Source organism: Podarcis gaigeae (assembly GCF_964106915.1).
Source record: "Podarcis gaigeae genome assembly, chromosome: 18".
Classification (NCBI taxonomy): Eukaryota; Metazoa; Chordata; class Lepidosauria; order Squamata; family Lacertidae; genus Podarcis; species Podarcis gaigeae.
This window is the reverse complement of record NC_139696.1, coordinates 11,525,739-11,595,229: the sequence shown is the minus strand read 5'-3', so window position 1 is coordinate 11,595,229 and position 69,491 is coordinate 11,525,739. Positions and strand designations below refer to the sequence as shown.

Below are 69,491 nucleotides of genomic sequence, written 5' to 3'. Positions count from 1 at the left end.
AAATCAGAAAACGGGACGGCTTCTGTAAATCCAGGACAGTCCCTGGAAAAGAGGAGTCCTCTCAGAGTCTGAATTCTCTGTGCTGCCTAAAGCAGTCCTCACTGCAAGAAGTGAGATTAGAGGGAGTCAAGCAGAGGGCCTTCTCAGTGGTGGCACCCGCCCTGTAGAACGCCCTCCCGTCAGATATCAAGGCGATAAAGAACTATGCAACTTTTAAGACATCTGAAGGCAGCCCTGAATCGGGAAGTTTTTAATGTTTGATGTTGGAAGCTGCCCACTGTGGCTGGGGCAATCCAGCCAGATGGGTGGAATAATAATAATAATAATAATAATAATAATAATAATAATAATATCCTGCTTCCAGCATAAAATAATAGAATCATTAGTAGCACCCGCTCCCATCAGATGTCAAGGAGATGAAGAACTATCTGACTTTTAGAAAACATCTGAAGGCAGCCCTGTATAGGGAAGCTTTCTAATCTTTAATGTTTTATTATGTTTTTATATAAGTTGAAAGCCACCCAGAGTGGCTGGGGCAACCCAGTCAGCTGGACGGGGTATGAAAAATAAACACACACCTTTCTTGCGGAAATCGCACTCGCTGCCCATCTGCTACCATGGGCATAGCTGAGGGGGGCAGCTGCCCCCCATTAAATAATAATAATAATAATAATAATAATAATAATAATAATAATAATAATTTATTATTTATACCCCGCCCTCCCCAGCCAAGGCCGGGCTCAGAGCGGCTTACAAGCAATAATAAAAACAAGATGAATGATTACAAACTTAAAAACAAAAATAAAATACAACATTAAAATAATGGAACTTTAAAATATTAAAATGTAGCCTCATCACAGGAGGAGAAGAAAAAGGGGGGAAAGGAAAGAAAAAGAAAAAAGAGAGAGAGAGGGGAAAAAAAGAGAGAGGGAGGGAGGGAATCAAATTGGCTCCAAGCCAAAGGCCAGGCGGAACAACTCTGTCTTACAGGCCCTGCGGAAAGAAATCAGATCCTGCAGGGCCCTGGTCTCATGAGGCAGAGCGTTCCACCAGACCAGAGCCAGAGTTGAAAAGGCCCTGGCTCTGGCTGAGGCTAATCTGACTTCCTTAGGGCCCGGGACCACTAGGGTGTTGCTATTTATGGACCTTGAGGCTCTCCGTGGGGCATACCAGGAGAGGCGGTCCTGTAGGTACGAGGGTCCTAGGCCGTAAAGGGCTTTAAAGGTCAAAAGCAGCACCTTAAAATCAAATCAATACAAATCTGAGGTTCTGCCCCCCCCCCACAAAAGCTCCCCCCCCCCCAATATATTGGTTACGCCCATGCCCACTACAAAGTTCAAGGCTTGGGCACAACTATATCAAGCTCTAGAGAGCTCAGGAAACAGGATTCTCAAGAGCATGGGTAGGCAAACTAAGGCCCGGGGGCCGGATCCAGCCCAATCGCTTTCTCAATCCAGCCCACAGATGGTCTGGGAATCAGCATGTTTTTACATGAGTAGAATGTGTCCTTTTCTTTAAAATGCATCTCTGGGTTATTTGTGGGGCATAGGAATTCGTTCTTTTCTTTTCCTTTCCAAAATATAGTCCGGCCCCTGACAAGGTCTGAGGGACAGTGGACCAGCCCCCTGCTGAAAAAAATTGCTGACCCCTGCTCAAGAGTTTCTCCAGCAGGTGCCTAAAATATCAGATGCTCTCTCCACAGTAACTCAAAGCAGGGCTTTTGATGTGACCTTGTCAGCAAATATAAGCCTCTGCTCAGAGACCTGCAATGGTTACCAGTTTGCTGCTGAGATGAGTTCAAGAAAGGCCTTAAAAACTTGGGACCAGTTTACCTGTGTGATCGTCTGACCCCTTACATGCCCTCTCCATAGTTTGGAACCGTGGCATTGGGACGGCTTACAGATGCCCACATAATACCCGTTCCCCTTTTGCAAGAAATCAATCTTTTATCGGGGCAGCATCCGGAATTCCCTGCCCGTTGACACCAGCGCAGAACATATCTTTTTTTCCAGCACCTGCTAAAACATGTTTGTTAGGCAAAGCCGAACCAGACACATCAAATGTTGCTGTATCTTTTAATACATTTTTAGTTTCTTGTTGATTATATCATTTGAAAGTTTTAAAGAGTAGTTTTTACCTTATTGTTCTCATTCTCTTTGTAAAGCACTTTGAGGTTTGTTTGTTTGTTTGTTTGTTCCCAATCAAGCGGTATATAAATTTTATGAAATAAATATGTGCTGAGATTTATCAAGGGCCCGCTCTCTGTACTTTCTCTTTCCGGAAAGCCATTTTTGATGAACTTTTCCACCTTACGAAAATGTGCACCTGCCGTTTATTTTAAAACAATCTTTGTTTGTACTTTGTGACATTTCTTTAAAAGACCCTATTCTTAGCCGGTTTTAGGGAAAGTCTGCAATTCGCCATGAGACATCCCGAACCCGTGCAGTTCCAGACGCATTACTGATGCGACAGAATATTGTAGATGTGGGGGTGAAAGTACGGTTCACAGTGGTCGTGGAATCGCTTTAAATTTTTCAAAAATATCACTCTTCTCATTGCAAGGTCAAGAGAATGGAGGCATCGCAAAAACTTTGCAGACCATGACTTTACGAACAGCAGAAGCAGTTGGGAAGAGAAGAGTTCAGGGATATTTTAAAAAACAACTTTGTAAATTGTGTGTCCTTGTTTCTCAATCTGATCCTTTCCCATGGTTTTGTATGTTTTGTGGTATTTTATGCATTGTGACTTGCTATTATTTTTATTGATTAAAGTTTGGTAAATTCTTTATTGTAATTGTTACGTGTAAACTGTTTAATGATTATTTGCTGATGTTTACTTTTACCGTTTACTATATTACAATGGATTATTGAATATTGCTTTATTTGATATGTTGTTTATTTTAAAGTTATGTTTTCATTGTGACTTTTTTGTATTGGATCAGATTGTTATTAGGTGTGTGATCTTTGCTGTCTATTTTGTTGTTTCTTCAGCTTGCAGATTTTATTTTTATTATTAAATTGGTATACCAACATTTATCTGCAGATCTTATGGCAGTTCACAAAAAAAAGACGATGTAAAAACCACGGTGTGAGTCGAAAACTCAGTTTCTATACTGTATTTTAGAAAAAGATGACACCTTTTTAAAGATAGAAATAAATAATGTGTGTGTACTCAGATGCCCGACTTGTGTATATACAGGAGTACACAAATTAAAAGTGAAATGAAATAGTAATTGCAATTCAGCGAAAAACAGCCCATAATCTGACACTGGATGCTTGGTGCCACTCACCTTGGAAGAATGGAGAAAATTACATGAAAATTTGAGATATTGGCAAGGACTAGAACCTCTTTTTTATTATTTTTATTTTTTTTATTATTGAAAATTTGAGATATTGGCAAGGACTAGAACCTCTTTTTTATTATTTCTCCGTGACATATATAGCAGAAGCATCATTTGGAAGACAAACCACATCTAAAGCCTGGCAAGTCTGGATCTATACTTGATCATCAGATAACGCCAATATTATATACTTGGACTTGCTATTTTAGCTCACGTGCAACTGTGCTCGTTCAACACACCTGTTTTAAAGTTTTGCTCCTCATCTTTCAGTTTGCATCTGTGGTTATAACTGCTCTCTCTGTTTTATATACGTTATAAAATGATATAAAAAATCCTTATGAAGGAAAAGCGACAACTCTCCGCAGATTGTAACGCTGAGTTGCTATTTAAAACTTCCCCCAAATCCCCCAAAATCCTCCCCTTTTTTGTTAAAGAAATTGGGATTAGATTTTAGAAAGGAGACCCAAGCTTAACAACTGAGTCTACCTCCTCTAGGGAAAGATGGAGGAGATTGGGAGATTGGAGGAGAGGGGAGAATTAATATGTTTAATCTTCCCTCACCCCCATTAAGCAGAAGGCTGGATCACTTATCTAACATCCTTTAATTTCCCCGTTTTGTCCTTGCAAGAAGAATTTGGAGAGATGGCTTTGTGGTGGGACCAGACTAGATAACGGTCTCTTGCCTCCCATGCCGGACACCATAAATAAGAATAGCACAACACCTCCATTTCAGAAGGGAATTCAGAGCCCGTCTGCAAATTGGGGTTACCACACCAGGTGCGAGGAACATGTAACTCTGAAAGGTGATTTTGCTTTTCGTCTTTTTATTTGCACCTTCTCTCACTTGCTTTCCTTTCCCCTCCCCATTCCGTTTTCCTTTAGTGCCACAACTATCAAGAGGACAAGGCTTCCCGCAGAAACGGTGCAAAGATTTGAATCTCTCTACAGCACCCAGCAAATATTCAGCACTTTATAAATAATGATGATGATCATAATCATAGAATTACAGAGTTGGAAGGGACTCCAAGGGTCATCTAGTCCAAACCCCTGCAAAGCAGGAATCCCAGGTTCGACCCCAAGTTGAACTCCCATTCTGAAACTCCCGAGAGCCACTTCCAGCGAGTGTAGACAATACCGAGATGCAAGGGCAGAACATCAGGAGGACCCGTTTCCCGCAAGGATGGCAGGCGTGGAGACCTCTGAGCATGTACAGAGCGCCTTCCCAGCCTTCCAGGTGTCCCCCACCCCAACCAACACACCTCTCTCTCTAAGCTTCGCCAGCCCATTCATTCTTTGGAGTCCTCGCCTCCCCTGGGGCTTACCTGACGCACCTGTGCTCAGGTGTGCGGTCCTGCTATCCCTCTGCCGGGGGAAAAGCCAAGCTCTCCGCCTCAGTAGCAGATCCTCTGCCCCGTCGCCGCTGCCCGGTGGGGTCCTCTCCTTGCAAACAGCATTGCATGAATTGCAAAAACTGAAATATGATGATTGCTGTTGCAAAGCGCCCTTGCCCGAAGCTCGCCCGCCTCCCGCAGCAATGCGCGCCCCACTCGCCTCCAGCCTCTGGGCTCGGAATGGGAAGGCTCCTCTTTTGCATAGCCGCGCCCCTCGCTTTCTGATTGGGCCGGATTCGGCCGGGTCGTTTGCATATGCAGGCTCGATTGGCTGACAGAGAGAGAGGGGTGGGGCGGGCAGAAAGGTACACAGTCACCTCCGCGCACGCCCCGCCCTCAGAACGCCTGCTGGCCCCGCCCACCACGTGGTTTCAGACACGCTTCTGAAAGGCCGCTTTCACACGTGAGTCGGACACGCGATGCGCTTAAAGATGTTCCCTTTGTAAAGCAAAGAGAGAGGGAATCAATCACTGCGTTTAAAGATTTGTATTCTGTGTTTTCTCATTTAGCTCGTTTGTTGTATTTGGCTTTTTGTTTTTTAAATATGGATTGTATTTTATTCTTTGCGTCCACCACGCAGAAATCTTGGTTGGATGGGCTGGGTATGCGAATTTAATAAATGTAATAAACAGGTAAATGGAACACTGGGATAGTCAGTCAGTAGAGCATGAGACTCTTAATCTCAGGGTTGTGGGTTGGGCAAAAGATTCCTGCATTTCAGGGGGCTGGACTAGATGGCCCCTGTGGTCCCTTCCAACTCAGCTCCACTCAGAAGGGACCCACTGGAATTAAGGTAGCTGTGCCATTGATTTCAGAGTGTGGTGGGTGCAGTTTACAGAGTTACACTGATAACACACAGCTAAGAACTTGCTTCTGAACTTGCTTATTTCTTTCTTTCTCCCTCTCAATCCGTTTTCCTTTTGTGCTGTTATCTTTTCAGCTTGTCATTTGCAAGCCTGAGGGGAGGGTGCTTTGTTGTGGTTTTTAGCCAAAGTGGCATTAAAAATCATTACACCAACAAATTTCTCTGCACTTGGAGGAGCTTACAAAGAAAAGCCAATAGGAGAAAAACCAGGCAAACGTAGACAAACTGCCTCCCTTTAAAAGTCTGGGTACAGTTGGCAAGGAGGACAATGAGGGAATGTCACACAGAGACATGTGTGGCTGTCTTCCTCAAACAGTCAAGCACTCTTTACGTTCTCAGAGACACACACCTCAAGGCACAAGAAATGCGGAAAATGAAAATCTGAGGCCCTGCAGGAGATTCTGCCCCAGAGTAAGAAAATAGCAGGAATGTGCCGGATCAGGCCAAAGAGATGCCTAGGCATCGTGGCTGAAAGCTATTGGCAACCTCTTCTTCCTCCATGAATTTCTCTAATCCTCGTTCATGCCATCTGTAGGTTGGCTGCCATCACTGCTTCCAGTGGCAGAGAGTTCCATAGTTTAACTATGCAGTGTGTGAAGGGTATTTCTTGGACCCTTGGTGTTACCCCCCCCCAAGCTGCTGATTTAGTACAAGTGACAGGATCCCCCACTTCTCATTTTGTAGAGATACACCAGTTCAAGTTTGCAGCCCCATTTTAGCCCTTTAAAATCTGGTTCACATTTACTGAGCTCACACTTGAAAGGCCTGCAATCTTATCAAACGGGGACAACTGTGTCCCAGGCGGATTAATCCAGAATAAAGATTTCCCCATTTCCCCCAGGCTTCACTTCTAGAAACCTCATACTGGAACTCCAAATCGACACACATGGATAGCTCAACTGGTAGAGCACAAGACTCTTAATCTTGTGGGTTCAAGCCTCACATTGGCCAAAAGGTTGCTGCATTGCAGGGGGCTGGACTAGAAGGCCCTTGGGGGTCCCAACTCCGCAATTCTATAATTCTCTGATTGTAACAGTGTGCAAGACTAGAGAGCTTGCTCCTCTTTCCATCGTGCATGGCAAACCTCTCTCTCTCTCTCTCTCTCTCTCTCTCTGATAAGAGAGGTCTCTCTGGTTGCTGAATCCCCCATCCTTGGAGAACTAGAGACAGCCAGAGAGTCCCCAGAGAAAGTTTTCTGTTTACAAGCGCTGGAGGGGAAACTGATGCAACCCAGAGCCTCCGGTTACATGCGCCCGGTTGGCAGGAGGCCAGGAGAGTAGGAGGGAGCGTAGCGGAGATGTAACAGCCCAGGAAAGGGCTGATCTGGTACCCTGCATCCTTCGAAAGAGAGATGATCATCTTGTTCCTTTCTCTCCTTTTTCAGTACTCCCTTTCCTCTTAAAGCAGTGGTTTTTTTCTGGGGGGGGGGGGGAAGGTGGGAGAACTCACCACGAAGTTTCTTTCTCTGTTCACTGTGGGCCCGGTCGCAGTGTCACACACACATGCACCGGCAGCGGCTAAATGTAAGATGTGATCAATAAACTTAAGCCAACAAAGATCTGGATTAGAAACGGCCGCAACTTTATTGATCACAGATATAGGTGGGTTTTGCACTCAGGCATTGGGTGTATATCCATCCTAACCCCCCAGACTATCACAGGGGTAGGCAGCCTAAGGCCTGGGGGCTGGATGCAGCCCAATCGTCTTCTAAATCCGGCCTGCGGACGGTCTGGGAATCAGCATGTTTTTACATGAGTAGAATGTGTGCTTTTATTTAAAACGCATCTCTGGGTTATTTGTGGGGCATAGGAATTTGTTCATTTCCCCCCCAAAATATAGTCTGGCTCGCCACATGTTCTGAAGGACGGTGGACCGGCCCACAGCTGAAAAAGGTTGCTGACCCCTGATCTATCACCTACCTACCTACCTACCTATCATCTATCTCTATCATCTATCTCTATCTATCTATCTATCTATCTATCTATCATCTATATCTATCATCTATCTATCCATCTATCCATCTATATCTATCTCTATAATTTTTTAAAAGAACTCAGTCCCGCTTTTAAGTATTTTATGACGGACACTGGAAGGTATGAAACCAATCAAACATTATGACAGAAAGGGGGGGGGGGTTAATGCAAAACAAAACAAAATAAAAACTTAAGAAGAGCCCGCTGGATCAGGCCAAAAGGTGCCATCTCGTCCAGCATCCTCTTCAACGGGAAACCCACAAGCAGGATCAGTGCGCAAGAGCCCTCCTTCCAGCAACGGAGATTCAGAAGCCTTTATACTGCCTCTGATCATAAAGGCAGAGCAGAGCCAGCAAGGCCAGCAGCCACCAATAGGTCTGGATAGCTCAGTTGGTTAGAGTGTGGTGCTGATAATGCCAAGGTAGCAGGTTCGATCCCCATATGGGGTGATAGTTGCATATTCCTGCATGGCATGGGGTTGGGCTGGATGACCCTCAGGGTCCCTTGCAACTTGACATTTCTCTGACTCCTCCGCTAACTTGCTCAGTCCTCTTTTAAAGCCATTTAAGCTGGTTTGCCATTTTTGTCTCCTGTGGGAGGGAGTTCTGTAGTTTTAACTCTGCACTTCATGAATCTGTCCCGAATCATCAGACATTGAGCTTAATGGGACATCTACAAGTTCTAATGTTATGAGAGAGGGAGAAAAACTTGCAGAACTTCTATAAACAGTAATTTTTTTAAAAAAAATTGGTGCGTTGCAGAGAAAGTGAACAGTGAAGAGTTCTCCACCCCTTACCCACTTTCTCCATTCCATGCATATTTTTGAAATTTTCTATCCTGTCCTCTCTTCCTCACCTTTTCTCTAAAGTAAAAAGCCCCACAGCAGGAGTCAATTTGGGTTTTTTTTCTGAACCTTTTCCAACCCTACAACAGCGTTTTTTGAGATGTGGCCAGAGCAGATCCCTCTATGGGCTTCAACTGTGCAAACCTAGTAAAGGTAAAGGGACCCCTGACCGTTAGGTCCTGTCATGGCCGACTCTAGGATTGTGGTGCTCATCTCGCTTTACTGGCCAAGGGAGCCAGCGTACAGCTTCCGGGTCATGTGGCCAGCAGGACTAAGCCGCTTCTGGCGAACCAGAGCAGCACACGGAAATGCCGTTTACCTTCCCGCAGGAGCGGTACCTATTTATCTACTTGCACTTTGATGTGCTTTCGAACTGCTAGGTTGGCAGGAGCAGGGACAGAGCAACGGGAGCTCACCCTGTCGCAGGGATTCAAACCGCCTACCTTCTGATTGGCAAGTCCTAGGCTCTGTGGTTTAACCCACAGCGCCACCCGCGTCCCTGCAAACCTAGGCCCCCCCCTAATTCTGTCTTGGGATTAGGCAGCTGTCAAGATTCAATTGCATTAGCCCTTTCTTCACCTGCATGAGGAGTGGACTCGTGGGCTATGTACACACTCCCATTGACTGATGGTTTGGGAAGCAGTGCACACGTGACGTTGGCCACAGTCGTTCTCTATCCTCAGGACCAGTTTACTTGCACAGTAAACTGGTTTAGGGGGGAGGTCCATAATAATAATAATAATAATAATAATAAATTTATACATACATACATACCCCACCCCTCTGGCAGGGTTTCCCCAGCCACTCTGGGCGGCTTCCAACAGAATATTAAAATACAATAGTCTATTAAACATTAAAAACTTCCCTAAACAGGGCTGCACACTGCTTTTGGGGAGCAGGGTCTGCAGAGGACAAATGCATCAAAAGTGATTCTCCCCCCACCATCTCTGGGAGCAATTAAGATTAGCAATTAAACCATTAGGATTAGTTCATTAACACCCCGGTTAATTGCCTGCCCCTCTCTGCAGAATTGGAAGATTTAACCACAGTCCCTAGAAAGATGCATGTTTACTGCCTCGGAGGGCACCCCATGTTGAAGCATCCTCAGTCTAGGCTTCAAGGCAGAACATGGTTGGCATCTGTTTGTGTCCCCGGGGTGCAAGCCTGGGCTGTGGGTCTGGGGGTCCTGGGCTGCCCAGATGACAGGACCCCCCTCTCAACCTCACTGAGGGGTCCAAAGGAAAGCAGAGCAAGATGTTTGGCACCAGCTTGGCTGCAGGAGTTGCCAGAAGGAGGCATGCAAGGCGCCATCCAACCGCCTTAGGGACTTGTGAACTTGTGAATTGAGCCTTTATCTTCTCCCAAAGATATTCTGCAAGGCAGTGGAGATTTAGGATCAGAGTTTCCTTCTTGTAGATGGACCCCTTCCCAGGTGGACGAGCCCCATCTGCCCCTCACTTCCCTCTGCAGCCTTCTTGACCATTGGACCCCCTCTTGACCTCATCCACTCTGTCCACCAGAACCTGTCTTTGCAGGCAGGGATGTCCCTAAGTCACCAAGGATTGGAGCTGCCCTCACCTGGTTTAGCCGGCCAGTCAAAGCCATTCTGCACGCTGACATACCCTCCAACATTTCTCCAGTGAAAAGAGGGGTGTCCTGAATAATAATAATAATAATAATAATAATAATAATAATAATATTGATAATAATATTTTTATCAAAATATCTGATCGCCGAAGAATTGATGCTTTTGAATTCTGGTGCTGGAGGAGACTCTTGAGAGTCCCATGGACTGCAAGAAGATCAAACCTCTCCATTCTGAAGGAAATCAGCCCTGAGTGCTCACTGGAAGGACAGATCCTGAAGCTGAGGCTCCAATACTTTGGCCACCTCATGAGAAGAGAAGACTCCCTGGAGAAGACCCTGATGTTGGGAAAGATGGAGGGCACAAGGAGAAGGGGGCGACAGAGGACGAGATGGTTGGATAGTGTTTTCGAGGTTACCAGCATGAGTTTGAACAAACTGCGGGAGGCAGTGGAGGACAGAGGTGCCTGGCGTTCTCTGGTCCATGGGGTCACGAAGAGTCGGACACGACTAAACGACTAAACAAAAAACAATAATAATAATAGAAATTATATTATTTATACCCCACCCATCTGACTGGGCTGCCCCAGCCACTCTGGGCAGCTTCCAGTAGACACTGTATATAAAACATAGCAGAACATTAAACCTTAAAAGCTGCCTTCAAGTGTCTTCTAAACGTTGTAGCTTATCTCCTTGGCTCAGGAGTCACAAAACTCCCCACCCTCCCACATTTGTCTGATGATAATACAGGGGTACCTTGGGTTACATATGCTTCAGGTTACATACGCTTCAGGTTACAGACTCCGCTAACCCAGAAATAGTATCTCGGGTTAAGAACTTTGCTTCAGGATGAGAATAGAAATCATGCTCCGGCGGCACAGCAGCAGCAGGAGGCCCCTTTAGCTAAAGCCGTGCTTCAGATTAAGAACAGTTTCAGGTTAAGAATGGACCTCTGGAGCGAATTAAGTACTTAATCCGAGGTACCAGTGTAGGGACGTCCTAAGGAAAAGCGGGACATTCTGGGATCAAATCAGAAGCCAGGACGGCTTCTGTCAACCTAGGAAAATAGTGTCACTTGGAGGGTCTGCAGTTCCATAGACAAAATGCAGGCATTGATTCCTGGCACTGCCAAATAGAGACTGGGTATGCCCCCCCCACTGGAAACCTTTGAGAGCTGCTGCCAGTCTGTGTGGACAGTACTGAGTTCCATGGACCAACTGTATTTGACTATGTAGAAGGCAATTTCCTGTTTAAAATAACCACTTAAAATCATGAGGACTAGAACGGTTCGGAAACTTCATCTGGTGCAGAATTCAGCGGCCAGGTTGCTCACCGGAGCAAGACTGTTTGCACCAATCCTGGTCCAACTGCACTGGCTGCCAATTAGTTTCTGGGCCCAATTCAAAGTGCTGGTTTTGACCTATAAAGCCTTAAATGGCTCAGGACCACAATACCTCAAGAACCTCCTCTTTCCACATGAACACACCTGGACCCTGAGATCATCTTCTGAGACCCTCCTTCATGTGCCATCTCCTCAAGAGGTCCAGAGGGTGGCAACATGAGAACAGGGCCCTCTCTGCAGTGGCTCCCCATTCATGGAATGCTCTCAGGGAGGTTCGCCTCATGCCTTCATTATACACCTTTAGGCGCCAGGCAAAAACATTCCTTTTTAACCAGGCCTTTGGTTGATCTGTTTGACATCCTATAATAATAAATAAATGGGGGGGTTATTGGGTTGTTAGGGATGCGGGTGGTGCTGTGGGTTAAACCACAGAGCCTAGGGCTTGCCGATCAGAAGTTCAAATCCCTGCTCCTGCCGAAAGCACATCAAAGTGCAAGTAGATAAATAGGTACTGCTCTGGCGGGAAAGCAAACAGCGTTTCCGTGAGTTGCTCTGGTTCGTCCTGCTGGCCACATGACCCGGAAGTTGTACACTGGCTCCCTCGGCCAATAAAGCGAGATGAGTGCCACAACCCCAGAGTCTGTCACGACTGGACCTAATGGTCAGGGGTCCCTTTACCTTTACCTATTGGGTTGTTGTTTTTATTTTGATTATGTATTTTGTGGTTTTACATTTTGATTTTATTCTGTGAACCGCCCTGAGACCTCCAGGTATAGGATGGTATATAAATTCAATAAATAATAATAATAACCACCTCACTTTGTTTGGGGAAAGGCTGTAGCTCTGTAACACATTTCTGCTATCAGAAATTCCCGAGTTCAGTTCCCGGCATCTCCAGGTACGACTGGCCATGTCCTGAGTCTGAAATCCTGGGGAGCTGCTGCCAGTCAGTGTAGGCAATATTGAGGTGGATGGTCTCCAGGCTCTTGGCCAATTCTTGCATTACAGGTGGTTGGGGGAAATGATCCTTCCAACTCTACAATTCTATGATTCTTTAATATGCCAGTATTGTGAATGATCTACTATAGATTATCTTAAAAACCAACCGTAGGGATTCTCATCTGGAATATTTCTGATCTTAAAAGTTCTGACTGTTTTTTCCTGCTGAGTTTGCTGGGTCTTTCCTGCCGTTGACTCTAGAGAAGGCCTGGCGCCCTCTTCAGGCGCTATAATTCACTCATCGTAACCTCACGTCATACATGTAAAGCACAAAGATTCCTGGCGATCATAGTTTGTGAAGGGTGCTGGGAGTTGTAGCTCTGTGAGGGGGTAAACTACAGTTCCCAGGATTCCTTGGGGGGGGGCAGAGATGTACTTTAAATGTGTTTTTAAGAGCCTCTAATGCTTTTCAGAGTGAAGGACAGCTCACTTGGTAGAGCATGAGGCTCTTGTTCTCACGGCCACGGGTTCGAGCCCCATGTTGGGCAAGATTCCTGCACTGGAGGGGGTTGGTCTGGATGACCCTCAGGGTCCCTTCCAGCTCTATGGTTCTGTGATTCCACATCTTGAGGCATAAAATTCATAGGCTATGTGCTCTGCAAAGAAAGGCATCATCTTTGTTTGGGTCTGAGTCTTCTGTCAACCCATTTCACTGGGGGGGGGGGGTGGACTGAGTTCAGGCTACATGTCATAAAACATGTTCTCAATCTGATCCTTTTCCATGGTTTTGTATGTATTGTGGTATTTTATGCATTGTGACTTGCCATTATTTTTACTGATCATAGTTCAGTAATTATTTATTGTAATGCTAAGAGTGAATTTCTGTTTAATTGTTATTTTCTGTTGTTTTGAGAGTCCAGTTCATTGTGTGCTATTATATTCTAATAGATCACTGAATATTACTTTATTTGATATAAGTTGTTCCAATTTCAAGTTATGTTTTATCGTAACATTTTGTATTGGATCAGGTTATAAGGTGTTATTTGTTGTCTGTTTTGTTGCTGCAAAGTGAAATGAAATGTCAAAAAGCGATAAAAAGTACTACGTGTACACTGAAAGGGGAAACGGCCCCCTGCCATCGCCCTGCCAAACAGGTGGCGCAGGTTTCTGTGGCGCTCTTTGCAAGCCTACCGGACCTGTTGAAATGGGCAGAGAAATGGTCACAAATCCTCTTTTCCGAGCCCGATTCAGGCCTCTTCAGAGCATCATCTCTGATCCTGGCGACGTGGGACCTGGAAAATCCCAGGGGCTGCATGGCATCAGGAGCCCAGACGGCCTGTCCTGCCAAAGTCAACAATCCCTTCCCCGCAAAATTAGAGGCTGGCTCCCATTTCCCCCCAACAGAGCTCTGTGGCGGAAGAAGCCACCCACGGAAAGCAGGCCTGGCCGCTGACCCTTCCGTCTGGGTCGGACGCTCACGGACGTCTCTCCCACGCTGGGGAGAAAGGCTCTTTTGGGCACTCCCTTCAGATGGCAGCACACAAAAGCTTATACCAAGAACAAACGTAGTTGGTCTCTCTCTCTTTTTTTCTCTTTATTAAAGATTTTCTTGATTTACAAAAGTGTGTGCAATGTCTCTCTCTCTCATATTTTTTCTTTTCCATGTAACATTTTTACAAATCAGTTTCATTTGTTTAGACATTAGGAAGAAAAGTGGGGGGAGATGGGGGGGTCACGTGGCAATGTTTCTATTTTACTTAATGTATGTAGGGTTTGATGTCAGCGTTGCTTGTGCAGATTCTTTGCTGTTCACTTGTGTTCCTTTGGTGGTGAGAGAGGTTGGGGTTGGCCCAGGGTGTGGTTGTTCATTTGTGGTTGGCTGTGGTTGTCTTTTTTTTCGTGTGTGAGTGGGGTGGGCGGGTGTTTCGGATCAGGTTTTTTTTTTTAAAAAATATCTATTACTTTTAAAACTTACAAGGAAAAAAAGAGAAGAAAAAAGGCGAAAAGAAAAAACAAAAGAGAGAAAAAACAGACAGGACAATACAATATATAATCAATACAAAACACAACCTTAACACATTAAACTAAACAAAACAAAACAACAACAATTTAAAAACATACATCATACCATTTCATTACTCTATCTTTCATTCCCTTGTTTCATCGACCTCCTCTCACCTCCCTTTTTGTATTCCACTTCTGTTAATTGTTTCAGCAAATCCTTCCCATCTTTCTCTATTTTTTTTGTCATATAAATATCTTAACATATTTTTAACCTTATTTTCCATTAATGCTAAAGTATTTGTTTATGCTTAACTCCTTTATAACATTTCTACTAAAGCCATAAAATTTCATTCCAACATTTTTCTAGCACTCATTAATTTTACAGTATTTCTATATATAAACTTTAAACTTTTTCAATCTTCTTCCACCATCTCTTCTTCCTGGTCTCGGATTCTGCCAGTCATTTCGGTCAATTCCATATAGTTCATCAACCTGGAGATCTTCTGTCTGAGGCTCTTAACTCTTTTCCAAGTCCCTTCTGCAGGTCTTCTTCATATTCCTTGATACTGAAGAGCAGATCTCGGGGAGACTCCGGCCCAACAATGCTTCCATTCCTTCTCAACAGGTCAGCCAACTCTCCATAGTCAAAACCAAGGTCCACATAACATTCCAGGACATGTTTCAAAGTTCCTCCAAATCCAAAGGCCCCCACAACTCCAATCACCTTCTGACCCAAATCCAGGACCCAAAGGTCAGTAAATCCCTGCATGAAACCCGGATCAGGTTAGCCATATTGATTTCTATGCTGTTGGTGGATTATTGTCATTGTCTTGTGGGGCTGTGTATGTGATGAAGGGGAGCCATACCGGGGTGAAGGTGTCTTCTTCTGTTTGTCCCCGTGTCAGTTTCAGTTTATTGGTTAGTTTTTCTAGTAGGGCTGTTTCCCATACTGTTTGGTACCATTGGTCCATGCTTACTCCTGACAGGTCTCTCCAGTGTCTGGTTATGGTGTTTCTGGCTGCTGAGAGCAGGTGGGTTATGAGTTCTTTGTGGTGTAAGTGGGCATTGTTGTCTTGGAAGATGTTTAGTAGGGCCAGTTCTGGGGTGATCTCTAGTACTTGCTTAGTTATTTTACATATTTCTCGTATGGCTGTTGTCTAGAATAGTTGGGTTTGGGGGCACTCCCACCACATGTGGAGGTATGTGCCTGTGGAGGTGCACCCTCTCCAGCATTTTGGTGAGGTTCCTGGGTGTATTAGCACTAGTTTTCCCATAGGTGGTCTCTAAGGTGCTACTGGACAGGTTTTTTTATTTTTATATATATTTAGACTGTGCCAGACCAACACGGCTGCTATCACCTGAATCTATGCATCTGGCTGGCAGGCTCTTGCCCTGTTTCAAGGAGAGGAAAAGGCAGAACCATAGAATTGTGGAGTTGGAAGGGACCCTGGGGGTCATCTAGTCCAACCCCTGCAAGGCAGGAATCTTTTGCTCAACGTGGTTTGCCGTCCGGTTAAGAGGTCTGCAGCTGCTTGGGACCGCCAAGTCGCTGATTCTCAGCCTAACTTTCTTCACAGGGTTGCTGTTTCTTTAGGCATTTTTTAATTTCCACCCCCCCACCCCAGAAGGAACAAGGATAACAGCTGGAGGAAATTAAAACAAAACTGTAAGAGGCAGGCAGAATGAGTGGTTGCACAGGTGTTAAAATGACGAAGTCCATAATATCAGCGTTGTTTTGGTTACCAAGTCTAGTTCCAGGTTTGCCAGAAAATCATGGTGTACAGTATGTCAATTTCAAGGCGCTAGTCCCTAAGCCGGCGCTGCGACGGGCGATGGCGGGCGGCGGAGATGGTTCCAGCGCCTCCATCCTCCGCAGCAGGAGCCCCCCCCCCCCCCGTCTCCCGATCTCTGCGCTCCCTCCCAGCTGCAGTTGGCAAATTTCAAGGCGGAATCAGAGCCGCGATGGGAAACTGGGTGAGGGTCAGGCAGCCCCCCTTCAAGCGCCCCCTGTCCTGGCTTCTGTCTCCGCTGCAGTTGAGCGATTTCAAGGCGCTAGTCCCTTAGGCGGGCAAGTGCGCGGGCGGCGCCGCGACGGGGGACCGGGGGGCGGCATGACCGGCCCACCCCTTCGAGGCGCCTCCCCGCTCGCTCGCTCGCTTGCTCGCTCGCTCTCGCCTCCGCCTCCCGAGCGCTGCCTCGACGGCGCCCAGGGACCTTCTTCTCCCGTCTCTCGCTCTCGGCCCGGCCCCGATCCGGCCCCATGCCGGCGCCCCCTCCCTCCCCCTACGGGCCGCGCGCCCTGGGCGCCCTGCTGCTCTTCGGCACCGTCTCCGGCCTGACGGCCGTCCTGGCGTCCATGCTCATCTTCCAGATCCAGGCGGGCAGCCGGGCCGGGGCGGCGGGCGCGGCGGGTCTCCCCGAGGGGGCGCGCCGGGTGCTGCTGCCGCTGTCGGCGGTGCTGGCCTCGCTCTGCCTGGTGCTGAGCCTCAGCTGTCTCCTGCTCAGCCTCCTGCACGGCTACTGCGGCGCCGAGCGGTGCGCGCCCACGGGGGGCGCTCTGGGGCCCGACAGGTGCGTACTGGCCGGGCCAAGGGGGGCGGGGGGGGGGACGGGACATCGACCTGAAGTTTGCTACTTTGGGCGGGAGGGAGCTCTTAAGCCATCTCGAATAATAATAATAATTTATTATTTATACCCCACCCATCTGGCTGGACTTCCCCAGCCACTCTGGGCAGCTTCCAAAAAAATTAAAATACCATAATACATCAAACATTAAAAGCTTCCCAGAACAGGGCTGACATCAGATGTCTTCTAAAAGTCTAGTAGTTGTTCTCTTTGACATCTGGTGGGAGGGCGTTCCACAGGGCGGGCGCCACCACCGAGAAGACCCTCTGCCTGGTTCCCTGTAGCTTTGCTTCTCGCAATGAGGGAACCACCAGAAGGCCCTTGGAGATGGACCCAGGTGTCCGGGCAGAATGATGGGGATGGAGACACTCCTTCAGGTATACTGGGCCGAGGCCGTTTAGGGCTTTAAAGGTCAGCACCAACACTTGGAATTGTGCTCGGAAACGGACTGGGAGCCAATGTAGGACTTTCAAGACCGGTGTAATGTGGTCTTGGCGGCCGCCCCCAGTCACCAGTCTACCTGCCGCATTCTGGATTAGTTGTAGTTTCCGAGTCACCTTCAAAGGTAGCCCCACATAGAGCACATTGCAGTAGTCCAAGCGGGAGATAACCAGAGCATGCACCACTCTGGCGAGACAGTCCGCGGGCAGGTAGGGTCTCAGCCTGCGTACCAGGTAGAGTTGGTAGACAGCTGCCCTGGACACAGAGTTAACCTGCGCCTCCATGGACAGCTGTGAGTCCAAAATGACTCCCAGGCTGCGCACCAGGTCCTTCAGGGGCACAGTTACCCCATTCAGGACCAGGGAGTCCCCCACACCTGCCCGCCCCCTGTCCCCCCAAAACAGTACTTCTGTTTTGTCAGGATTCAACCTCAATCTGTTGCTGTCCTATCCTGAGCTGGTTTGGAAGAAAAGCGAGATACAATCATAGAATGGCAGAGTTGGAAGGGACCATGAGGGTCATCTAGTCCAACCCGCTGCGAGGCAGAAATCTTTCGCTCAGCATGGCACTTGAACCCACAACCCTGAGATTAAGGGGTTTCGGGCTCTATCAGTATGTATGAGATATCAATGAAATCTAACCCACTCATCCAAAGAACTCTCCATAATTAACTCGCCATGGGCTTCCGGGGTCTTGTAGCCCCTGAGTTTATTACAGGTCTCCCAGAAGAAAGGCCTTCTTCTGAGCACGCGACTCAGAGGCCGGGTCTGGCTCACCTTCGTCAAAGGTGGCTGTTCACGCTCCCGCCTCTCCTTGCCCCTTGCAGCCCTCCGCCAAATCATTAACCAAAGGCATGTCCAAATTGTCTCCAAACACGAAAGAAACGACGGCATCCGCCATGCATTACATGCGTTAGCACGGCTCAGAAACGACACGCTGATATGTCAGAAGGTCAGGGTTAAATTGCTGGAAGCAGAAGGCAGAGAGCAAGTTGGCTGAACTGGTACCACAACTGCAGGAGTTTAAGATTCAAGCGGGCATTGCCTTGGCACTTCCCTGAAGGTCATCATAAGGTCTAGAAACTTGGATTTCTAAACACGCACACATCCAGTCATAATGCCTAGACCCAGAAACATAGAATCATAGAATTGCAGAGTTGAAAGGGACCCTGAGGGCCATCCAGTCCAACCCCCTGCAAGACAGGAATATTTTGCCCAACCTGGGGCTCAAACCCATGACCCAGAGATTAAGAGTCTCATGCCAGATTAATTGTTATTTTTAAATTTACAAAATGTACGTACTTCTTGATTGTAAGCTAACCTCTGGTTCACAGGGATGTACAGCAATTCGTTGAAATTAACAGGTATTTTTATATATTCAAAGGATAAAAATCAATATAGATTCATAGCACTGTAGAGTTGGAACGGATCTCGAGGGTTATCTAGTCCAACCCCTGCAATGCAGGGATCTTTTTGCCCAACACGGGGCCCAAACTCACAGCCCTGGGATTAAGAGTCTCATGCACTACCGACTGAGCTGTCCTAGAAGCATGAGACACATCAGTGCATGTCCAACATCATGAGATCTAGATACTTGGTTTTTTAAACACACAGACACACACAGTCATAGGGACTAGAAACTTTTCATGCATGTCAAGTGTCATGAAATCTAGAAACATGTTTTAAACATATATACACACACACACCTAAGTTCTACAAACTTTCATAGACCTAAGTGCTCCTATTTTCCAGGGACAGTCCAGGACTTACAGAAGCCATTCCAGTTTCTGATTTGATCCCGGAATGTCCCGCTTCACCTTAGGACATCCTATTTTCATCGGAGAAATGTTGGAGGGCTGGAGTTATATGACCTCCCAAAGCCAAGGAGATAAGTAACTAGACAACCTTTGGAAGACATCTGAAGACAGTCCTGTAGAGGGAAGTTGTTTAATGTTTGATGTTTTATTATGTTTTTATATATGCTGGAACCCACACAGAGTGGTGGCAGCAACCCAGTTAGATGGGCAGGGTATAAATAATTAAATTATTATTATTATTATTATTATTATTATTATTATTATGCAATAGGATGTCCCTATTTCATTGGAGAAATATTGGAGGGTATGCTTTCATGAATGTGGTGCAGTGTTATGAGGCCAGAAACATGGGTTTTTAAACACACATACACACACAGGTCTAGAAACTTGCATGCACATCTCGTGTCACAACAAGGTCTAGAAACAAGGTTCAAACACTCTCATCTCCATAGTGATAAATACTTGATTTAAAAGCCACACAAACCCTAGATTCAAGCAGGCATTGCCCACATATTCAGGCATGTCTATGATCAAAAGATCCAGAAACATATTTTTTTTAAAAAAAGCATTCGCTCACGCAGCCAGATTCAAGCAGGCGTTGCCCACACATTTTCAAGCACACTGTAAGGTCCAGAAGTTGAACCCATTGAAGTGGGCCCTGCAATGTCGAGTACAGTCAGTAAGACCTAGAAACGTAGGGATTTTTTGCCTTTTTTATTTTTTAAAGAGCTATAGCTGGTGAACCATCCATAATCGAAAAATACTGGAGCACTTTCAGGCACACCTTCTGTCATGTGGTCTAGAAACTTGGTTTTTTAAAAACAGCAACAACACATTTGCAGGAAGGACAGATTTGGCAGCCGCTGCAGCAATTTCTGTACTTAATCAGCCATTGCATGATACTGGCTTTTACGTTACTCTGCAAAGTGCTGGGGCCCCATCCGCACCCGCCCAGAAATTCCTGCCATATGAGAAACTGTGCTCATTATCCCTCCAGCTCACGTCCGCCAACTTTTCCCACATTGCCGCTGTCATTCTGAATTACCACTTTGAGGTTTTCTTTTCTGAGAGCCCCCCTCCCCTCCATGCTTTCTCTCCCTGTTTCATTTTCCTTTTTTTCTCAGAGTTTTGCAAACAAAGTTCCATCCAGGCCTGCAGCGAACCCCCCTCCTTTTTTTTGGAAAGTAGGGGACGGTCAAAACAAAGCTCTCTCTATTCTTGGGGACAAAGGCAGGCGAGGAAGGAGCAGGCAGGGCGTCCAATATTTTCTCTCTGTTCCCAAGACACCGTCCCTTTGCAACGTTGCATTTTTAAAAAACACCATCCATTCACGTGGGGGCGTCTGTCGTCCCCCCTCCATCCTCATCTCCACAGTTACCAATTGAGGTGCAAATATTTGATTTATTATTGGGGGGCACTGGGGGTTAACACCACCCTCCTTCCAGAAAAAAACACCCCATGTCCTGCAGAAACACTTTTAGGACAAATATTTCTCGAAGCTTTAGCATGAACCGGAGGGGAGTGAGGGGTCTTACTCAAAGGAGACGTGTTGAAGTCCAACGTTCGCCAGGCCTGTTGAGTTTGGCAGGTCTGCTTGGTGGTCTAAGAAGAGCACTGCCGGGTCAGAGGGAGGGAGAAGGAACGAGAGGCTACAAAGGATTTGGGAAGGGGCAACACACAGAGCACACCATGCATTAGAATCATAGGGAAGGGACCCCCAAGAGTCATCTAGTCTGACCCACTGCAGTGCAGGAATCCCAGCTAAGGAACCCACTGCTTAGCTTGGTGCAGAGTGTAATGTCTTTGGGGCAGAGACCCCCAGCACCTGCTTTGCTGATGTAACTCCCTAAAGCTCAAGGCGATACCACGGAGGCGTTGCATATAAATACGTGAAAATGAATTTCTGATCCTTCCTCCTGCCGCAGGGGCGACTGGTTCCTCGTGGACAGCCGGAAGGTGCGTCACGTGGCCGTGGGACTGTTTTGCTGTGGGGTCTCGGCTTACCTGGCAGGTGAGTTTGGCTCCTCCCCCTGCCCACTCCTTAGACTAGCTCTTGCCCACCCTCTGCTGGTGGGACCAGTGCAAAAGCGCTTTCAAAGAAAGCTGGCTCTAATTCAGGAACCCTAGAATTGAAAGGGACCCCTAGAGTCATCTAGTCCAACCTCCTGCAATGCAATAATAATAATAATAATAATAATAATAATAATAATAATATATTATTTGTACCCTGCCCATCTGGCTGGGTCTCCCCAGCCACTCTGGGCGGCTTCCAACATAGATTAAAAATACATTAAAATGTCACACATTAAAAACTTCCCTGCCTTCAGATGTCTTCTAAATGTCAGGTAGTTGTTTATGTCCTTGACATCTGGTGGGAGGGTGTTCCACAGGGTGGGTGCCACCACCGAGAAGGCCCTCTGCCTGGTTCCCTGTAGCTTTGCTTCTCGCAATGAGGGAACCGCCGGAAGGCCCTCGGTGCTGGACCTCAGTGTCTGGGCAGAACGATGGGGGTGGAGAATATGCAGTTGTCCCATACGGGGATCAAACCTGCAACCTTGGTGCTATCAGCACTCTAACCAACTAAGCTAAAGCTTCTCTCTTCACGGGCCCTCAAGGTGAGCAATGCTTAAAACGTACATTTGTTATTATTATTGTTTTAGAAAATAATACAGAAAGCAGGAAAGCTGCTTATAGTTCTGTTTGCCTCACGTCCAAAAGAATATTGGGGAGTGGGAAAAGGTTCAGAGAAAGTGGGCAGACTGACTCCCCTATGAGGAAAGTTTGCAGTGCTGGGGGCTTTTTAGTTTGGGGAAACGGCAAGTAAAAGTCGACAGGATAGAAGTTTATAAAATGATGGAGAAAGTGGATAGGCAGAATTTTTCCTTCCTCTCCAGCAACAAACATGGACATCCTAGGAAGGTGAATGTTGAAAGATTCGGGACAGATAAAAGGAAGGACCTCTATATGTAGCACAGAGTTAAACTACGTGACTCACTGCCACAGGACGGAGTGATGGCTGCCAGCTTGGATGGTTTTAAAAGATTAGGTAGATTTATGGAGGAGGCAACTCTCAGTGGCTGTGACCCATGATGGCTGTTCTCGGTCTCCATGGTCTGAGGCAGCAATGCTTCTGACTCCCAGTTGCAGGAAACCTCAGGAGGGGAGAGGGCTCTCATTTTGGGGACCTGCTTGCAGGTTTAACCCAGGCCGCTGTGAGGACAGGATGCTGGACTAGATGGGCCACTGGCCTGATCCACCAGGCTCTTATGTTCTTATGCGTGTGTGTAAATCTAGAAATACTTCCATTTAAAAAAAATAATGCAGGCATTTAAAACCAACAGAAACATTTTTAAAGCAAACTGCGGTTTACTCTGCAGACTTCTTTTTTATCACTGATGTATACTAAATTGTGCCCCCTCTCTAATTCTAGTGCTTACCTGCCAGAAAACTTCCAGTCTGTTGAACAAACCACAGTTAAAAGCACTCCGTGGCATCCTGTTCTGTCCGAACAGTCAAATGTTGTTAAAGCAAACCATGGTTTACTGTGCAAGCATTCTCTTTTTTATATATATAAAAAAATCACTGCCGCAGATTTGTTGAAATGGGTTGCTATATTTTGAAGAGCAAAAAGAGGACACATTTGTCGACTTTAACTTTGGATCGCTATGACAGCTCTCATTTTACATACCCATGAAAAAGAGGGGGGGAAAGGATATATAGCAACCCTAGTTAAACAAACCGCAGTGGCCTCCTGTGCTGTCCAAAAAGAGTCAAACCTGGTTAAAGCAAACCGTGGTTTACTGTGTAGGCATTCTCTTTTTTATCTGTATGAAAAACCACTGCTGTGGATTAAATTGCATCCTCTCACCCTCGATTCCAGCTCTTTCCATGTACATGCTGGTGCAGTTTGAGACTGAAACCGGGATCACCAGCGCCTGCGTCCTTTCGTCGGGCATCTTGGTCCTCTTCATCACTGTGACGCACGCCCTGATCCGCGCTGCCAAAGCCACGGGGCTCAGCCAGGGCGAGCTCTCACACACCCTCTACGAGAACGACTCGGCCCGTAGCGGGGAGCTGCCCGCTGCCCCCCTCAACAACACCAAGGGCATGCCTGCTCCCCGGCCGCGCCCAGAGATTCACCGGGAGTTTTCCTACCCGCCGTTCCTTGAACAGAAGTCCCACCTCACCACGCCGGCCAGCAGCAACATCACCTCCTCGGGGAGCGCCGAGCTAACCCTGGAAAAGGATTGCTACAGCGCTCCCCGGATGCACCGGACCCTCTCGGTGGAGTCCGGCCTCCTGCAAACCCACGGGAAGCCATGGAACGGCGTCACACAGGAAATGAGGAATGTGCTCTCCCGCAAAACGGCGGGCACAGGGAAAGATTCAACCTTGGTGTAGAAAATGTGGGTAACCCGTCTCTGCAGAGGTGTGTGGGGAGCCAGCTGGTTCTCTGGAGGCCTCTCAGCTATTAAAGACGTTTACTCTTCCTTATTCCCACAGCCTGGTTAATTGGCGGAACTCCCTGCCACAAGGTGGTGGCCGCTCACATAGGAGGTTTTGAAATAATAATAATAATAATAATGATATTTGTACCCCACCCATCTGACCAGGTTGCCCCAGCAACTCTGGGCAGCTTCCAGCATATACAGAAACACAGTAAAACATCAACCACTTACTAACTTCCCTGTACAGGGCTGCCTTCAGATGTCCCCTAAAAGTTGCATAGTTACTTATCTCCTTGACATATGATGGGAGGGCGTTCCACAGGGTGGGTGCCACCACCAAGAAGGCCCTCTTCCTGGTTCCTTGTAGCTTCCTATCTCGCAGTGAGGGAACCACCAGAAGGCCCTCAGAGCTGGACCTCAGTGTCCGGGCTGAACGAAGGGGGTGGAGATACTCCTTCAGGTATACAGTGGTACCTCGGGTTACATACGCTTCAGGTTACATACGCTTCAGGTTACAGACTCCGCTAACCCAGAAATAGTACCTCAGGTTAAGAACTTTGCTTCAGGATGAGAACAGAAATTGTGCTCCGGTGGCGCGGCAGCAGCAGGAGGCTCCATTAGCTAAAGTGGTGCTTTAGGTTAAGAACAGTTTCAGGTTAAGAACGGACCTCTGGAACGAATTAGGTTCTTAACCTGAGGTACCACTGTACAGGGAGGAGGCTGTTCAAGGCTTTAAAGTTCAGCACCAACACTTTGAATTGTGCTTGGAAATGTACTGGGAGCCAATGTTGATCCTTTAGGACCGGGGTTATTTGGTCCTGGTAGGTGCTCCCAGTCACCAGTCTAGCTGCCACATTCTGGATTAGTTGTCATTTCTGAGTCACCTTCCAAGGTGGCCCCACGTGGAGTGCATGGCAGTAGTCCAAGCAGGAGAAAACCAGGGCATACACCACTCTGGCCAGACAGGGAGCAGGCAGGTAGAGTCTCACATGGAGCTGGTACACAGCTGCCCTGGACACAGAATTGACCTGCGCCTCCATGGACAGTGGTGAGTCCAAAATGACTCCCAGGCTGTGCACCTGGTCCTTCGGGGGCACAGTTGCCCCATTCAGGACCAGGGAGTCCCCCACACCTGCCCACACCCAGAAACAGAACTTCTGCCTTGTTAGGATTCAACCTCAAGCCGTTAACCACCATCCATGCTCCAACCGCCTCCAGGCATGTGAAAGGGGATTAGGGGAGTCTGGTGAGGGCAGACGCATTGCATCTTACACATAATTACACTTGTGCAATTCCTACCATCCGTGGTTGAGGGCAGGCTGGTGAAATTGTGCGGGTTAAATCCAAACCAGGTGGACAGTTTAAAATCTTTTTGCACTTGGACTGCATGGGCTCTGGGAGTATGGCATATTCTCTCCCCCCCCCCCATTGCGATATACGCAATTTCCCTTGCACCCAAACCCCCACATAAGATGCGATCTTACTGTATCACCAAGCGACTAGTAATAGAACCTCCAGTTACAGAGGCTGGAAAGCAGCGTCCAAATTAGCTGTGATTCCCGCATTGTAAGGGTTGGACTAGATGACCCATGGGCCCCCCTTCCAAAGGAACAATTCTATTATTCTACAGATTTGCTCCCAGGTAATCCCAGGCATCGCCGGCACCTGCTCAGAAAGACTCCCTGCCTGAAACTCTGGGGATCTGCTGCCAATCAGTGTAGACCGAGCTGAGTTACATGGACCAACGGTTCCACCTGGTTTAAGGCACCTTCCTAGGCTCTGACTTTAAGTCAGATTCATGACTTTCTTTCAGGGGGTCCTCAAAAGTAGGTAGTTCCTGGCTCCTCCTTTGTTGTTGCTAAGAAATGTGGCACTTCCTGTAACAACTTCATGGTGGGTATATAGAAAAAAGCACTGATCATGAGGACTAGGATCTTAACTTGTTGTTTAAAAAAATAAAATAGAAGAGCTGCAACTCAGCTGTAATAATACAAATAATAATACTACAAATAATAATAATAATAATATTTTTATTTTTAATAATAATATTTTTATTATTTGTACCCTGCCCATCTGACTGGGTTGCCCATCATCTGCTTTGTGAACAGAAGGTCCCAGGTTCCCTGGCTGGGAAAAAGACCCCTGCCCACTACGCGAGTCTCAAATCCTGGAGACGAGTAGGAAATACTGGCCAAAAGTCCTGACTTGGGATAAGGTCAGTTCACATATTCCTGCCACACCTTTCCCAAGCACAAGGAATGTAGGAAAAACCCTCACTCTCAGCACACAGGAAGAGTCTCCCCCCCCTCTCTCACACACACAGACACACACACTGCAATAAACATCATTCTGTTATCGGCTTGCTGCTTGCTGAGCTTTAATATTAACAAGATTTAATTTAAAAAGTCAGCCACAATCAACACAGTGCACACTGCTGCTGTCTTGGCCTCTTGCGCCGACCAGACCCTGGGGCTCCTCTGGGGTGGGAGGGGGGCTTCTTGGGGTTCCTGGAGCTACCTGCGGGCAGCATTCAGGCGGTCTTTCACCGCAATGGTGTGCCGGAGCAGACCCTCAATGCTCTTGAAATAAACGCTGCTGTCTTTCATGTTTTTGATGGCACTGGAAAAGAGAGAGAGAGCACTTGAGACGGCATTATTACTATTTATTTTTATTTTGCTGTCAGAAAGTTCTTCCTGATGTTTAGTTGGAATCTCCTTTCTTGTAACCTGAAGCCGTTGATTTGGATCCTCCCCTCTGGGGCAGCAGAAAGCAAGCTTGCTCCCTCCTCCATGTGACAGCCCTTGAGATATTTATTTGTGGTTGGCTCTCCTATCTCCTCTCAGTCTCCTTTTTTCCAGGCTAAACATACCCAGCTCCCTCAACCGTTCCTCATAAGGCATGGTTACCAGATCTTGGTTGCCCTCCTCTCTACACTTCCAGCTTCTCAATATCCTTCTCAAATTGTGGAGCCCAGAACAGGACACAGGACTCCAGGTGGGTTCTGACCAAGGCAGAACAGAGCGGGGCTATAGCTTCCCTTCACAGGGACACTAGACTTCTGAATTGCATGCCAACTTCCGAGTTCTCATAGCTGCAATGAGATACCTGGAAGTCTGAATTCTAATTTTAAGCAGTGTGGGTTTTGGTTTCAGTTTAGTACAGTTAGCCATGGAAATGGGGATCAACGGCGGAGGCCCTCTGCTGCCTTCCCGCCACCCGCAGCCTATCCATGAGTGCTTGGGAAGCCCCTTTGGGAAAGGGATGCAGCCCTACAGGCTTCCCCCCAAGTACCTGCAAGCGTACTCCACGGTGTAGATGGCCCCTTGACTTTGCTCCTCCCAGCTCTGCATGTCGGCCTGCAAGGAGGAAAGGTGACGGGGTGATGACCTCCAAGAAGCAACCTGGGTCTCCTCAGCTCTAGCTTGATGCGCTAAACACTGCCATGCAGCACGTCCAAAGACCCAACCCTAGTGCCTTTGGGGTGGGGTGGGGGTTGTGGTCACAAACTGCCCAAGGAGAAAAGGCTGCAATGACCCTTGGGGGGGGGTCTCTCCCAACTCTACAATTGCATGAGTCATTCAGAGGGTCAATGGGCAGCCTCCTACCTCTCCAAAAGAAGGCTGGCCTGTTATGCTTAAATATCTGAACTTATCTGCAAGAAAGCCCTTCAGATGGACAGCAGATTTAGCCACAGAAGCCAAGGTGCAGAGACACAATGGGTCACCTCCTTTGCAGAGAAAACAAACGCCTTAGCCAATCAAACATACGGTCACAACAGCACTTGAAATTTGCCAAGTGCATTTTGTACCTGGCTATCAGCCACTTGCAACCAAGTGAAGATGCCTGAGTGCCAGGATGAGGCCTGACATCTCCCCTATCTGGACTGTTTTCACACACTAAGGCCCCATCCTGTAGAATTCTATCCATTATATTTTATCCACACAATCAGAATAAATGTAAAGAATCAAAAAGTCGTACTGAAAAATACAACTTTAGAGCCAACCGCCCTCCAAATGGCTACAAGGCATTCTGTTTTGGCGACTGTAACCTTGGCTTAAGGAGCCATTTGGCACTGAGCTTATATATCTGAGTTTCTAACCCTGGGTCACAGGTGCTGCAGCAGGAAGATTTTGGGCATCGCATGGCAGGACAGAGTCTCAAACCAAAATGGGCTCCCCCAAGCCCACATTCCCAGCTTGTTCGTGCTCCTGTCTCAGCGATGTCTACTCTGGCTTGGCCACATGCACAGAATGGAGGATGGCAGGATGCCCAAGGAGGTGCTCTATGGGACCGTTGGCAGACTCTGTGTTACAAAGATGACTGCAGTCAGGTTTGCATCCATAGCAGTGATGAGAGGAGGAATGACTGTGCCAGGAGGAGCACACAGAGAGGAAATGCCCTGGTGCATCTGCAGCACCACAACCAGACGCCCTCATCTGCCCTGGCTGCAATGCAGTATGTCTCTCCCGCATTGGTCTCAGGTGCTGCAACCTTCCAACAGCTGGACTTCACCCTCAAAGGTGCACTCCATTGCCTCCTGAGATAGACAGATGCCAACCCCAAAGGCCCACTAACTTTAAAAAAAAAAACTAAAGGGGTGAATGAAAGGTAGCTGTGGCTTAATGCAAAACACACTCATGCCCCCCAAGTCCAGAAAATTCAAAAAATCTCAGATCGCCTCCCTTGGATGACTTGCATGAGCTTAAGCTGGCTAATGCTCAAGACAATGGAATTAACGGCACATTAAGGGGGCAGGGGAGGAACAAACAGCAGATCCCAGTCCCCAAAAGATAGCTAAGGGGTGGGGGGAAACAGAGGGAGGAGGTTGCTTTCTTTAACTCAGAACTGGGGAATAACAAATCCCTCTCTCTCGCCAGGACAGCTTATCCATGAGATGTTGCCTAGTTGGAAAAGATGAATAAATCCTTGATGAATTTTTTCTTTTTTAAGGAAGAAAGACAGCAGGGTGACCTTCTCCATTTCGCTAGCATTCTCTTCCAAAACCCTGCTCTCCCTACGGCACCACTATTAATACAAGCCCCTAAATTAAACAAGGGACTTTTTAAATAAGTTTGGGAACAAGCAGCCTGGATAACATCTCCCCTCCCTGCTGTATTGACTCTCTATCCCTTTTCAAAAAACCCGAAATACCCTCTCATCCAACATCTCCCCCTCCCAGTAAGAATTAACCCCTCCCTCCAGAGACAGATCTGCACACGTAGGACCTGGGAGGCCGAGGTTCAAATCCTCCCACTGGGCCAGGAAGCTCACTGGGTGACCTTGAGGTCACTGCCCCTCAGCCTAGCCTACCTCGCAGGAGGGTTGTGAGGATTAGATGGGTGGGGCAGAGGACAGACTCATGTTGACCACCAGCAGCTCCTGTAACCCAGTTATTTATGGGAAAATAAGCTTTATATGCGATGAAATGGTTTTGTCATTTTCAGGAGTTTGCATGGATGGTTTTGTTGCTTTAGAGTTGGCTGATTTTCTCATTTTCAGAGCTTGCATTTGTGCACCCTGCTCTGGTTCTGTGCTGCGAAGGCTGGCTTTGCTGTATGAAGAAGCCCGCAAATCTGTACCATAATGACAACGATGACAAAAACTGCCTACCTCACAGGGTTGTTGTGGGCTAAAATGGGGAGAGAGAGAACGATACACGCTGCCTGGAGCTTCTTGGAGGAAACAGGGTGAGAAAGAAATGTAATCAATAAATACAAAATATAATGAGATGAGGGAAATGGCCCTCTCCTAATGGAGGGCAGGGTTGGCAATCCCGTAGTAGTACAGTGGACATTCGGGTTGTGAACGTGTTCTGTGCATAATGCACGTTCGCAACCCGCAGCGTTCGCAACCCACAGCAGCGTGTCTGCGCACGGGCGGGTTGCGATTCGGCGCTTCTGCGCATGTGCAACTGCCGAAACCTGGAAGTAACCTCTTCCGGTACTTCCGGGTTTCGGTGGGTGCGTAACCAGAAAAAACGTAACCTGAAGCGGCTGTAACCCGAGGTATGACTGTAGTAGTAGTAGTAGTAGTAGTAGTAGTAGTAGTAGTAGTAGTAATAATTTTATAATTCTGATTGGATTGCTCCAGCCACTCTGGGCTGTTTCCAGCAAAATATAAAAGCACTATAAAACTTCAAGCATTAACTGCGGGCTTGCACATGTTTCTACACTCATCCATCCTATCTGACTCTCCACTGGAACACTGGGAGGTGACAACATTTGAAGGCTGGCAGGTTCTCTGATACAGGATTTTACTACAGTGGTACCTCTGGTAATGAACTTAATTCATTCTGGAGGTCCGTTCTTAACCTGAAACCGTACTTAACCTGAGGTACCACTTTAGCTAATGGGGCCTCCCACTGCCACCGCACGATTTCTGTTCTCATCCTGAGGTAAAGTTCTTAACCCAAGGTATTACTTCCAGGTTAGCGGAGTCTGTAAACTCAAGTGTTTTTAACCCGAGGTGTTTGTAACCCGAGGTACCACTGTACATTCATGGTACTGGGAGCTGTAAGGAGACCCATATTCTCCCTCCCAGAGCTACAATTCCCAAGATGATTTAATACTTAATTCCTCTTCCCTTGGAACTGGAGCTTTGGGCTGTGTTCAAAACTCAGATATATGAGTCAGCACCAAATGACTCCTTAAACCAATGTTGCAGTTGCCAGAAAGGAATGTCCAGTTGCCATTTTGAGGCAAGACAGCTCCAAAGTCTTATTTTTCAAATGATGGATGGACTGATTGATTCTCAGTTAAACATCTGGCTAGTTCAGAGGACAACCCTGAGCTTGGTTAAGAGCTTTGAGAACTTAAAGAAGAAAGTCAATTGATACAGAGACAGTCCACATATCTATTGGCCTATTCTAACCTCTTTTTCTTAATGGTGACATGGACCATTCATAACGTAGGAATATTCTTCCCAACTGTAAGTAGGGCAGTGGGGTAAGTGAAGACAAGCAACTACAATTAACTATAACATTGTTCACCACTCCTGCTCAGGCATTTGATATTTCGGTTCCTGAAATTCATTCCAATTGTGCAGATAAAATAGAACTGATAGATTCTACAGGACTTTGTATTAGTGTGTGAAAACAGTCCAGATCCAATGATCCCCAGGAATGAACCTCCAGATGGTGGAGGCACCAGGCGCCATCCATTTTGCATTCCCCATATTTATTTACCTACTTAATTTATACAGCTGCACCATATAAGCTAATCACTCGGTTGCAGAGGTCCGACAGGTACAGAATGCTCTTGGAGAATTGCAAACACTGGCTCTGAGAGGGGAATATAGCAGCCTCCCTATATTCAGTAACCCACAGGTCCAGGATTCTTTGGAGAAAGGCAGGAGTGTTTAAAGCAGTAACCCCCACAATCCCTAAAGGTACACTGATGTGGGGCAGGTTCAGCTAGCTGTTCTGGTGCTGGTGAATCACAGAATTTGACGGGATCCAAAGGGCCACGTAGCCCAACCCCCTGCAATGCAGGGACCATGATTAAACATGGTGCGCATTTGAGTTTTCTCACTCCTGGGTTCAAAGGTAGCATACCTTATGCTGGGCCAACTCTGGGAGGGAGCGCCTGACGTGTTCCTGAAGCCGATACAGAGCCACAGAAGGTTCGTTGGCCAAGACATACATGCTCTCTGTAAACTTGTCTGTCACTAGGAAGAATGGGGAGATGTTAATTTTAATTGCAGCTTCATTGCCAAGCCAGGAAATCCTTTCCAGACAGCTATCATCATCATCATCATCATCATCATCATCATCACTACTACTACAACCATTACCAATGTTAGAAACTCAGATATATAACCTAATTACCAAATGGTACATTAAACGCAGGTGGCGCTGTGGGTTAAAGCCTCAGCGCCTAGGACTTGCCGATCGAAAGGTCGGCGGTTCGAATCCCTGCGGCGGGGTGCGCTCCCGCTGCTCGGTCCCAGCGCCTGCCAACCTAGCAGTTCGAAAGCACCTCCGGGTGCAAGTAGATAAATAGGGACCGCTTACCAGCGGGAAGGTAAACGGCGTTTCCGTGTGCAGCTCTGGCTCGTCAGATGCAGCTTTGTCACGCTGGCCACGTGACCCGGAAGTGTCTCCGGACAGCGCTGGCCCCTGGCCTCTTGAGTGAGATGGGCGCACAACCCCAGAGTCTGGCAAGACTGGCCCATACGGGCAGGGGTACCTTTACCTTTACCTTTTTTACATTAAACCTAGGCTGCAGTCACAACAGAATGTCTAGGTGCCATTTTTTTTGCAATGGGATTTATTATTATTATTTTCATTTCTATAACACTTTGTATTTTAAAGGAAAAAATCTCAATGTGGTTGAGATAAAACAATCCAGAATAAAACAGATTCAAGCTTCCAGGAAAATTTTTCAGATCCTTCTCTAAGTGACATTTTGCTTTCCCCATATTTAGTTACCTACTTAATTTATAGAGCTGCATCATTGCAGAAGGTCTAGCCAGTGGGGTGTAGCGGTCAGAGTGTCAGGCAAGGACCTGTGAGATCAGGGTTCGAATCCCCACTCCATCACAAAGCACACTGGGCGACCTCTTCACCCACCGCACAGGGCCATTGCTTTCAATGGGTCTAATACAAGCCATTTCCAATGCAACACAACTGTGTCACCCCCACAATAAACACAGGTGGGAATGGCTATGACTCTGTTCCCCCCCCCACTACATACTATTGACATGAAGGGAATTACAACGTCGTAATATTAATACTAATGAAAGAATAATGTTATTATTCTTTCTGTGGATTAAATATGATTTAATAATAATAATAGACAGAAGTAGTGTTTTTGGGGGACAGGAGGTGGGCAGGTGTGGAGGATTCCCCCGTCCTGAATGGGGTAACTGTGCCTCTGAAGGATCAGGTCATTCTGGACTCACAGCTGTCCATGGAGGCACAGGTCAAATCTGTGTCCAGGGCAGCTGTTTACCAGCTCCTCTGGTATGCAGGCTGAGACCCTCCCTGCCCACAGACTGTCTTGCCAGAGTGGTGCATGCTCTGGTTATCTCCCGCTTGGATTACTGCAATGCGCTCTCCATGGGGCTACCTTTGAAGGTGACCCGGAAACTACAACTAATCCAGAACGCGGCAGCTAGACTGGTGACTGGGAGCGCCCGCTGAGACCACATAACACCAGTCTTGAAAGACCTACATTGGCTCCCAGTACGTTTCCGAGCACAATTCAGAGGGTTGGTGATGACCTTGAAAGCCATAAACGGCCTCAGCCCAGTATACCTGAAGGAGTGTCTCCACCCCCATCGTTCTGCCCGGACACTGAGGTCCAGCGCCAAGGGCCTTCTGGCGGTTCCCTCATTGCGAGAGGCCAACTTACAGGGAACCAGGCAGAGGGCCTTCTCGGTGGTGGCGCCCGCCCAGTGGAACGCCCTCCCACCAGATGTCAAAGCGATAAACAACTACCTGACATTCAGAAGACATCTGAAGGCAGCCATGTTCAGGGAAGCTTTTAATGTTTGATGTATTATAGTATTTTAATATTTTTTTGGAAGCCGCCCAGAGTGGCTAGGAAAGCCCAGCCAGATGGGTGGGGTATAAATAATAAATTATTATTATTATTATTATTATTATTATTATTATTATTATTATTATTATTAAGCATCGTTTCCCTGCTCATGCAGGACATTCCGGGGCTCCAGGCTGTCCAGGAGAGAAGGCGGCTTTCTTCCAGAGGAATGCTATCTGCACAGGCTCAGAGGCGCTCTTGACTCATGGCGTTCCGTTTAAAGGCATGAGCTTGGGAAAAGAGGGGATGGGGCCGCTTTTTAGGGGCTTCCCTAAAACAAACACACACATCTGGGCTGCGGTTTTGCGCTTCTGCGAATCATTGCGCGCGCCCCCTCCCTCCCCATTCCTGCCCGGACGCCTTTGGGCGCGACACCACCGGAAGTGGCTCCTCCGCCGCTACCTTTCTTCACTTTGAGCTGCATCTCCGGCTCCTCCATGATCCCAGGGAGAGCGCGAAGCGGCGGGAGGGGAAGCGGGCCGCGGCACCGGACAAGGAGGACAGCTGCCGGGCCACTTCCGACGGGCCGCGTGCAGCGCCGAAAGGAGAGCCGCTCGGAAACACCGTCCGGTGAGAAAGGTTCCCAGTGGGCGCTGTCGAGGGAAGTGAGGGACGGACGGGGCTCGACCATGGGGGAGAAGGGAAACTCTGACCCCAACTCTCCACCGGGGGGTCCCTTCGGGAGGAGAGCAGGCTCAGGAGTACTGGATATCCCCCAGAAATCCGGAATGGAGTCCCTAAGGCGGTTGGCTGGCTTCACCCCTGGAGGCGCACTCCATTGTCTGTCGAGACAGACCACCCATAAGGGGCCTTGGAGATTCCTCCTGGCTGAATGCTGGAGTTTCCCCACTCTAGCCAATAAATGCAGGGCTACTCAAAAGTGAGGCCACCAGGGTTCAATGGGGCTTACTCCCTAATATGCGCCTTTAGAATTTCTGCTGGCCTTAGATTGGTCTGGCACAGAAACAGGTGCCTTTGCAAATGACCTCTCTTTCATTTTCCCCTGGAAAGTTTTCAAACTTTTCAAACTATAGGTCAGATGGATTACTCAGTTGGTTAGAGCGTGGCGCTGATAATGCCAAGGTTGCAAGTTCAAGCCCCATAAGGGACAGCTGCGTATCCCTGCATTGCGGGAGGTTGGACTAGATGATTCTGAGGGTCCCTTCGCATATCCTCCAACATTTCTCTGATGAAAAAAGGGACATCCTATTCCCTTAAAATAGTAATTTTATTATTTGTATCCCACCCATCTGACTGGGTCGCCCCAGCCACTCTGGGTGACTTCCAACATATATAAAAACAGAATAAAACATTAAATGTTAACAAAAAAAATCCCTAAACAGGGCTGTTTTCAGATTTCTTCTAAAGGTTATATAGTTACCTATCTCACTGGCTCAGGGCTTGCATAATTCCATACCCTTCAACGTTTCTTCAGTGAAAATAGGGGCTTCCTAAGGAAAAGCGGGACATTCCGGGTTCATATGAGAAACCGGAACAGCTTCTGTAAATCCGGGTTTGTCCCTGGAAAATAGGGGTGCTTGGAGGGTCTGCATTCCAACTCTACAATTCTATGATACAATTCTATGCCACTGAGTAGATCCACTGAAATGAATAGAAGTGACCAGTTTAGGTCCATTGCTTTCGGTGGGTCTAATTTTTGAGTAGGACTCAGTTCGATACAAGTCATTCCTTTCAATGGGTCTACTCTGGGTATGATTTAGACCATTGAGGTTCTACTCAGCATAGACCCTAATGCTGGTTGAGGCTAATGGGAGTTGTAGTGTGGTGCCAGTGTGGTGTAATGGTTAGGAGCGGTAGCCTTGTAATCTGGGGAACCGGGTTCGCTTCCCCGCTCCTCCACATGCAGCTGCTGGGTGACCTTGGGCCAGTCACACTTCTGTGAAGTCTCTCAGCCCCACTCACCTCACAGAGGGTTTGTTGTGGGGGAGGAAGGGAAAGGAGAATGTTAGCCGCTTTGAGACTCCTTAGGGTAGTGATAAAGCGGGATATTAAATCCAAACTCTTCTCTTCTTCTTCTTGTAGTCCAAACCATCTGGGAAGCACTAGGGTGACAAAGGATGGAAGAGATTATCACTACAGCCTGCAGGGGGCTAGACCAGTTTAATATCTGCCTGCTGTTAAAACATGTAAAGCCTCTGGGTCATCTCCAGTGCTCATTGGTTCTGAGGATGACAGCTGTTAAAGTTTATGTGGAGTGTTTTAACTTTTTAATTTTTGTAGTATTTTGTAAAAAATACAATATTTTTTTAAAAAACAATTTTATAGGGTAATAAAAACAATATTTTATTGTTTTCAGTTGGAAGCTGCTTTGGACGGGCGTTGGCTCAAAACAGCGGTCTAATAAATACGTTGAATAAATACAATGCATTAAAGCATAATCAAAACCAAATTTTCTGGAGGGTTTTTTAAAACAATTGAACGGCTGGCCCTTTAAACCGTCCTTTGGGGGAAGCGCTTCCTCTTAGGTAATGGCCGGTGATTGGCGGAGCTGGAGGGCGGGGCGGGGGCTGAGCTGCGCCGCTCATTCATAACAATACCGGCTTCCGCAACCTCATTCAGAAGCTCTTAAAGGGCCAGGCCACCGCCGCCACCCCGCGGGAGCTGCTGCAAATGCATTGTGGGAAGAGAAAGTTACTTTCAGTTTTGCGCGGACGGGCAGAGAGAGCAAAGAGAGGGGCGAGATGCGTCAAAGTGGATCTGGCGGCACCATGATCGTCAACCTTTTCTAAAGGGCTATGTGTAAACTTGACGTCATCGCCCTTCTAATGGGAGAGGCTGGTGAGTTTTTACGTCACATCTTGGAGGCAGGAAATCCCTCCAAGACTTGGCCCGGGGGTGACCTCAGAAGGGTTGTAAACAGATCAGAGTAGAGTTGGGCAGGGTATAAAATAATAATAATAATAATAATAATAATAATAATAATAATAATACTTTTTATGCAGTAGGCCTGGGTTCGATTCTCAGTGGCATCTCCAGGTAGGAATTTGAGAGGCTCCCCTGAGATTGAAACACGGGAGAGCTCCGGCCAGTCAGTATTGGAAGCCCTGAGCTTGGTGGACCAGTGGCCTCACTGTCTATAAACTTCCTTTGCTCCTGTTAACCAGCCTTTTACTTGGAACCATGAGGACTAGCGCCTCATCCTTAACCCCTGAGCTATGCCCCTTCCCACACCTGGAAGACGGTTCCAGGTTCAGTCCTGGGCACCTGCTGGTGAGGTTGGGAATGCCCCCCACCTGACTCAGTACAAGGCAGCTTTCAGAAGAATAATGAGGACTAGAATCTTTTTAATTTTGAAGAAAGGACTGCAGCTCAGTGGCAGAGCTGTGCCTGGATTCTGGAGAGCTGCTGCCAGTCAGGGTAGGCAGTGCACAAGTAGGTCTGGCTCTGTCTGAGGGCAGTTTCTTGTGTTCCTGTTTCTTTGCTGTGTCAAAGCTCTCAGGGCGCTGTAGACCTGCCACCGCCATAGACACCTTCACAATTTCTCCAGAAGCTCCTGTCGCCGAAATGACCCACAATGCCCCCTCAAAGGACTCAGAGATGCCCACCAGCGACCCGGAGGACGATCAGGCATCAGTCATCTTGCGGCTGTATCCGTACTCGGAGGAGAAAGACGACCTAAACCAAGCTGTTCCTGCACCAAATGGCAAGTCTTCAAACTTGGTCGCCTCTCCTCGAAAAGGATATTTCATTTCGTTTCACTTTTATTTTATTTTTTAATAATATTTTATTAAGTTTCAGAAATAACAACAAACAGAAAAAAGAAAAAACACATACAGAAAAGTATAAAATTACAAAATACAAAAAATACAAACATTTAACTTGTAAAAATAGAAAAAAGCAGATGTGTATACCTTTTAATTTGTTTAATTAGCCAAAGGCCTGGGAAAAGAGGAATGTTTTCCCCAGGTGCCTAGAGATAAGAAATGAAGGTGCCAGGCGAGCCTCCCTGGGGAGAGCATCCCACATATAGGGAGCCACCGTAGAAAAGGCCCCGTTCTTGTGTGGCCACCCTCTGGACTTTTCACAGAGGAGGCACATGTAGAAGGGCCTCAGGTGGTGATTGCCGGGTCCAGGTTGGTTCGCATGGAGAGAACCGGTCCTTGAAAAATGAAGGTTCCAGGTTTAACATCTTTTGTCTGTCTTTCTTCAAAAATGCAGATGGAAGCAGTCTGAAGCTGGCGACCACCCTGACCAACCGGCAGCGTGGCAACGAGGCATCTGCCTTGCCGGCCACTCTGGACAGTGAGTTATTGTGCCACAAAACATTTTTGCTTTCCATTAGCTGGGGAATGGGGGGGGGGGCTGTGAATCAGTTGAAGCCAAGGTGGCTTCAGTTCTCCCCCATTTATACATTTTTTCCCTGTTGCTCTAGAGGACTAGCCCCTTGTTAAGATCAGCCAAGGTTCACGATCCTGTTATGCTGCTTTTCCTCTGAACTGACTTCCCAAACCACTTGGTAAACTGACGGGCTATACACTTTTGTTGTTGTTCAAGAGGACCAGCACCTTGAAGGGGAAAATCAATTTGTTTTTTTGTTAAAAATCAGTCAAGGTTCAGGATTAACTGAGTTGGTAGAGCACAGGAATCTTAATCACAGGGTTGTGGGTTCTATGATTCTGTTGCTTTCTCTCTTAATCGACTTCCCAATAGTCTCTAACACCCACCAAGCTGTTCCTTTTCCCTTCATGAACAGAGGGCTCAAGAGCAAATCTGCCTCCACTCCTCAGGCCATTTTATTCTATTTATTTTTAAAGGCATTAATCCAAAAGTCAAGTTTCCATCCCTCATGATTGCCAGTGAATGACATTTCTAGCGATCATGAAAGGCGTCTGCTTCCCGCCTCCCTCTGAGGATTAATTATGCAAAGACAAGAATGGTTTGAATACCACTGCATATTTTATAGAACAGGTCAATCATTTTTCAAAAACTGGCTTGGAATTTGGGTTCTGTGCAGTCCCTTACTGTAAGATTGCATTCTGTTCCCCATTTTAGTTCTCAATGAAATCCTGTTTGTTTGTTTTTTACTTTTCCAGCTCTTTCTATTCATCAGCTGGCAGCCCAGGGAGAACTGGTCCTATTGAAAGAAAATCTGAGGAAAGGTGAGATAGGAACACCCAGCTTCTGACTTCCTGCCCACTAGCTAGAGTCTGCCTCACAGGGTCAGTTTATTTATTTAAGATGTTTTTAAAACTTTTATTTAATCATTTGACAACTGTTTACTATGATCAGCAAAATTCTCCTCCAGACAAGGTTATATCAAATCATTATTCAGCAACACTTAACATATCAGTGCAATATTTCTTCTTTCAAATAACCCTCCTCAAAACCTACTTGTTACACACAACAGATGAAACATGGTTTTTCAAATTTTTATTCTCTTCTTTTTTCATGCTTCTACTGCCCCCTTAGTTTTATTAATCATTCCCCCCAATTGCACTGCTTAAATCATTAGCTGTTCCAGCCAGTGCTCAGGAAAATCACAAAAATTAAAAACAAACCGTGCAGAGAATGAGAGAAATCTGTTGTAAAACCAAATGCAGGGGTCCCGAAACTAAGCCCCACGGGCTGGATAAGGCCAGATGGACTCGTTTATCTGGCCTGTGGCAATGCCTGCCGCCCACTCTTACTGGCGCTGTGCTGCGTGGCTACCCACTTCTGGGTCAGAGGAGCACCAGAAATAGCTTGTGCGCATGCGCAAGCGTTACTTATGCATGCGCATGTGCTATTTCTGGTGCACATCTGGGTCGGAGGAGGCCCGTGGACACGCCCACAAGCTATTTCCGGTGCTCCTCCGACCCAGAAGTGCACCGGAAATAGCGTGTGTGCACGCGTATGGGCACACGCTCCCCCGCCCTCTAGGCCGTCGAGTGATCGCCACTGGAGACACCTGCCCAAGGCGCAGTAAGTTTGCTGACCCCTGACCAAATGCTACCATAACTTAATTCAATGAGCCGGGAAAGACTGTTGTGCGGCCTACATGAAGACCCCTGCACTTTCCTACCCCTGTGTCAATAAGCTCCCTAATTTTGGAAATGTTGACAGGCGAGAACCTTTTAAACAAGCCCGACGAGCGGGGCTTCACGCCGCTGATGTGGGCTGCAGCTTTCGGGGAGATTGAGACCATCCGCAGCATGCTGGAATGGGTAAGGAAAGTGGGGTGGGGAGGGAGAAGCGCAGGGGTCACCCGCACTTTCCCTGCCGCGGCTGCAGCCCTGTGTGTCCTCTCTCCCCAGGGCGCAGACCCCCACGTCCTTGCCAAGGAGAGGGAGAGCGCCCTGTCTCTCGCCAGCATGGGGGGCTACACAGACATCGTCACCTTGCTCCTGGAGAAGGACGTGGACATCAACACTTACGACTGGGTAACTTTTGCATCGGCGGGTGGAAGGGGGGCAGGTATGGCCCTGCCGACCTGAATCAGCTTTTGGCAGGCCCCGCATTCTTAGAACCATGGGATTGTAGAGTTGGAAGGGTCCACCAGGGGTCATCTAGTCCAACCCCCTGCAAGGCAGGAATCTCAGCTCAAGCATCCAGGACAGATGGCCGCCCAACCTCTGCTGGAAAATCTCCAAGGAAGGAGAGGCCACCACCTTCCATCCCATGGTCAAGCAGCTCTTACTCTCAAAACTTCTTGCTAAATGTCTTCCTTGAAGACATTGGTTCGAGTCCTGCCCTCCAGAGCAGGAGAAAACAAGCTTGTTCCCTCTTCCCTCTGACAGCCCTTGAAGTATTTGAAAATGGCTATCTTATCTTCTCTTTCCCAGGTTAAACATCCTCAGCTCCTTCAACCGTTCCTCATCTGGCTTGGTTTCCAGGCCTTGATCATCTTGGTCGCCCTCCTCTGCCAGCTCTTGGCTGTAAATGGGAATACATACATCACCCAGGATTCCAGTCCTCATGAAGGCAAAGGAAGGGCTGATTTAACAGGAACGCTGCATCTGCCTGATGCAGAAACCAGGATTATTTGGGCCTGAGTTCAAGCAGCCAAAGCACCTAGACAGATCTGCCTTTTCTCAACAAGGATACTGCAGAGTTGGGAAAGGTTCGGGAAAGGGCAGCAGCAGCGATCCAGAGGATGGGACGACTTCCCAATGGGAAAGGGTTGCAGCATTTTTATAGTTGAAAGAGACCCTGAGGATCATCTAATCCAATGGTTCTCAACCTGTGGATATCCAGATGTTGTTGGACTACAACTCCCATCATCCCTGAGCTCTGGCCTTGCTAGCTAGGGGTAATGGGAGTTGTAGTTCAACAACATTTGGGGACCCACAGGTTGAGAAAGGCTGAAAGTCCACGGGTAGGCAAACAAAGGCCCAGGGGCTGGATACGGCCCAATCGCCTTCTCAATCCAGCCCACAGATGGTCTGGGAAACAGCGTGTTTTTACATAAGGAGAATGTGCCCTTTTATTTAAAATGCATCTCTGGGTTATTTGTGGGGCATAGGAATTCATTCTCCCCCCCCCCAATATAGTCCGCCCCCCCAAGGTCTGAGGGACACTGGACTGGCCCCCTGCTAAAAAGGTTTGCTGACCCCCTGCCACATTTTCAGCCTCACAACACCCCTAAGAAGTAGGATAGGAGAGGGGCTTTACATTCAGAAGGTTCCAGGTTCCGTTCCTGATGGCATCTCCAGTCAGGGCTAGGAAAGTGAACACCTGGAGAGATGCTGCCAGCCAGTGTGGACAGCGCTAAGCTAGGCAGGTCGGTGGTCTGATTTGGTATAAGGCAGCTTCCTGTCCAGTTCTGCTCTGCTGCTGCTTCAGAGTATTGAGGACTAGAATCTTGATTTATTTCTAGGGGAAGATTGAGCATCTGATTTGTATCCAGAAGACCCTCAGAAGGCTGGGGGCATCCCCTGAAACCCTGGAGAGCAGCTGCCAGTCTGTGTAGACAACCCTGAATAAGAGGGACTCAGTAAAAGAGAGCTTCCTATATAAATCAGCCCTGTACTCAGAACCATGAGGTCTGGAAACCTATTTTGTTGTTAAGGGCAAGGGCTGCAGCTCAGCTGTCAGAGCACCGTCTGTGCATACAGAGGGCATCTCTAGGGAAGACTGGGAAACACTCCAGAAAGCTGAGGACTAGAACCTTGATTTATTTTTAGAGGAAGGACTCTCAAGATGGGCAGATGCCAGCAACCTGCTCTGAGTGCCAGCCCTCTGAGCGAGGCCATGTGGGTGGGTGGGGGGTGTAGGCTTTCTCCAATTCTACAAATATTTTGTAAATTTCACTGGTTTTCCCTTTTATAACTATCTTCTCTTTTCTTTTATATTCCGTCTAAATCTCAATGATATCTTTTAACAAAGGATTTTCAGTTTTTTGCCTATTTGCCTAAGAAAGTGTGTGTGCGTGTGTGGGGGGGTGTTTTTTCCTCCTTGTGCTGATGCTTTTCGGTTGCCTCCGCAGAATGGCGGGACCCCTCTCCTCTATGCCGTGCGCGGGAACCACGTCAAATGCATTGAGGCCTTGCTAGGTAAGTGGTGTCGGGGGAATGTGCTTGCGTACCTGAGTGACAATCTCATTTTCGAATGGAGAAGCCAAGCTTGCCTCCTTTCGGCCACAGCTGAGAACGAAGGGGTCAACCAAGGGGGCCTTCCTCCCGAGTGTTAGTAAAGTGGGTCCATTGATTTCAGTGGGTCTACTGTGAGTAGGGACGCAGGTGGCGGTGTGGGTTAAACCACAGAGTCTAGGGCTTGCCGATCAGTAGGTTGGCGGTTCGAATCCCCGCAACGGGGTGAGCTCCCGTTCCTCAGTCCCTGCTCCTGCCAACCTAGCAGTTCAAAAGCACATCAAAGTGCAAGTAGATAAATAGGTACCACTCCGGCGGGAAGGTAAAGGGCGTTTCCGTGCACTGCTCTGGTTCACCAGAAGCGGCTTAGTCCTGCTGGCCACATGACCCGGAAGCTGTACGCCAGCTCCCTTGGCCAATAAAGCGAGATGAGCGCCACAACCCCAGAGTCGTCCGCGACTGGACCTAATGGTCAGGGGTCCTTTACCTCTACTGCGAGTGCAGTAGTTTGCTGCCAGCTCTTTGTAAGTCCATGGAAGCATTTTTGGGTTTTGCCACAATGCCTCTGCTGGATTTTCGGAGTTGCCACGAGGCTCCCTGTTTTGCCTGCAATGGACTTTGATGTGGTGAAATATGCTATAGGGCATATTTCTCTCTTGGTGGCAACTTAAACATCTCTGAGGCAGTGTGGTGCAGTGGTTAGTTCTCCCAACTTTTTCCTCTGGGCCACGCTTTCAGAAGAAAAAATTGTTCGCGCCAGACTGGATTTTTTTATCGATAAGAAATACATTGGAAAACAGAAAGAAACAACTCCCAGAGGTGCTTGACACAAAACACAACTACTTAGAGCTGGTATCATCCACATACTGGTGAAACCCTCTGGCCCAAAACCAGATTAAATGTATTCCCATCTGAAGCCCTAAACGGCAGACTGACTGGTAGACCGTATCAAAATAGACTCTGCCTATATTCTCATGCTGTCTGTTGTATGAAATATATCTTGGGTTATGATATCGCCCTTAAATCCTTGAGGCAAAGACTATGGGATATTGCATACAGTGATCACATGCGACCTGTGGACATCTCTTACTACATTCTGGGCTGCATAAACAAGGCAGGAACCAATTAATTAACCCCTTATTGGCAAACTTGCCTGGAAATCCTGAAACCTTCTATCTCAAGTATCGCCTTGAGGCAAATGATATTACCCTGGCCGTGGCAAAATTTCTCTCTGGGGTAATATGAAAAAAACAACAACACAGTCTGGATAAAACACAGTGGCTGCCTAGGAATGTTTTTTACTGCATTTCTGCTGTTTTTGCTTTCGAAATTGCTTTTGTGGGTCTTTGGATTTTAATAAAGAATGTGTTTGTGAAGTTAAAAAAAGAAGAACATAGCACTAAAATAAAATACATGAAATATTTGTCTCCCCTCCCTCTTCTCAGCCCATGGTGCTGATCTCACAACCGAGGCAGATTCAGGATACACCCCGATGGACCTGGCAGTCGCTCTGGGACACAAGAAAGGTGGGTTCGGGAACATGGGAGGGGCCAGAGGGTCACACGTCAAGGGACTGTGGTGCTCATGAGGGCCTTCTGCTTGTGGGGGGCTTCCTGCTGAGACATCCAGGAGACTGGGCAGGGTGGACGTCCCCTTTGACCTCATCCAAGCCTTCTTTAAAAAGGTGAAGGGACCCCTGACCATTAGGTCCAGTCATGGCCGACTCTGAGGTTGCGGCGCTCATCTCACTTTAGTGGCCGAGGGAGCCGGCATACAGCTTCCGGGTCATGTGGCCAGCATGACTAAGCCGCTTCTGGAGAACCAGAGCAGCGCACGGAAACGCTGTTTACCTTCCCGCCACAGTGGTATCTATTTATCTACTTGCACTTTGAGGTGCTTTCGAACTGCTAGGTTGGCAGGAGCAGGGACCGAGCAACGGGAACTCACCCCGTTTCAGGGATTCGAACCGCTGACCTTCTGATCGGCAAGTCCTAGGCTCTGTGGTTTAACCCACAGCGCCACCCACGTCCCCCAAGCCTCCTTAGTTTCTTCCAATTCCTCAATGGAGCCTCCATGGACAGAGCCAGCTACCTTAGAACGGCAGAGAACCTCCAAGAGTGGGTTGGGAAAGCATTTTGGGGCCCTCACCCACACACCAAGCGCGTAAAAGAGGCAGCAGGGTGTAGTGGTTAGAGAGTGGGACAAGGACCTGGGAGAGAACAGGGCTCAAATCCTCTGGCCATGAAGCTCGCTGGCTGCTGACCTTGGGGGCCAGTCACAGCCTCTCCCAACCTGACCTACCTGGCAGGGTTGTTGTGTGAGGATTAAATGTGGTGGCAGAGGAGAGAAAAATGGTCACCCACTTTGAGGGAAATGAAAGTGCAAGCAGTGCTGATGTGTTTTGACCTGTTTTTAGTTTAAACCAGTGTCTCCCAAACTTGGGTCTCCAGCTGTTTTTGGACTGCAGTTCCCATCCCAAAACAGGTGGAGACCCAAGCTTGGGAAACCCTGGTTTAAAGCATTCCAAAGATAACATCAGCAAGAGTTGTTTTTACGCTTTATTGTCTTTATTCTTTTAAGCGGCTTGTAAAACCACTTTGAAGGACGCAGGTGGCGCTGTGGGTTAAACCACAGAGCCTAGGACTTGCCAATCAGAAGGTCGGCGGTTCGAATCCCTGCAGTGACGGGGTGAGCTCCCGTTGCTCGGTCCCTGCTCCTGCCAACCTAGCAGTTCAAAAGCATGTCAAAGTGCAAGTAGATAAATAGGTACCTCTCTGGCGGGAAGGTAAACGGCGTTTCCGTGCGCTGCTCTGGTTCGCCAGAAGCGACTTAGTCCTGCTGGCCACATGACCCAGAAGCTGTACGCCGGCTCCCTAGGCCAATAAAGAGAGATGAGCGCCGCAACCCCAGAGTCAGTCACAACTGGACCTAATGGTCAGGGGTCCCTTTACCTTTTTAAAACCACTTTGAGGGGACCTAAGGGGAAAAATCAAGCAGTGCATAAATTTATTGACATAAGTAAATATAAATTGAAATTCTTTCTTTTTTTAAAGAAATAAATCAACAGGTGCATAAATTTAATGAAGAAGATAAATGTAAACTGGAATTCTGTTGTTTTTTTTTAAAAAAAAAACACCACAAGTCAATCAATTCATTCTTTGCTTTCCCTCTCCCTTCCCTAGTGCAACACGTGATGGAAAAACATATCCTCAAGTTGTTGCGGAGCAAAGAACCTGAGTGAAACAGGACTTCTTGTCAGACTGGGGGGGGGGGCTTCTTCCTGCCCCCCACCATTTTCCTCTCTGCTTTGAAGGTGGATTCAAGGTAAACCCTTCTGCGCTGAGCGGCTGATCTGAGGCACATGAGACAGGGTTGGATATTTGAGAGTCACCGGGCTTTTAAAAGTTTGCTACAGCCCTCGTGGAAAGAGGGGGCACTGAAGGGGTTAGGTTTGATGGCAAGACATGACTCCCCCCCCCCCCCCGCTTGTTGCCATCAGCTTACTATTTTTTATTTATTTATTGAATTTTTATACCGCCCTATAACCGGAGGTCTCATTTATCAACCTGATGACCACTAAGCACCACAGCTATTCTGGAACCCCTGAAATCCAGACTCCAGCCAGAGGAGAAGTTTCCGGAAGCAAAGGAACTCCAGGTGGCTCGCAGAAGCAAGCCAAGCTGCAAATCAGAAGGCGCCTGATGTTTTCCCCGCTGCTGTTTGCAAACTGTTCTGAGCTGGGATGCGTGCGATGGGAGAGAAAATTTTGCTGGTTCCCGAGCTAAAAAAAAAAGTACTGTATTTTTAAAATTTGAAATGACAACAACTGAACATCCCTGATTAATGGAAGAAACTATTCTGTCCCTAGAAAACTTGCTGAAACTGCTAAGCAGGTGACTCTGCTACACTGTGCTTGTCTTAAACAGCAGGCTTGCTTATTTCCGTTCGCCTAGGGCGAACCAGGACTCCAGGTGAGCAGCTGTGAGAGCTCTCTTTTTAAATAAAGGAATGAATATCTTGGCATAATAATACAAAATAAATTATTGTTCACTATTTGTTTTATGTCTTTACCAGCCTACAGTCTGAGGATCATAGAGCAGTTTACAGTATAAAAACACAAAAATATATAACACTATAACAAAGAAACCAGCAAGTCCTCCCTCCCACAAACATCTAAAACCAGCCTGGTTCTAGGGAAAGGCTTTTGCTTGGCTTCTAAAGATATGCAATGAAGGGGCCAGGTGAGCTTCCCTGGGGAGAGCATCCCTCAAATGGGGAGCCACCACTGAAAAAGGCCCTGTTCTCGTGTTGCCACAAAGAAAGGCCTGAGAGGATGATCTCAGGGTCCGGGTCAGTTCATATGGGGAGAGGTGGGCCTTGAGCTGCCTTCTTGACCGTTGGACCCCCCTCTTGGTCTCTGTCACTCCATCCCCCGGAGCCTGACTGCACCTGCAGGGGAAGCCCCTGACTCCCTGAGGGTTTGAGGTCCATCGGCTCCCCTCCCTTGGCTTAGCTGGCCAGTCGAAGCTGTTCCTGGGATTGTGGCCGCTGTCACATGCTGGCAGCATCTAGGAGCCACAGGTGAGAGCTGAGTGCCCAGAGCTTATAGCCCTAAGATCAGCGGCAACACCCAAATGGAGGGAGTGGTAGCCAACTGGGTGGAAAACTTGCCCTGGTTTGGCTTTTGGAGTCTGCCAGCCACTCCTGGGAAGGGAAGACACCTTTTAAAATTATGGACTGTCTTCATAGAATCAGAGTTGGAAGGAACCCTGAAGATCATTTTGTCCAGGCACCCCCAAACTCAGCCCTCCAGATGTTTTGGGACTACAAATCCCATCATCCCTGACCTCTGGTCCTGTTAGCTAGGGATGATGGGAGTTGTAGCCCCAAAACATCTGGAGGGCCAAGTTTGGGGGTGCCTGATTTAGTCCAACCCCCTGCAAGGCAGAATATGCAGCTGTCCCACACGGGGATGGAGCCTGCAGCCTTGGCAATTATCAGTGCCACACGCCAACCGACTGAGCTATGCAGCCTCTTCTTGTTGCAAAGAGATTTTTATTTCATTTTGTGATGCATATGAAACAGAGAGAACAATGAACGACAACGGAAAGGCGAAAAAGAAAAGTATCTGACAGACACTCAGAATGAGCCCAGTTGCACATGGGTTAGAATGACAAAAGTCCACGTGAAAGTCTAGTTTCACATTTGCCAGACTTGTGAGAAGAGTCGTCTTGAAAACGATTGTCCCATTGTACACAGAATCACAGGACTGTAGAGTTGGAAGGGGTCCCAGGGGTCATCTAGTCCAACCCCCTGCAGTGCAGATGGCCATGTGACAAAGGGACGCCAAACTGCATAAAAAGCACCTGGAGGTTCTAGTTCTCATGGAAATCTCAAATTTCCTCCATTTTCCAGAGTGAGTGTCACTAAGCCTCCAGGTGTAAGATTTTGGGGTGTTTCCCACTGAGTTGCAATTCCTTTTTTTTTTTAATAAATTTTATTAGTTTTCATCCAGTTATGCATTTTATCCCGAATACAACAAATTATGACTGTTTTGGACTTCCTCCAGCGTCTCTGACAATCATCCATGTTTATACCTTTAATACACATTCCCTTCTTTTGTATTGCCATTGTTCCTCCTTACTCCCATTATTTCTAGTAAACAATACTTATTTTTTACAGTGCCTCTCGAAATCCCACTAGTGTTGTATTTACACCACATGTTTTTCAGATAATCCACCATTTTTCCCCAGTCCTCGATGAACTTTTGGTCTTTAGTATATCTAATTTTAGGGGACGCGGGTGGCGCTGTGGGTAAAAGCCTCAGCGCCTAGGGCTTGCCGATCGAAAGGTCGGCGGTTCGAATCCCTGCGGCGGGGTGCGCTTCCCGTTGCTTGGTCCCAGCGCCTGCCAACCTAGCAGTTCGAAAGCACCCCCAGGTGCAAGTAGATAAATAGGGACCGCTTACTGGCGGGAAGGTAAACGGCGTTTCCGTGTGCAGCTCTGGCTCGCCAGATGCAGCTTTGTCACGCTGGCCACGTGACCCGGAAGTGTCTCCGGACAGCGCTGGCCCCTGGCCTCTTAAGTGAGATGGGCGCACAACCCCAGAGTCTGTCAAGACTGGCCCGTACGGGCAGGGGTACCTTTACCTTTACCTTATATCTAATTTTCCCAGTTAGTTTATCCAATTCCGCGTACTCTATCAGTTTTGATCTCCATTCTTCTATCGTCGGTATCTCCTCTTGTTTCCACTTCTGGGCCAACAGGATTCTGGCTGCCGTTACAGCATATTGGAAAAGCTTACAGTCCTTTCTTATGTCCTTTCCTACAATACCTAAAAGAAAAGCTTCAGGTTTTTTCACAAAAGTATATCTTAACATTTTTTTCATCTCATTATATATCATTTCCCAAAAGCTTTTCGCTTTCTTACATTCCCACCACTGATGAAAGAACGTCCCTTCTTTATCTTAGCATTTCCAACATGTGTTGCAATTCCTATTTGAGCTGCCAAGATCATATGTAAGACCAGTTCTTTGGGCGTTATGTCTACATTGGTATCATCAAAAGCATTAGTTCGGATAACAAACAATTGTTTCTTTAGTAATATTTATCATCTCAGTCAAAATAAAATTCACTTTTTTATTGTTACAACTTGCATTTCCACCATAAGTAAAATTATGGGATGTCCTCGAGTTGCAAACTGGGGCAAAGAGACACTTCCATTTCAGAAGCAACGCAGAACAACTGCAGAATCGGATTTATGAGGTTTTGGCTGTTGTGAAAAAGGCACACAAATTAAAAAAAAAACAGTCACATGAGGACTTCCAGGGTCAAAGTTTCACCCCACGGACATCCAGCTGGTAGACAATCACCCGTCCGAAGAAATCCGTGCCGTTTTCAAAGGTGATCTTGAGTTTGTCGAGAGGAGTTTCCTCGAGGGAGAAATGGTAGAGGGAGGAACAGTTAAGGAAAATGAAATTCTGGACTCCACCCCGAACCCCCGCAAAGCCCAGTGAACTGGGAAAAGGATATTTGCAGAGAATTTGTATCCTCAGGGTAGAATTCCGCCACCGGGGAAAGATCGCCTCCGTTCTGGCAGCCTAGGAGAAATTTGAAAGGAGATGTGGAAAGGGTAATATTTGACGGGGGGGACGGACAGACAGGGTTCTTTGATTGAGGCAAGGCGGGTGGTGGGGTTTGGGAGTCGTGTTTTGTGTACTGCAGATTCCACTTCCTTGCCATGTCCTTCGGCCAACGAAAACTGATAAATGAATGGAAGAAGGACCTACTTGCTTGACGCTGATACAAAAACCTTGCATGCACACTATGTGAAAAAAATGAATGTTTACCATCTCCCCCAACCTCCTAGTGCCCACAACAGAGCTTTTCAAACTTTCCATGTTGGTGACGCACTTTTTAGACATGCACCATTTTGCAACACAGCCATTCAGCTTTACTAGCAAGCCATGAAGGAGTCTTGCAACTGCTGCCTCTGCCGCTGTCCTTACCTTGCACAACACACTTCTGACTTGCAAATCCCCCCTGGAATTGGATCCGGATCTCAGATGCCCGGACAGCCTGCGGAAATTCCAGCGTCAACCACTGGGTGGCACCCTAAGACCAACAGCAGAAACCAACAGCAGCCATCATCAGGGACAAACCTTTTAGTTCAAGGAGAAGAATTTCAACCCAAAACTGCAATGTTTTATTTCCACCCCCCTCCCCCAAGCAATACAAAAAATACTGCAAGGAGCCCTTCCCTGGGGAAATGAGGAGTTCAGAGCTTCATCAACATGTGACCCCAAAACTCTGGACCAGGCATAGGCAAACTCCGGCCTTCCAGATGTTTGGGACTACAATTCCCATCATCCCTGACCACTGGTCCTGTTAGCTAGGGATGATGGGAATTGTAGTCCTAAACATCTGGAGGGCTGGAATTTGCCTATGCCTGCTCTGAATCCTCCCAAACTGATGCCAAAGTTTAGTGCTTGTTTTGTGCCACAAACCCCTCGTTTCATGTCCCCCCCAACTGAGTAATTGCCCTGTGGCTCCTGGTTTGAGTGTCAATTATTCCTTGGGAGGGGCACCAAACGAGCACCAAACTTTGGCCCCTGTTTGGAGTCTATTGGACAAGGTTGGATTTTTTTGGCATTAACTTGTGACCCCAATTGGTTGTGCTGATTCCTTGGTTTGGAGGGGGGTTCACAGCAAAAAACTAGCACTAAACTTCAGCACCAGAATTTCAAGATCACATGTTAATAAAGCTGGAGTTCAGCTTGCAAGTGAAATCGCCAGGCTCAGTCCCTGCTTTGCGTCATGAGATAAGCTGAGCACGAGACTCTTAATCTGAGAGTCGTGTGTTGAAACCCCATGTTGGGCAAAAGATTCCTGCATCGCAAGGGGTTGGACTAGATGACCCTCGGGGTCCCTTCCAACTCTGCAGCTCTATGATTCTGTGAATGGCTTCCCTCTGCACAGGACTCTAAAGAACAGCACTGGGCTTGACGGGTGATCTTAGTCTGAGCTGGGATAAGATGAGTTCCTATATACCTGACTAAAGCCAGCCCTTTTATTTGAACCATGAGGACTAGCTTCTTCCTTTAGTACTGGGCTTGATGGATGAGTGAGTCTGAGCTGGGATGAGACAGAATTATTTATGTCTTTTATTTCCTAAAAATTATATACAGCTTGATTATTTAACCAAAAAAGAAAAATCATGCGACAAAAGAAAAATGAAATTATCAGCGAAAAACAATTAAAAACCTTTAAAAATAATTGAGTAGAGAGGGGCTTGCTGTTTCTTTTTTCTGTTTCTTCTTTCTTTAGCTTCTTTCTACTCTTTATTTCTTGTAGATTAGTTTGTTTCTTTTATTGTATTTTGGAAACTTCAGTAAAAAATCCCCTGACCCAAAAAATAATAACAGGGACAATATGAAGATCAGCCTGTCTTGCAGGAACGTAGTTGAGGAAGACCAATATATAAATGGAGGGAAAGTCCTGCAAGTACTCCAGCTCCGTGTTATTATTACTGTCAGAGCTGGAAGTGCAATAAAAAGCTATCTCAAATATATATATATATATATATATGCAGGTTTTGGTGTCCTCGGGTGTCTTCCCGTGTAAAAGTTGGGGTGTCTAGGCGACGTTTCGACGAGGTCTCACTCGTCATCTTCAGGCTGGTGCTTTCGGCTTCTTGTTACTGGAACAGAGCGGGATCTCAATGTTTGAGTTCCTATAAATACTGTAGAGGGGGTGTGGTGTCTAGCCTCCAATGTTCTGGGCAGAGAGGAAGTTCCCAGGCTAGTGTGCCTTTTCTTCTTTTGTTCCTTAATTATTTGAGAGATACCTTGAGTGATTTCTTGAGTGATATCCTGAGTACCACTTAGGTGGGTCATTAGGTGTGGATTAGTTGCTAAAGTCTTTGTGTCTTGACCTCTTGAACTTTGTGAAGAGTTTTCCTGAGAAGATGGCTGTATTGCACTTAGTTGTGCTTTGGCTTGGCTTCGTGTATAGGGGCGAGCTGTGGTTTTGTGGCTTGTGTCAGCCAGATCTGTGTAGGGATTGCAGGGGGGTGCAGCATCCGGAGGTGCCACCATGGACTGGCTACTGGATGGTGTCAGTAATTCATCTGTGGAGAGGGTCTGGGTTTGGGTCTGGTGTGGTTGATTGGTGTTGGCGTTCTGTGTGCCTCTGGATCTGGTGTCAGTTTTTGTGGGGAGGGCTAATTTCCAGATGTCTGGCAAGCGGGATGTGTCGTCACGCTTGTTCATGTTGTGAGGGTGTTTCTCTATCTCGATGGCTTCCATGATTATTCTCTTGTGGTGATGTTCCGTGTTAAAGAGCAATTTGGAATCTGCAAAATTAATTTCGTGTCCTGTTTCTTTCATGTGTTGGAAAAGAGAGTTTTTAGACAAGTCAGAACACAAACCCAAACTTTGGCTCAGATATGTTGACGACACCTTTGTAATTTGGCCACACGGGAAGGAAAAACTGGATAGCTTCCTCACACATCTCAACAACTTACACCCCAAAATACAATTCACTATGGAAATAGAAGCCAACAACCAACTTCCCTTCCTTGACGTCCTAATCTACAAAAAACCTGATGGCTCCCTAGGACACACTATCTACCAGAAAAAAACACACACCAACCGCTACTTACATGCACAATCACACCACCACCCTGCACAAATAAACTCCGTAGCCAAGACTCTCATCTCCAGAACCAAACGCCTGGCTGACAAAGACCACTTGACAACTGAGTTACAGAATCTCTCAAATGTGTTAATTGCCAATGGATACCAGCAAAACAGGATTACGAAGCTAATCCAAGAGGAAACACCCCCCAAAAACCAAGACACAGAAGAAAACAATGGCATGGCCCTCCTTCCTTATATCAAGGGCACTACAGATAAAATTAGCAAAATCCTCCATAAACACAATATCAAAACAGCCTTTTGCACCAACCAAAAAATAGCCAATATCCTCAGAAACCCCAAGGATAAAATCCAGTTGGAAAACCAAGGGATCTATGAAATACCCTGCAAAGTCTGCCCAGCCACGTACATTGGACAAACAAACAGACGAATAAATGCACGTATCGCAGAACACAAGAATGCCGTCAAAAAAGAAGAAAAAACTTCCTCTCTTTTCCAACACATGAAAGAAACAGGACACGAAATTAATTTTGCAGATTCCAAATTGCTCTTTAACACGGAACATCACCACAAGAGAATAATCATGGAAGCCATCGAGATAGAGAAACACCCTCACAACATGAACAAGCGTGACGACACATCCCGCTTGCCAGACATCTGGAAATTAGCCCTCCCCACAAAAACTGACACCAGATCCAGAGGCACACAGAACGCCAACACCAATCAACCACACCAGACCCAAACCCAGACCCTCTCCACAGATGAATTACTGACACCATCCAGTAGCCAGTCCATGGTGGCACCTCCGGATGCTGCACCCCCCTGCAATCCCTACACAGATCTGGCTGACACAAGCCACAAAACCACAGCTCGCCCCTATACACGAAGCCAAGCCAAAGCACAACTAAGTGCAATACAGCCATCTTCTCAGGAAAACTCTTCACAAAGTTCAAGAGGTCAAGACACAAAGACTTTAGCAACTAATCCACACCTAATGACCCACCTAAGTGGTACTCAGGATATCACTCAAGAAATCACTCAAGGTATCTCTCAAATAATTAAGGAACAAAAGAAGAAAAGGCACACTAGCCTGGGAACTTCCTCTCTGCCCAGAACATTGGAGGCTAGACACCACACCCCCTCTACAGTATTTATAGGAACTCAAACATTGAGATCCCGCTCTGTTCCAGTAACAAGAAGCCGAAAGCACCAGCCTGAAGATGACGAGTGAGACCTCGTCGAAACGTCGCCTAGACACCCCAACTTTTACACGGGAAGACACCCGAGGACACCAAAACCTGCATTCCTGTACCCGTGAAAATCTACGAAAGCATATATATATATATATATATATATATATATATATATATATATGGATTATTTTGCCAGCACTGTGGTTTTTCTCTTGCATCTCACCTGATCTGAGTTCCAGCAAGTCTCCTCATTCCCATCAAACATAAACTTCTTCCCAAACTGCTTCACGTCTCGGTTGAGCACGGAGCTGACCCTGCAAAAATGCACAAAAGCACTGCAGAGGGGCTTTCTCAGATGCCATTAAGAGATGGGAGGGACCCCACAAGGTCATCAAGCCCAACCCGCTTAGGAGGAGGAAGAAGCGGGGGGAGGAAAGAGAAAACTATGCAAGTTTATGATTTTTAAAATAAAAAATATATTCCATAAGCCACCTGAAACACATCTGGAAGGAAAATGGGATGAAAATATATACTAAACAAGACCTTTTAAAAGTTTATTTATTAGTACATTAGCATCCAACCTCTCCTTCACAGAGTTCAAGGTGGCACACGAGGTTCCGCTCCCATTTTTCTATCTCTACAACAACCCTGTGAGGTAGGTCAAGCTGACTGTGACTGGCTCACAAGGCCACCCAGTGAACTTCATGGCTGAATAGATGGTGAGAGATTTGAACCCAGGCCTTGCAGGTCCCCGAGAAGCACATTGGGACTTGAACCCTGGAACTTGAACCCATGACCCCGAGATTAAGAATCCCATGCTTTACTAACTGAGCGATCTGAAGCCGAACTATAGAAATTACTATCACTATCATGTTGCTATTACTGACAATTACTTCTGCTACAATGATCATTCCAACCTACATTCAGTTCTTTAATGTGCATCTTCAGAGGACAGCAAAAAAATCTCTCACCTGCTCACTGTCCCAGAGCAAATCAAGGATGTCGCTGCCATCGTGACACCAGCCAGTTGGCAACCCAAGTGCAGGAATATACAGGTCGATGTGCAGGAAGAAATCCAACAGGTGTGTGCCTACATTCTTCCAACCACAGCTACCTGTTAAAGGAGGACCAAGATGGAACGGGGCGGAATTAAGTTAATCATTTTGGGAATGAGACCGCTAACCTCCGACTCCCAGAGACCAGTTTGTCCAATGGTCAGTGATAATGGTGGCCGCTGGAGTCCAGAGCAACATCGGGAGGAGCCCTGCAGGTATTTGCAATCCCTGATCGAAGAAGAGGCATGGGAGAGAGAGGGGGCTGCACTCGCACCAGATGATGCTTTTATTTGGAAGAGAACGTCCCACCTGAGAGCAGCATATAAAGGTAAAGGAACCCCTGACCATTAGGTCCAGTCGTGGCCGACTCTGGGGTTGTGGCACTCATCTTGCTTTACTGGCCGAGGGAGCCGGCGTACAGCTTCCGGGTCATGTGGCTAGCAGAGCAGCACACGGAAACACTGTTTACCTTCCTGCCAGAGCGGTACCTATTTATCTACTTGCACTTTGACGTGCTTTCAAACTACTAGGTTGGCAGGAGCAGGGACCGAGCAATGGGAGCTCACCCCGTCGCAGGGATTCGAACCGCCAACCTTCTGATCGGCAAGTCCTAGGCTCTGTGGTTTAACCCACAGCGCCACCCGCGTCCCTAGAGCAGCATATAAATCATGTTAAATAAAAAAACAAACTCATCTTTCTCTTTTTCCTTGTCCCCGCTGGCTGGCTAAACCAGGTGAGGGGTGCAAAGACTGGCTCAGAAAGATGGAGCAGAGGGGGTCCAACGGTCAAGAAGCCCTTGTAGAGAGAAGTGAGGGGCCAGTGGGGCTTGTCCACCTGGGAAGAGAGTCCATCGGGGAGAAGGAAGACTCTGATCCTAAATCTCCACTGCCTTGTGGGACATCTTTGGGAGAGAAAATGCTCAGGAGTAAACCCAAGACAAATCCAGAGTGGAATCCCAGAGACGGTTGGATGGCTCCTTGTCCGCCTCCTTCCGGCAACTCCTGCAGCCCAGCTGGTGCCAAAAGTCTTGCTCTGATTTCCTTTGGACCACATCTGGACCTCCAGACACAAAGCCCAGGCTTGCGCCCCAAGGAGGTCACTTTGGTGCTGTTCATGCAGTGGTTTGGCTTCACCCGCAGAGGCGCACTCCATTGTCTCTTGAAAGTGACAGATGCCAACATCATGTCCCCTTTTGCAATCTGTGCCTCTTTCCCAGCTCCTTAGCACCAGCACTTTCCAGACCAGCGTTTCCCAAACTTGGGTCTCAGGATTTGTCCTTTTTTTTGCACTACAATTCCCATCATCCCTGGCCACTGGTCCTGCTAGCTAGGGATGATGGGAGTTGTAGTTCCAAAACAGCTGGAGACCCAATTTTGGGAAACCCTGGCTTAGTAAATCTGCTCTCCATACATACAATACTGAACTAGTTGGATCAGCAATAAGGCAGGTTCCCATATTTCATTTCACTTTTAATTTGTATACCCCCTTTCTGAACCAGGAAGGGCGGGGTATAAATAAAAATCTATTATTTATTATTATTATTCTATATTGCAGTTTACAGCAACAAAATACTGAATACCACAAAGAACACACGCCTTATAATAATCTGATCCAGTACAAAAGTCCTAATAAAGCGTAACTTTAAAATACAATGACTTATATCAAATAACGTAATATTCAATCATTGATTAGAATATAATAGTACCCAATAGATTTAACCTTCAAAACATCAGCAAATGATCATTAAATAGAAATTCACTCTGAACAATTGCAATAATTACTAAACTCTGATCAATAAAATAACTGCAAGTCACAATGAGTAAAATACATAAATACATAAAATATAAATACATAAAATACATATAAAATAGGATCAAACTGAGAAACAAAGACACACAACTTATGAAACTATTCCTCCACACCCCGTAAACGTCTTTTCAAAACTACACCCGCACACGCAAACCTGTGATTAATAGTTCCAGTTACAGATAGGTAGCCGTGTTGGTCTGCCATAGTCAAAACAAAAAAATTCCTTCCAGTAGCACCTTAAAGACCAACTAAGTTAGTTCTTGGTATGAGCTTTCGTGTGCATGCACACTTCTTCAGATACACTGAACAGTGTATCTTCAGTACTTCTTCAGTGTATCTGTTTTACTGTATTTTTGGTTTTTATGGAAGCCGCCCAGAGTGGCTGGGGAGTCCCAGCCAGATGGGCGGGGTATAAATAATAAATTTATTATTATTATTATTATTATTATTATTATTATTATTATTATTATTATTATTATCTGAAGAAGTGTGCATGCACACGAAAGCTCATACCAAGAACTAACTTAGTTGGTCTTTAAAGTGCTACTGGAAGGAATTTTTTTGTCTGTGATTAATAGGATTTACTCCCAGGAAAGGGGAGTAAATTTACTCCCAGGAAAGGGGACCGAAACTAGAGACCGCTCGTTTTTGCCACCTCTCCTTCCCAATCTAAGGAGTTGCCAACGTTCCAGGAAAAAAGCACAAACACACAAAAACAAACACACGCCCTGGATCTGTTCCTGTGGCCTATTTAATTAACAGCCACTTAATTTGCAGGAATCTGCCAGATCCTCCGAGTTTGCAGCGGAGAAAAAGGCAAGGCGGAGGAGCAGGGGGTAAAGCAGACCTTGGCAACCTTCCTCCCCTCTACCAACCTGCGAAAGATTTGGGAGAGAAGCTGTCGATGCCGGGATCTAAGAAGCCAGCCGCGCCGCTTCTTGCAAATATAATCTCTGCGGCATATATGTGCTCTTCGTCTCTGTCTGAGAGGCAGAAGAAGCGCCACCGGGATAGAAAAGCGACTGGAAGAAACCAGGAGGAACTTGCTCTGGGGCTGCCCGTGCTTCCTGCTTCCTGCGCCCGAGGGCGAGTCTTAAAGGGACCAGTTTGCAGCTCAGGGAAAAACGAAAAAAACACACCAATATCCACGTTTGACCTAATCTCATCCTGGCCACTAGGTGGCGGGAGAAGAGCGCGAAGGAAGGCGGGGAAGCCGATTTAAGGCAAAAGGTTGGGGTTTCTTTTTTAAAAATCAAAGAATAAAAATTGGAGGTCTTGATTCTGGGGGTTCCTTCTTACGGAGGGTGCTGGGGTTCTACGGACCTTTGGCCCGATCCTGCGAGGTGCCTGCTGGTGTTCACAAGCGGGTCTATGAGATGCAGTCTTCATGCAGCACCGCGTTGTTATACTGCGGAACTCTCCGCCACAGGAGGCAAGGACAGCCACCAACAGGGTGGCCAAAAATTTGATATACCGCTTTAGAATCCATTTTCTTTGTTCTTGACTCCAGTTTGCTGCCATCATGATCAACAGTAATAATAGTAATAATAGTAATATTTTTACGCACCCATCTGGCTGACTTTCTTCAGCCCCATCAATGCAGGAATCTCAGCTAAGGCTTCCATCAGTTTGAATAATAACAATGGTAACAGCAATAATATTAGAATGAAGGGTGGTATAAAAATAAAATAAAATAATAAAATAAAATAGGATCCAGTGGCTGGATGTAGGATTTCCCCCATTTCACCTTTTGCCTGCCCTGTTTTTGGATTATGCCATGGCCTTTCGCTGGTGCCAGTGGCGTAGCGTGGGTTGTCAGCACCCGGGGCAAGGCAAGTAATTTGCGCCCCCTAACCCGTGGATTTTAGCAGGGGGCAGAGAGCTGCAAGTGCGAGCGCATGCCCCCCCCCCCGATGTTGCGCCCGGTGCGGCCGGGCCCCCCTGCACCCCCCACACTACGCCACTGGCTGCTGCAATAAAAGTTTGTGATGATTCCCTTCTGCCTGCCCTGAGCTCTCCACGCCCATCATCCCTGCCAGGCCCAGCTCACCTGTCAGTGGCCCGTATCACCCTGATACGGAAAGGAGGGGGGCGCATGTCTTCTTTACCTTCTTCTTCGCTACAATATATCCATTTATTCCAATTGTCAATGTCAAAAGGGACTAAAATCTATAAAATTCATAGAAAATCAGCGTGCCAGTTTGCTCAATTACTCTAGGACTCCATCACACCTCCCCTGTCCAGCATAATCCCTCAAGCAAGGTGTCAAGACCCTAATCCTTTCAAATTGCTCTGATCAGCCTTTCCTCCAGACAATGTCAGGTGGCAGACTATGCATATTTGGGACTATTGTTTTCTCATCCCCAGGAAGTGTTTATCTGTGCATATCTCCAGCTCTGCATATTCCCCCCTCCCTCCTCCTTATGTTAATCCGGTGTAGCTCTGCATATTCCCCCCTCCCTCCTCCATATGTTAATCTGTGTAACCCAACCTCCCTTTAATATATTCATGATGTAATCTGTGTAACCAAACCTCTCTTTAATGTATTCATGACGTGTTTTGCACTGTATTCTGGGACATGGAGGGAGTTTCAAAAACTCATGTCACCCCTTTCTCACTGTTCAATCTCGCCTTGAACCTGTTGCGCAATAAACTTGGATCTTCTGCAGTTTGCTCCTGTCTCCGGCTGAGCTCATTTTCCTCCGCAGGGATCCACGGACTTAGTCCGATGAGCTGGGTGGCAGAGCAGCCTCGCACCCAGATTTTTGCCGTAACAGTTGGCTGCCCAACGTGGGGCATGCGGTTCTCCCGCGTTGCTGACCGGGGGCCCCGAAATCTTCAGCCGGCACCAGGCCATTTTGCCTGGGAAGATCCTTTGGACCCCCGGCCATCTTCCGGGCGGTAATCAAAAGCCCCAGGAGTTCAGCCGGGGAGCAAAGAGGGATCCAGCCGGCTTATTCATCCTGGGATCATCATAGAAGACGCGTGAGTATAAGAGAAAGGAAAAACCCAGTGCACTGGTGGGAAAGGGGTGGAAATCTCCTGGCAACTGAATTCTCTGCCCTCCTCTCTATCGCTCCTTCTCGCCTGTCTCTTGGTCCAATTGGTGAGAGAGACCGTGGACTGCTGCTCGACCCAAAAGGGGGGTTCTGAGCTCTATCTCTTTCTCTATATTTCTCCAGCCAGCCGCACCAATTGGGAGCCCGAAAGTAAGACAGAGAGACCCGACTTGAAAGATAGCCGACTCTCCGCAACGGGTATCCCAGTTGAAAGCAAGGGGTTGGAGTTCTTTTTCCGAACTTCCCGAGCGTCCTTGCTAGGGGGCAGGAAGTGGTCTTGCTTTCTATCCAATCCCAGCCGCACTGGTCGGTGCCACGTAACACGTGTATCGTGCGTGAGCCCGCTTCCAAAAGCAAGGGGGATTTTCGGTTCGAAACTCTATCCAGGGATCACCCGATCTGGCACCGCACGGCGCGGGCGTTCAGTAGGGCCCCTTTTCCTGAGATTGACGATAGGTAGGAGGTTGCCAGGAGGGATAGCCCATGAGGAATTGGGCGGGATTGGCAGAGTGGAAAAGGACCCCAGGTTATTGACTAAGGAAATAGGAAGGAATACCGGATAGCTAGAGCTCTTTAAAAACCCTCTAAGGAAGTTGCCAAGCGACTAAAGACCCCTCTTTACTATAGATCCCGTATTAAGTATATCAATCTCCTAGATATACCAATCCTTATCGCCCTTTCTCTTCCCTCTTTCTGTCTAGACACGCGTAAAACATAAAATGGGTACCCAGGCTTCCAAACGCGAGCGGGCTCACTCTGGGAAGAAGGCTTCTAGAAAGCCATCTCAGTCTCAGAAGGACCCTGACTCTCCTCTCCAATTTGTCATCACGTATTGGAAGACGATTCCTGGCCACAAATTATTATTGAAGCAAAATTAGAGAACCTCTGTTCTGAAATCTGGCCCACCAGCACCGCCTCCGCCAAGCCCGAATTGCGTTGGCCGGCTGGTTAACTGGTGGTGTTTGAAGAGGCAAGGAGGCTCTTAAAACCATGTGGGACCTTCCTACTAATTTCACTTAATGAAGCTAAAGAAGCTAAAGGAAGCAGCCCAACTCCTTGCAATAACCAACTAAAGGATGAGAGTATATATGTTTACATGTTGTCTGTTATGTGTGTTGTGTGTTAATACATATATGAGAATATGTGTGTTTACATGTTGTCTGTTATGTGTGTTGTCTGTTCCTTCTGTCTCTGACAGACTGCCTTTCTTAAGCGCGCATAGTTTAAACTGCAAGCTTGCTTCAAAATTTTAAATTTAAGGAAGCTATGCTGGACCTTATCAGTCCTAAATAAGACAAAATGAGAATGAAGGGTGCAAATGTTTACCCCACCTCTTGCTTTGCCGCAACTTTTCAGATCGTGAGTCTACAGTCTATTTTGGAATGTGAATGTTTCTAATGTGAATTAGATGTTTCTGCTGCAAAAGCGTAGGTGAGCACAACTGCTCTCTCAAGCTAAAATGCAGTGTATTTATTTCATGAAGCACATGCCTATGAAAGTATGGTCTTCCTTCTAAGAAAATATCTGAGTCCAGTTTTAACTTTGATTTGGTTGGACAGAAGAGTTATTGTAAGGCTCCTGATATCAGGCCTCTTTTCTTAGAAAATGCCCCCCCCCCCCCGTTTCATTCTGTCTCTTTCAGGGTTTTTTTTCTTTCCTCTTCTTCTGTGCCAGGTAAATTTACTTCCGAGTAAGCTTCCTTTAAAGGAAACTGCAAAAGGGGGGGGGCATAGATTAGGTTTACTATTCCTCTGCAAATTCAGATTAGGCTTACTATTCCTCTGCAAATTCAGGAAAAATTGTCACTTTTGTATTCCCTTTAAATCAAATCTATGGCTGTTTTAACTATGCTTTATAAGAGATCCTCTCCCTATCTTAAGAAAATGTTCACTTCAATCTTTCTTTAAAGATCATTTGTCTAGGAACTTGCACTCTAAGGAACTTGCACGTCTAAGGAAGTAAACTCAAACTAATCTCAAGATCTGCTAAAGGGTTCTGTATAAAGTTGGGAATTTTTATTTTCCTCTTCCCTAGTACATGATAGGAGCATTGATTGTACATAAGTATGTGTGTGTAGTACAAATCTTGCGGTGAACCCTTTATTTTGGAGGGTTGGACTAGATGACCCCAGGGTCCCTTTCGACTCTCCCAATTTGTGGCTGTGTGGAAGGACATGTGTCCGCAAGCATTGCAGGGTAATTCTTAAATTCTGGTGTGGTGATGGAGTTGAAATTCAGCCTAGCTTTGCTCTTTAGTTTTAAAAGGTGAGAGGTGAAGCTGTGATGTTTTGAAGCACAACTGGTAATATCAAGCATTTCAGTGATTACAGTGTTTATCATTTTGTCTACTATTTAAAATCAGACTTCAAAGTCAATTCAAAGTTTCAACACATACAAATACATATGGGCCTTGACCAATCCTGTAAATAAAGGGGCAGGAAAATTTTGTCTGCAAATGGTAAGGCCGAAATAACTTAGAATGTTAAAAAAAAAAAAAAATCCTATGAATTGACTCTGACCATTTTTTCCCATATATAAGGGCGCGGCATTGTTCCACGAATGGCCAGAGGGATATTAGCCCTTTCCTGTACATAAAGGAAGCAGTCGCTTTGCTTGGGCTGAAATTGCTAGCTTTTGTTGGTGAATACTTCAATTGCTGAGTTTCCCTTTTTTGTTTTAAATCTAACCCTCTTTTAAAATCTACTCCTTACCCTTCCCTTATTCAAATTCTAATTTTGCCAAAAGATGCAACATTTCAATAGTATAAAAGATTTGCTGAGACATGAACTCCACACATGCACAGAGACTAGATCAGCTAAAAAAAAAAAAAAAAAAGACAGGAAAAGAAGAGAGAGGAAGGAGGGGAAACTGTAGGGGGGGGAGAGGAGGTTTATGTAAAACTTGGAACCATTGAGAGAAATCACCCTTAATGTGTCTCAAGTTTGAAATCTTAACATGTCAAATTCTTTTCACAGGTAAATATCAAAGCATTCCACCCCTCAATGGGATTTAAGTCACAGACTTTGTTTGTGTGCATTTTAGGAACAGCATTTCCTGACAGGCTTCTCACATGAAATAATTTTCCCTTTTAACAGGATATGTGAACCCCGATAACAAAGTGTTTGTCCCTTTTTCCTCCCACAACAACTTTCTTTCTGTTCTGTGAAATCCCTGCTGTATTAGTGACTTCCATCCCTTTGTGTCTTTGACACTTTTAAAGTTATAAATAATCTGTTTCCATTTATTTAATCCATTTTTCCATGATGTCTATGAAATTAATCGAAGCATAACCAAACATTGTTTGTGGAATGGTATTTGTTTACCTTTTGCCTGAGCATTTCTTATTAATTCTGTCATTTGGCTGTTCAAGGTACTTGCACAAAGTTACATTGCCATTAAGTCATTTTCCAGTATTTTGCTATTAACACTCTAGCCGATGTTGTCACATCAAGAAACACTCTTTTATTTTCATTGTTACTTCAGATTTCTTAAAATTCTGTGTCTTAGCATTTATTTATTTTGGTTCCTCATAGGTCATTGTGTGTGTGTGTTTGTGTGTGTGTTTTATTATTATTTTAACTGTGTCTTTTAAGTCCACCCTGTCCTTACAGGATATCACTTCTACAAGTGTGTTACTACAGATCCAATGAAAAGCTTCGCTACCACGAGACTTATTACCTGCAACAACAACAGATACCAAAGTTTTCAAAGTGGCCACAGCAATTTCTTTCAAAGGGGAAGTGGGGCTGACAAAGAGGGGAGGAGTTGAATTGCAAGGACAATTTTGACTTTATATTCAACTGATATTTAATTAGTTTGTTGTGTATTATGTGTTATTATGTAGGAATGTTGAAATGTGTTTGACAGTGTTATTTCCACAAAGGGAGGAATTTTTGTGTGTGTGTGTGTAATTGTCTTATGTTTAATGTATACTGCCTTATTCCTTATACCCCAATGGAGGATTTTCATACATTTTATGCTTTCTAATGGATCAGGCTATTGTGTAGTTCAATGTTTAGATAACCACATTTCGCTGTCCCACCTGGCACACTGCCAACCTTCCCTACCCATTTTAAAATGTGTTAAAACTCGCTTTACCAAGGAGAAGCTTCAGGAAGGTGTATATGCCTTGATTTAGCAGGAATGATCCCTTATAGAGTTAAATTGACTTATTTGGACAAGTGCCCCTTTTAAGAATGGTTTTCTTTTAACAGATTGGTTTGAAGAGTTAAGAACCATGGGGCAAGATAAATTCAAATTGGACCCAGTGTGAATTGGGCATGTGTATCCAGGCTGCAATTAGCTTTTGGTCCTTTAAGTGCAAGTGAGCAACTTCCCATGACTGCAAGACCAGAGCCTCTAAAATAAAACCCCATAGAAAGGCCAAGGTAAAGACATTTCCCTCAGGACGTGTCCAAACCTGCCAGCTGTGATGGGTGCCAGGCAACATGGCTAATATGAAAGCCCTAAGTGGATTCACCAGGGATTGCCACTACTGTGACACGTGAGACCACAGAAGAGCTACCTTGACACCTGAGAACACAAAATGGCGGGGGGCAAAGCAAACTGCATTTTTTTCCAGTCAATAGTGGACCTTCCTGCTAAACGTAAAGCATAGACCACTACTGAACAAAATACAACAGGTGTTCCTTTATGCGATATCCTATATCCAGCTATCTGCACTACTATACTTGCAAATGACCTTAAGAGGCATGGCTTGCAAGTCCCCTTCAGGTTTGCACAAACCCACACATCTAGTACGATAGATACAAAGTTATTATTTAGTGCCTATCTATATAACATACACATACATTGTATTGGTCCGTGTTGCTCCCTCCTTTGTTGCCCTGCTCAACCCACCTCCTTTTCCATTAGGGCCTATTCCCACTCACACGGCACCCCTACCTTCACCGAGATTTAGGGTGCGGAGAAAAGATTTGCAAGTTCTTACAGAACTTTAATGCAAATCTATCTCCGAATGGGGGACTGATACGGAAAGGGGGGGGGCGCATGTCTTCTTTACCTTCTTCTTCGCTACAATATATCCATTTATTCCAATTGTCAATGTCAAAAGGGACTAAAATCTATAAAATTCATAGAAAATCAGCGTGCCAGTTTGCTCAATTACTCTAGGACTCCATCACACCTCCCCTGTCCAGCATAATCCCTCAAGCAAGGTGTCAAGACCCTAATCCTTTCAAATTGCTCTGATCAGCCTTTCCTCCAGACAATGTCAGGTGGCAGACTATGCATATTTGGGACTATTGTTTTCTCATCCCCAGGAAGTGTTTATCTGTGCATATCTCCAGCTCTGCATATTCCCCCCTCCCTCCTCCTTATGTTAATCCGGTGTAGCTCTGCATATTCCCCCCTCCCTCCTCCATATGTTAATCTGTGTAACCCAACCTCCCTTTAATATATTCATGATGTAATCTGTGTAACCAAACCTCTCTTTAATGTATTCATGACGTGTTTTGCACTGTATTCTGGGACATGGAGGGAGTTTCAAAAACTCATGTCACCCCTTTCTCACTGTTCAATCTCGCCTTGAACCTGTTGCGCAATAAACTTGGATCTTCTGCAGTTTGCTCCTGTCTCCGGCTGAGCTCATTTTCCTCCGCAGGGATCCACGGACTTAGTCCGATGAGCTGGGTGGCAGAGCAGCCTCGCACCCAGATTTTTGCCGTAACAACCCCTTTGTCCCACTTCAAGCCTCACACCGTGTGAGTAAGCGATACCTGTCGCCCTCCCGCCGCCTCGATGCTCAGGTTACTGTTTCTCTCTGCCTGGCGCCGGCCACCTGAACAGTCCATGAGGGAGGCAGAATAGGGAATAATTTACTTCATACTCTACCTTTCCGTTTCTCACAGATTTACTAATAGGAAAATGTAGCCAACTATAATATCAGAGTGAAAATACAGCAACAGCTCATAGGAACAGGTTTCCGTACCAGAATCTAACGCCATAAATTAATATCACAAAGTTCCATGTAGCACAAATGGGTTTGTGTTCCTCTGTACCTTAGAATCATAGAACTGTAGAGTTGCAAGGTACCCCAAGAGTCATCTAGTCTAACCCCCTGAAATGCTAAAGCAGCCATGACAGAGGGACACCCAACTTCTGCTTAAAAACCTCCAAGGAAGGAGAGCCCACCACCTCCAAGGGGAGCCCATTTCACAGTCGAACAGCTCTTCCTGTCAGAAAGTGTTTCCTGATGTTGATTCAGAATCTCCTTTCTTGTAATTTGAAGCCATGGGTTCGAGTCCTACCCTCCAGAGCAGGAGAAACCAAGATTGGTCCATCTTCTATATGACAGCTCTTGAGATATTGGAAGATGGCGCTCCTATCTCCTCTCAGTCTCCTTTTTTCCAGGCTAAACATCCCCAGCTCCTTCAACCATTCCTCATCAGGCTTGGTTTCCAGACCCTTGAGCATCTTGGCTGCCCTATTCTCCCCACATTCCAGCTTGTCGACATCCTTCTTCAATTGTGGTGCCCAGAAACCATATTCCAGGTGTGGTCTGACCAAGGCAGAACAGAGCGAGACTATGACTATCTGGACACTAGACTTCAGTTGATGCATAGGTCATTCTGTTGATGACCTTATTACTCTAGAACAGGGATTATTCCTGTCCCTAGACTAGATTAATGAGGAGGAGAAATGAAGGACTTCATCTGGTGATGTCCAAAGGCTTCTGAAATGTTCCTTGAATCATAAGAACAGCCTCGGCTCAGTATACCTGAAGGAGCGTCTTCACCCCCATCGTTCTGCCCAGATGCTGAGGTCCACCTCTGAGGTCCTTCTGGCGGTTCCCTCATTGCAAGAAGCCAAGTTACAGGGAACCAGGCAGAGGGCCTTCTTGGTAGTGGCACCCGCCCTGTGGAACACCCTCCCATCAGATGTCAGAGAGATAAATCACTACCTGACTTTTAGAAGACATCTGAAGGCAGCCCTGTTCAGGGAAGTTTTTAAGGTGTGACATTTTAATGTATTTTTAAACTTTGTTGGAAGCCACCCAGAGTGGCTGGGGAAACTCAGTCAGATGGGCGGGGTACAAATAAATTATTATTATTATTATTATTATTATTATTATTATTATTATTATTATTATTATTATTACAGCATCAGAGGAGCCTGCCAGGTGAGACCAGTGGCCATCCAGGCCATCCATCTTTTAAAGCCATCCAGGTCAGTGGCCATTGCTGTCTCCTGGGGCTCTTGGGCTCGGATCCTGCATGAGGGTTTCACATTGAGGCATCTGACTGGCCACTGTGAGAACAGGAGTGTGGACCAAAGGAACCATTGGGCTGATCCAAAAGGCCCTTCTTAGGTTTTTAGGGTCTTAGGATCTCAGCGGCTTGAATAGTGATTGCAATTCAGCTGGAAGCAGCCCAAAATCTGATGCTGGGCACTTCGTACCACACACTATGAACTGAACCCGAGAGCCTCTCTCAGACCCTCCAAGTGTCCCTATATTCCAGGGACAGTCCCAGATTTACCAGATTTACAGAAGCTGCCCCAGTTTTTGATCTGACCCTGCTTTTCCTTAGGACGTTCCTATTTTCATCAGAGAAATGATGGAGGGTATGGAGCTATGGGGAAGTTTTTTAAAGCTTAATGTTTTATTCTGTTTTTATATATGTTGGAAGCTGCCCAGAGTGGCTGGGGCAACCTATTCAGATGGGTGGGGTATAAATAATAAAATTATTATCATTACTATTTTTATGAAATAAAGGTAAAGGGACCATTAGGTCCAGTCGTGGATGACTCTGGGGTTGTGGCGCTCATCTCGCTTTATTGGCCGAGGGAGCCAACGTACAGCTTCCGGGTCTTGTGGCCAGCAGGACTAAGCCACTTCTGGCGAACCAGAGCAGCGCATGGAAATGCTGTTTACCTTCCCGCCGGAGCGGTACCTATTTATCTACTTGCACTTTGACGTGCTTTCGAACTGCTAAGTTGGCAGGAGCAGGGACCAAGCAACGGGAGCTCACCCACGTCGCAGGGATTCGAACCGCCAACCTTCTGATCGGCAAGCCCTAGGCTCTGTGGTTTAACCCACAGCGCCACCTGTGTCCCTTTCTTTTAATGAAATAGGACATCCCTATTTTCCTTGGAGAAATGATGGAGGGGCTCTGCTCTCTGTGCAAATCCCCCCTTTGGTGTGTGTTTATGGCTGTTTGGGAAAAGAACCTGGAGACTTCCTGTCTCTCTGAGCTGCCTCCATGGGATACAACTGATCCAAACAAAAGGGAGGGGGGATTCCACCCGCTCGGTTTATTTAATTTCATTTTTCTTTTAAACAAAACATTGCATTCTTTTTCTCCCATTGTTTTGTCAGGCTGTCATTTATCTCCAGAGCCTGCCGCTGTTCTGTTTCTGCCAGGGTCAGGCAAAACATTAATGAAAGGGAGGAAAATGACGGAACAAAACAACCCAAAACATTTAAATCTCATGTTATTTAAAGGCGGTGGGTGGAGTAGTTGGTGGTGGCAGAACTCTGAAAAATAATAATAACCATCTTGTTTTGCAGAACCGTCGGAGGGAGGGAGGGAAAGAGGGATTTCAAATGGGGATTTCGAAAAACTTCTGCACCCCTAGGAATGCCTGAAGAGCTGCCTCTGAAGTCATGGTGTAGCCATGGTGGCTAGTGGCCACTGATAATCTTTTTCCTCCACAAGTTTGCCTAGGTTAGTGACCATAACTTCATGGCCTAGGACCCTCGTACCTACGGGACCGCCTTTCCCGATATGCCCCACCTTAAGGTTCATAAATAGTGTAGCAGGAATCCCCCCACCCCAATCATTCTGTTTGTATAAACTTCACACACACACAAACACTCACACATTACATACGCTACATTTCTGTTATAAATTCATAGAAAATCAACCATACATCGGATTTGCACTGTTCCATTTTTATTTTACTCCATATGACAAGAACTAACAAAGGGGGGTGGCTTAGTCCTGGTCAGCCATAATCCCTTCACCTCTCAGCACATCCACAGGAGCCCTGCCCATGCCAACCCTGATGATCCCAGACAGAAGACAATCAAGATCACAAAGAACTTGCATATGGGAGTGGATTCAGCATGGACTGAAACAAAGGACAATGATCAGATCTTCCCTCAGGGGGCAGGAAACTGCAAACTCCCCTTTGTCTCCTGGAAGTGACTCATGGGGAGGGGGGAAGGGAGGAACCAGCCAGGTGACAAGACACTCAGGTTACCACCAACTCCTCCCTCAACCCCTCCTTTCTGTAATGTATGCATGATGTTTCTGGGGGTGGGCTTGATCTAGAGGAGGGGAATTTCAAAAGTTTTTATAAGACCTTGCACACTATTCTTCTGGGTCTTTCCTCTCTCCTGCAAGTGAGGGGAATACCCTGTTGCAACAGTTCAATAAAGGCCAAGCCTACAGGCTGCTGTTTTGCTCCAAGTTATCCTGGTTGGTGTCTTTGTTTTGTCCAAGGGAGCCCTCGGATTTTTCCTGTAACAGTAGCAACACCCTAGAGGTCCCGGGCCCTAAGGAAGTCAAATTATCCTCCACCAGGGCCAGGGCCTTTTCAACACTGGCTCCGGCCTGGTGGACCGCTCTGTCTCATGAGACCAGGGCCCTGCGGGATCTGATTTCTTTCTGCAGGGCCTGTAAGACAGAGTTGTTCTGCCTGGCCTTTGGCTTGGAATCAACTTGATCTCCTCCCCCTCTATCCTTTTTCCTTTCTCCTTCTTTGATGGAACTCCTATTTGGCGACTTCCCTGGCTTTTTTCTGGCTCACGTAGGACCAGTCTGGATAGTTAGCCTTGGTGAAGATTTGACGTTTTCATCCCCCCAAAAGTTTTTGATTTGAGTTCCTACTGAAATGAGGCTGCATTTTAATCTTGTTTTTAAGTTGTATTTTAATCAATTGTTTTTATACCTGGTGTTAGCCACCCTAGCCTGGTCTTGGCTGGGGAGGGCGGGGTATAAATAAAATTTGTTTGTTTGTTTGTTTATAACTGCTTCTTGTGGAAGAGAGTTCCGTAGGTTAACTACATCTTGCGCGAAGAAGGACTTTCATTAAGGCCAGTGGGTCCAATGTCTGCCGGACTGTCATGAACTGGCAGGATGAGAGAAGGAGGGAGAGGGCGATGAGGATCCCAGCGAGGGGACTGGGACGCACTGGGGCATCAGGGGATGGGGAAGGAGGTACTCCCAGGGTGACGGAGGATGGCGAGGGGTTGGGGCACAGGTACCAGAGCAGTGGGACCCATCACCAGTCAGAGGGGCCCCTATCCCATGAACACGTAGGGCGTAGGGAGCAGCAGGAGGGATGCTCTAGGACAGCCTTTCTCAACCTGTGGGTCCCCATATGTTGTTGAACTACAACTCCCATCACCCCTAGCTAGTGAGGCCAGAGCTCAGGGATGATGGGAGTTGTAGTTCAACAACATCTGGGGACCCACAGGTTGAGAACTGCTGCAGTGTAGGAGGCAGAGGCAGGCAAGGCCCACAGCCCAGCTCCCTACCAGGCCAGGTGAGGTTTGCTTGCTCTGGCAGGA

The 69,491-nt window shown here is 46.8% G+C and overlaps 5 protein-coding genes and 1 long non-coding RNA gene across 7 annotated transcripts in view; 3 read left to right on the top strand and 3 right to left on the bottom strand.

Moving 5' to 3' along the window:
• Positions 1-4,902, bottom strand: part of MEF2B (myocyte enhancer factor 2B) — a 33,301-nt gene extending 28,399 nt beyond the window's left edge. Inside the window, exon 1 of one of the 2 annotated variants that reach the window (XM_083720618.1) lies at positions 4,672-4,902. The gene's annotated coding sequence lies outside the window, so the exon portion shown is untranslated. Of the gene's footprint in view, positions 1-4,662 lie in introns of both variants that reach the window. The other variant, XM_083720617.1, reaches the window with a different exon arrangement.
• An 11,568-nt stretch (positions 4,903-16,470) lies between these two features.
• On the top strand, positions 16,471-23,658 carry TMEM221 (transmembrane protein 221). Its single transcript, XM_083720700.1, has 3 exons — positions 16,471-16,853; positions 21,090-21,175; positions 23,045-23,658. Exons 1-3 carry the CDS (start codon positions 16,543-16,545, stop codon positions 23,563-23,565), a joined length of 918 nt encoding a protein of 305 aa, XP_083576826.1. The 5' UTR covers positions 16,471-16,542; the 3' UTR covers positions 23,566-23,658.
• A 2,314-nt stretch (positions 23,659-25,972) lies between these two features.
• Positions 25,973-33,689, bottom strand: BORCS8 (BLOC-1 related complex subunit 8). Its single transcript, XM_083720837.1, has 4 exons — positions 33,557-33,689; positions 31,165-31,277; positions 26,904-26,968; positions 25,973-26,231 (listed from the first exon to the last, which is right to left on the bottom strand). Exons 1-4 carry the CDS (start codon positions 33,591-33,593, stop codon positions 26,126-26,128), a joined length of 321 nt encoding a protein of 106 aa, XP_083576963.1. The 5' UTR covers positions 33,594-33,689; the 3' UTR covers positions 25,973-26,125.
• On the top strand, positions 31,276-33,489 carry LOC310835899. Its single transcript, XR_014559777.1, has 3 exons — positions 31,276-31,458; positions 31,831-32,416; positions 33,248-33,489. It is a non-coding gene; the product is annotated as an uncharacterized lncRNA (long non-coding RNA).
• RFXANK (regulatory factor X associated ankyrin containing protein) lies at positions 33,616-45,737 on the top strand. The gene is made up of 9 exons (XM_083720750.1): positions 33,616-33,724; positions 36,608-36,818; positions 37,334-37,417; positions 38,209-38,274; positions 39,218-39,318; positions 39,409-39,534; positions 41,580-41,646; positions 43,128-43,208; positions 44,865-45,737. The coding sequence occupies exons 2-9, from the start codon at positions 36,680-36,682 to the stop codon at positions 44,921-44,923; spliced, it is 723 nt and encodes a 240-aa protein (XP_083576876.1). The 5' UTR covers positions 33,616-33,724; positions 36,608-36,679; the 3' UTR covers positions 44,924-45,737.
• A 980-nt stretch (positions 45,738-46,717) lies between these two features.
• NR2C2AP (nuclear receptor 2C2 associated protein) lies at positions 46,718-56,985 on the bottom strand. Its single transcript, XM_083720823.1, has 7 exons — positions 56,772-56,985; positions 54,004-54,146; positions 53,256-53,346; positions 49,191-49,296; positions 48,715-48,782; positions 48,164-48,629; positions 46,718-47,145 (listed from the first exon to the last, which is right to left on the bottom strand). Exons 2-6 carry the CDS (start codon positions 54,042-54,044, stop codon positions 48,513-48,515), a joined length of 423 nt encoding a protein of 140 aa, XP_083576949.1. The 5' UTR covers positions 54,045-54,146; positions 56,772-56,985; the 3' UTR covers positions 46,718-47,145; positions 48,164-48,512.
• Positions 56,986-69,491: the final 12,506 nt, after the last annotated feature.

Excerpts from the sequence above, each read along its gene's own strand:
- TMEM221 (XM_083720700.1), top strand. The coding sequence starts at position 16,543 with ATGCCGGCGCCCCCTCCCTCCCCCTACGGGCCGCGCGCCCTGGGCGCC. Across the intron at positions 16,854-21,089 it reads GGCGCTCTGGGGCCCGACAG|GGGCGACTGGTTCCTCGTGG; the intron begins GTGCGTACTGGC and ends CTCCTGCCGCAG. Across the intron at positions 21,176-23,044 it reads GGTCTCGGCTTACCTGGCAG|CTCTTTCCATGTACATGCTG; the intron begins GTGAGTTTGGCT and ends CCTCGATTCCAG.
- BORCS8 (XM_083720837.1), bottom strand. The coding sequence starts at position 33,593 with ATGGAGGAGCCGGAGATGCAGCTCAAAGTGAAGAAAG. Across the intron at positions 31,278-33,556 it reads GCAGCTCAAAGTGAAGAAAG|TGACAGACAAGTTTACAGAG; the intron begins GTAGCGGCGGAG and ends CATTCTTCCTAG. Across the intron at positions 26,232-26,903 it reads ACCGTGGAGTACGCTTGCAG|TGCCATCAAAAACATGAAAG; the intron begins GTACTTGGGGGG and ends TCTCTTTTCCAG.
- RFXANK (XM_083720750.1), top strand. The coding sequence starts at position 36,680 with ATGACCCACAATGCCCCCTCAAAGGACTCAGAGATGCCCACCAGCGAC. Across the intron at positions 37,418-38,208 it reads CTTGCCGGCCACTCTGGACA|CTCTTTCTATTCATCAGCTG; the intron begins GTGAGTTATTGT and ends TTACTTTTCCAG. Across the intron at positions 39,535-41,579 it reads ACATCAACACTTACGACTGG|AATGGCGGGACCCCTCTCCT; the intron begins GTAACTTTTGCA and ends TTGCCTCCGCAG.
- NR2C2AP (XM_083720823.1), bottom strand. The coding sequence starts at position 54,044 with ATGGCAGCGACATCCTTGATTTGCTCTGGGACAGTGAGCAG. Across the intron at positions 49,297-53,255 it reads CTTGCTGGAACTCAGATCAG|GGTGCCACCCAGTGGTTGAC; the intron begins GTGAGATGCAAG and ends TGTTGGTCTTAG. Across the intron at positions 48,783-49,190 it reads TCAGAAGTGTGTTGTGCAAG|GCTGCCAGAACGGAGGCGAT; the intron begins GTAAGGACAGCG and ends AATTTCTCCTAG.